The sequence below is a fragment of the Cryptotermes secundus genome, unplaced genomic scaffold, assembly GCF_002891405.2.
Source record: "Cryptotermes secundus unplaced genomic scaffold, Csec_1.0 scaffold262, whole genome shotgun sequence".
In the NCBI taxonomy this organism is placed as follows: Eukaryota; Metazoa; Arthropoda; class Insecta; order Blattodea; family Kalotermitidae; genus Cryptotermes; species Cryptotermes secundus.
The window spans coordinates 1,383,200-1,455,288 of NW_019739214.1; the positions used below are offsets into that span (position 1 = coordinate 1,383,200).

Below are 72,089 nucleotides of genomic sequence, written 5' to 3' on the forward strand. Positions count from 1 at the left end.
ATATGTACATCCATTGCCATCTTGAATATTAAACTTCTCTTCTGACTTCTTACCATGACACTGACAATGCAAGAGAAGCATATCCATGTCTCCTTCATGTATGGGAGTTTGCATGTTCTGTACTTTCAAGAGCCCAGCTGCAACTCACATTCTGAAGTGAAGTAGGGCAAGTATCCTATTTGGTACTTCAACAGAATGACAGTCATTTCTGTATTCTGGCCAGCTAGATATGTTGCATGCATAGTAAGTTGGACCTGGTTAATATTCTGTAGAATCTTTACAGTTTGTCTGCACATCATCATCTTCTGTAGGTAAAGTTATAGTATTTTCTTTTCTGTGAAGATTGAACAGTACAAGGAGTCAATTGTGATAGAGGACAGGGATTGCACTGTATCAAAAAAAGGCATATAAAACATTACCCTCCTTTCACTCTCCATTATTAAACACTTCCACTTGGATAGCATCTCAGAGTATGACCAGTTTCTTCCAAATTCTTTGCAATTCATCATTCATGGTTGTCCTATCATTTTGTACCCAGTAGTCTGGGATACTGATGACATTGTAAAATAAACAAATAGAAACATTCAAGACATTTTAGTACTGTCCACTAAGAAGACCAAGATGGAGGTTCGTGGATAATATTGAAATGGATCTTGGAGAGATAGGTTGGGGTGGAGTGGACTGGATTGATCTGGCTCAGGATAGAGACCAATGGAAGGCTCTATTGAATACGGTAATGAACCATCAAGTTCTGTAAAATGTTGGAGAGTTTGTGAGTAGCTGCACAACTGGCTGTTTCTCTAGAAAGGTTCAGCTACATGTCGTTAGTGAATATCTTATTAATTTCTGTGCCTTTTGAAAAAAAAGTTCACTGCATGGCACCACCAAAAACGGCTTGTTGAATGTGTTGCTTTCAGATCTCAGGCCATTTTATACCAATATAAACTGTTAGGTTTTTGAGATATGGTGTTTTTGTGATGGTGATGATGTTCAGGGTACTCTGAAAATTGAGGCAGTATATCTCTCTGATACATTGATAACCACGTTCCAGGATGTCATAATCCAGAAACCCACAATGTGGAAGTTGGATTGTAATTGGATTATTGAGTGTTTCATAATATTAAAACAGCTGATGTAAGAGAAGAATTCCCATAGCCCAGCCAGTTCATAGGAATTGCCTTCCCATCACTACTCCCTCTACATTTAGATATCCTCTCTTTTTCGTCATAATTTCCATACCTGGAACCTGTCGATGTTTTGAAAACCAATCTGTTAGTCAATGCCAGTTCCAAAAATATGCCTTTGCATCATAATTTGAAGTAGGATATGTGCAAAGATAGAAATTATTGTCGAACAGAGTGTTCCATTGTAGTAATTCCGACACAAGCTGCCTGATCAGATTTTGATTTTAGTTTAATTCAGTTCTGCTTTTTCTTTTCAACCTGATTTGGTACAAAGCCATGGACTTCGCCATTATCACCAGAAAAATAGCAGAAACATTTTGTCATCCTCCCCCAAATTGCTGGTTGAGAGAAATTTTGGCAACAAGTCAACTGGAATAGACCTCCAAATTATTTGGTGTATTTTACCTTACCTGAGTTGTGGGAGAATATCATCATCGTGTATTAGGTCATACATGGTCTGTTCTGTCCTTTTGAGGGGTATGCTGATCCCTCTATCTTAACTCTGGGCATACCGTGCTTTGTTTTCTTTTTGGATTGTTTCTTAGAATTTTCTTTCTAATCCATCTGTCTTCCATTCTTTGCATGTGATATTTCCGCTGTGATCTAGATTCTATAATTTTATCAGTTAGATTAAAGATATTCAGCTTTTTGCAGAGTTTACTATGTATTTCTTATTGGGTCGTCCCTTGTGTAGCCATCTACACTCTTGATGAATTTCATTTCTGCAGTTTCAATTTTTGCTATTTTTTATAGTTGTGGTCCATATTTTGGATCCATATATAAGTGTGGGTACCACTATAGCTTTATAAAATATGGTGTCTCTTTTCTTGTCTTGTTATTCAGTGTTTTATTATTCTGCACATTTGATTAAATCTATTCATTTTCATTTCCAAATATCTGTTGTGTATTACTATCACTGTATACCCTCAGTAATTGAAACTATTTACTTTATTTATTATTTTATTATTTATCACTATTTTAGTTCTCACATTCATCTTTCTTTTCATAGCCATTTCCTTTGTCTTCTTTGCCGAAATCTCCAAATTATATTTAATAGCTCTATTGTTTAGTGTACATATATGCCACTCTTTGCAGTTCATCTTCTATACTTTTCATGATTATCAGTTTATCCAGGAATAAGATTGTATTTAGAATTAAGGGGGGCATGCGGTAGCGTAGTTGGTTGAGGCACTATGCGACAAGCCAGAAGGTCGCAGGTTCAAGTCGTGGTGTGGATTTTTTCAGTTTGCCTAATCCTTCCAGCTGGACTGTGGCCCTGGGGTCCACTCAGCCTCTAACAGAAATGAGTACCAGGAATCTTCCTGGTGGGGTAAAGGGCAGCCAGTGTGTAGGGCTGACAACCTTACTGCCATCTGTGAGCCAATTGGCTAGATGATGTGAGAACCTCGATGTCCCACAACCCTATGGGCCTTCACGGCCTGTTACAGAGGATGGAAGGGTGAGAGTAATGATGATAGGCTGGGCAACCAAAGATGATCACTCACTCATGGAGCTGAACCCTTCTTGAGAAGCTGCCTATTGTGCTGCTACTCAAGAGCTTCCCAGCATTTCATGGAACCTGAAGGTTCTTTACCATGTTCATAAGAACCCTCAGCTGGTCCCTGTCCTGTGCTAGTACAATCAATCCATAACATCCCATTTTATCTCTCTAAGATCCATTTTAATATTGTCCACCCAACTATGCCTTGGTCTTCCCTGTGGTCTCTTTCCTTCTGGCTTTCCCACCAATATCCTATACGCATTCCTCGTCTCTCCCATTCGTGCTACATGCTCTACCCACCTCATCCTCAATTGACTTGATAATTCTAATTATACTTGGAGAACAATACAAGTTATGAAGCTCCTTATTATGCAGTTTTCTCCAACCTCCTGTCACTTCATCTCTCTTCAGTCCAAACATTCTCAACAACCTTTTCTCAAGCACCCTCAGTCTATGTTCCTCCCTTAATGTCAGAGACCAAGTTTCACACCCATGCAAAACCACGGGCAAAATTATAGTTTTGTATATTCTAATGTATATATTTTTGGACAGCAGATGAGAAGACAGAAGGTTCTCACTGAATGGTAACAAGCATTACCCGAAATCAGTCTCGCCTTAATTTCCTTCTGGACCAGGTTTTGATTTGTTATCGTCTTTCCGAAATATCTGAACTGTGCCACATTTTCAAAACATCTCTTACATGTTATTTTTTTTATTGCTAGTGGTGTGTGACTAAGTCCCTTGTACTGCGGCCACTTCTGGCCTATTGTACCAGCCCCAGATGATAAGTGAGGGTGATTGGAGCAATTGGTGGAATGAAGATTGGCAGGGGAAACCGAAGTACTCGGAGAAAACCTACCCCAGCACCACTTTGTCCGCCACAAATCCCACTTGACCAGACCCGGGATCGAACCCGGGAATCCAGCGACTAACCGCTTGAGCTATGGCGCGGCTCATCTCTTACCTATCTCTATATCACGATTTTGCCCTGCATTTTGATGACGAGACAGCAACATATACTTAGATTTCTCTGCGTTTACTTCTAGACCAACCACTTTACTAGCGTCAATTAAAGTTTGTGTATTTTTCTTAACTTGGCACCAACTTCGCCGACAAGCGGCGGTCGCTAGGTCGGTATAGTACGCTTGCGGACTAAAACCACGGAGTTTTTTTTTGTGTGTTTTTCTTTATGGCATCTACCTATATTATCACCCAGTAGACTCGCATCATCAGCATAGACCAACAGCTGATGTATCCCATTTAATTTCAGACCTACCTGGTTTTCCTGGACCATGTTAAGTGGGTCCCTTGTCACCACGGCATGCCACATCCTCAGGTTGAGGATGGAGGAGACGCCATCCACGTATGGAGGGAAACTGCGAATATATTGAATAAGCAGTCGTGAATTACCGACAAGGGGTGGTCCTCCAGCGTGGGAGGTGGGGGTTGGGCGTGGGCCTTACAACTCCTCACCGTGAAAAATAACCTTGTTACGAAAGGTCACAAGAAGCCTCGGACCTGGAAGGATTCCTTGGACAAACGACCTAAGCGAAAGAAAATGGGCATGAGATTTGGTACTTGGAATGTTAGAAGTATGTACAGGTATAGGGCAGTGACGGAAGAAATCTCAAAATATAAGTTTGATTTAGTGGGAGTGCAGGAGGTGGCACCTAATCAGCAGGCAATATACATTTTTCTGTGGAAAGGGGGAATGAGAGTCATGAATTAAGTACGGGGTTTTTCGTACATAAGACAATCGTATCAGCAGTTAAGAGGGTAGAGTTTATTAGTGATAGGACGTCATGCATAATACTAAGAGGTCACTGGTGTAATATCGTTCTGAATGTTCATGGCCCACCAGAAGATAAACTGGTGATATGAAGGACAGGTTCTACGAGGAACTAGAACATGTATTTGACAAATTCCAATTTCAATGCCAAGTACGTAGGGAAGACATTTTCAAACCAACGATTGGGAATGAGAATTTGTTCGAAATTAGTAATGATAATGGAGTTAGAGTAGTAAACTTTGCCATATCGAAAAATCTTACGGTCAAAAATACAATGTTCCCACATCGTAACAATCATAATTATCCTTGGACATCTGATGGGAAGACACAAAATCAAATTGACCACATTTTGATATATAGGAGATGGCACTGACGTTTACTTGATGTCCGAACTTTCAGGGCAGGAGTTTGTGATCCTGATCACTACCTGGTGGTGACAAAAGTTAGGGTAAGACTTGCAGTGAGTAAGCAAACAAAAGGGATATGTAGTAATAAGGTATAAATGAGGAAAAGAGATAAAGCTGCTAATAAGATATGAGATCGGGAGAAGGGAATTATTTTCCCCTCGTCTTTTCCATATGTGCCCTAACGGTTATACAAATAGAAGAAAATTCTAAGTCCCTCACGAAAATTTCAGGTTTCATGGCGTCCTGGTGGCCACAATGTATGCAGGTGTGATTATAACGATAAAAAGGGAGCTGGGCGAGACAAGTAGCATGCATTGTAATGATGTAAAATGTGTACAGCTCTTCAGTCAGGAAACCTGAAAGGAAGAGACTACTTGGTATTCTTCGGAGTAGTTATAATGGTAATATTAAAACGGACCTTAAATAGTAATATGTAAAATTGTGGACTTGATTCAGCTTCCTGATTGCAGGACCATTAGCTATCTCTTATGAACACGATATATCCGGGTTCCATACAAGGTCGGTAGTTTATTGACCATCTGAGCGACTGTTAGCTTCTCAAGGGCTATTTCGTGGAGTTCGTTAGTTATTGTCCATTATTTCAACGTGGATTTTGTAGCTTGGGGGGACCTACAGCTCTGTCTACTGGTATAGTTGTAAACGTATTATAACATATTAAGAATAATTTAGGTTTGGATACAAATTAGATGAAAATGGACATATATATTTATGTACGTTCAACAAATAAACATACTACGCAAACTGCTATCATAGAATAACAGAGGTTCATAAATCAAGCATCACACGCACCGAAATTTTAATATTATTTAGCATTACAAATAAATTACTTAATTTCCATCACAGTATGTACATCAGTAACATTTTATTGTTTCACACAAGTACAGCAATTCATTTAGGGCAATATTTACTAGTTCTACGTTTGAACGAAAGCTTGGCAAGTAAATCTCAGAAACTCGAAAATGGAAACATTTCTCTAGCCAGTCATTCTGACTTCTTAACTTTCTCTCTGAACCTATAAATGCTTTATATTAAGACGACGTGTGTGTTCACTTACAACTAAAGAGAAAGTTGTTTCGTAGCTAACAGCATTACTGACAGTTTGTACTCCCTGTAGATCCCACCTGATTCCCCTGTTTCCTCCCTGTATCCTGTATGGGCAGTACAAGAACAGGAATAATTAGTAGAGCGTAGTGCAGAGACTAGACATCGTCCTGTATATCCACTGCGCAGTATTTTTTCCTAGTTGATGGCCTTGTGATTACTTTGCAGAACACTGTGTTAGGACCAATTCTGTAAACATTCCTCTCACTTTCACATAGCTTTGGCGGTAGTGGTGGTAACAGCAGTTCGTTTCCGTAAATGGGTTTTCCCGTGACGTTCCTATAGGGCAGACTATTCTATAAATCCTTCTATTTTACATTTTTAGAGACAACATACCTTTAAAGTTTATTTTCTAACGGAGATGTTTGAATATAAAATTGTACACTTCTTAATCGAAAACCGAAGGATTGAACCTGTTGTGAAGTAGATTTAGGACAGCCTGAATTCTGAGCGCTCAGCTGAGTTATGGGAGAATTATAATTTACCTCAAGGCCTTCTTCACCTGTTCCTCATATTCCACAGGAATCAAGCTTTTCTGTAACCACTGCACATGGTTTAGTTAGTTTTGCAACAGCACGTTCAAATAAGAACCCACTTTTCTCAATAATTATTTTATTTGGCCGAGAAGCCATCACCGGTAGGATCAAGAATCCAGGGATAGTTGTTGGGGCATTCCATACAGGTGAAAAGACGTAGGGTTTCGCCAGGGAGTTCGCGAGTCGTCAGAGGACAAGCGTTGGGCAAAGAACAGTAGGGCTGGCCCTTAACGTCGCACTTCTCCTTCCATTCCTGGAAATCTCGCAGTGACGTCAGTTCAGTGGGATTCTGCATCCACTGGATAACCTGTAAAATACTCTTAATCAGCATTCATTGCCATGTATTCTATACAACACTTCATGTTTAAATAGCATTTGTCTTAAATGAGTTTTGGAATTAAAGCATCCATATGTGAGCACAAAGGAAATTCTTAATGAATGTATTAATTAACGGTTTTCAGGAGCATGAATAGGCCCTTGAACGTGAACAGCTGCGCTTCGTGCTAATGAAAAAGAAAGTATAGATTCTGCAAAGTAAGAGGTTTCCAGTATATACATTGCACTGACTAATTATTTCTATATGAAGTTTGACGTTTTATAGAATATAACTCCAATCCAACTGAGACGCATATAAAACGCCATAGCCGAGTATTTCGTCAAAATCGCCATGCTTTGGGATTTTGAGTATATTGTGACCGATTAAGTTAATTTCGTATATTTACGCTCTTCAATTTTTTTTTTGTTAGTTGGTTTAGATTACTATTTTCTTCCATATTTATACACTCGAGTTATTATCTTATTACCAAACTTACGATCAGGGTAATTGTTATGCCTTTGTACGGACTCAGAAATTGAATAGGGCCATGATATATTGCGATTTAGCGGCTGTTCAGTCAAGCGGATTAACATAACAAGATCACCTTACAGAGAGCTTACTCTGTTGTGTGTTGTACGCGGTGAATATTTCAAAATGACATTCATAGACGTTTTATTAAATTTAGCAAATGTGGTGAGACCACTATTCAGGTTTGGCCATTGTGGATGTATTTATCTTTCTACAGCTGATGGTTGAACTGATATACCTGCAATACAGTTTCTCAAGCGATGAATGGAAATCACAGGCGATAGTCACTGTGGCAGCTAAGTATAAACTTTATAAACACACTTACATAGTAGGCCCATGTTTCACCTGCATCAGCAAGAATCAGCGAAGGCTCACACTGCATTAATTCAGGACAGAGTCGCGAGGCAAAGAAAGCTGCGAATCAGTGCCCGAATTCATTGGTACCGATTTTAGATTCTTCGAAATAATTTAAATTAAATAGAACATGACCTGTATGAATCTCACGTACAAGCTTTCACATCTGAAGTAGGCCTTCCCACGTACTTAACTAACGGAGCAGAGTCTTTCTTGAGTAACTGATAAGCTCGGTTTTTATTTAGCGCGGAGTCACATTATCGTGTTCACATGGCTCTGTTATTAGCCATTCAGTGAGCTAGTTCAATCCAGTTCATACTCACACACCCTATTCCTTTAAGATCTCATTTTAATATTATCCTCATAGGTACTTACAGGTTCCCCAAGTCTTCTGTCTGTTATAGGTATGTCTGCAAAGAACTATGTTCCTGAGGGAAAGTCCTTCTTGAGAAGCTGATAATCCCTCAACTTGGCAAGAATTTTCCCCTCCTTTACAGAACCTGAAGATTCATTACCTTATTCACAGCAGCCTGCAGTTGGATATAACTTACTTCTGATTTTGATAACGCTTAAAATGGGGAAGTACCTGAAGCATAGTGACGAAGTAGACGTCGTTACGGTCCAGCATCTCCTCGATGAAGCGGATGAGCTCGTCCTTGAATTCCTTCTTGCTCTTGAGCCAGGAGGCATGGAAGTGAAGGCCAAGTGGTGCACGGTTTGAGTTGAAGTGGCGGTTGAAATTGTGACGGAGGAGCCTTGCAAACTGCTCTCCAGTCTGGATGTTGGAGCAAGAGTCCACCATGTGACAACCGGGCAGGGATTCGTCAAACGTGGGGTCATCACGACGATCCAATTCGTTCATCACCATTTCCCATACTGGATGGCTTCGACTGGGGCAATTGTGCGCGTTGCCATTGCACTTGTGGGGCATGCGGAAGTACAGAGTGTAGGGCCAGATGGGCACACGTCCCAGAGGAGCTGTGATGGACGCATCGTAGACGAAGAACTGATCAGCCATCATCTCGAATTGCTTGTTGCCTCCCACCCGCAAGTATGGCGCTCTCATGCCGATGATGGAGCCATCGGTGATGTTGGCGAAGCGCTCAATGATGAGCCTGGCTCCTGCCATCTCGGCCAGCCAGTCATCATATGTGCCACCAGTCCAGTAGTTGGGGTCGTCTTTGTGCGTCAGGGAGAAAACGCCGATTTCATGCCCTCGTCTGTGCAAGTCCTGTACTGCTGAGTAATTGGTGTACTTGTGTGACACGAAGTATGTGCCGCGAATCTGACAGCCGTTCGGGTTCTGTCTCAGGCCGTTGAAGATTTCCTCATATAGGTCAATATTGTCGACGTTAACAGCGCCATTGAAGGTCAGGGTGATCATCTGAGGTACCTGTACCATGAAAATCAAATTTTGTTTGTTATCAAAACGTTATATTCGTTCTTTTAAATATCTCTTAATTATACAGTGTTTGGGATGAGGCTAATACAGTATGCGCCAAAATGCGATACTGAAATTCGCGCATATGCGTTTGTCGATAGGCAATAGCTCCAGCCGCACATGTTCCCAGTAGTGAAAAGGAAGTTGCGTTGTGCAGTTGTTGTTGGAAATGGGTCTCTCGACGGAGGCAAAAGTATTCATAGTTGAGTATTATTTTCGCTCATACGGAAGTGGTCGCCAGGCAATTCGCTTCCTTGGTTTTGAGCGGCCAGATGTTATCGTCCAGAAACCGCTACACAGTACACGTGTGACTATATGGTGTGCCGTCTCAGCACACGGTATATTAGGCCTCTATTTCATGAGGATGAGGATTATTTCTTCAGGATTTGAGAAGGTTCTGTCGTTCAAGGGGCCTTCACATGAATAGACAGTGGTATCAACAGGACGCCTTTTCATTTCAGTACTGTAATTTTGGCGCATACTGTATTTGCATGCTTTTCGTCTGAGGCTTGACATAGTTGAAGAGCTGCTATGGCCCTTACTGGAATACACAGACTCTTCTATATTAGTCCCTTTCAGTTTTGCATTCTGAATGCTCCTAACTCTTACAAATAGATTCTATGAACATTTCAGAAATAGGAAGTATGTATTTATTTACTTATTTATTTTATGCTTCAGACGAACTTTAAATATATCGCATATAACATTATAACCGTTGCAGTATCTTGAAATTATTGACAGAGAAACAATATCTAACAAGGAATTTGTAGGAATGTGTGTGATTTATCTCCATACCAAATTCCACATGCCGAAACCCAGCGGTTGGTTATTGCTATCAACAAATTGACGGCTAATTATAGATTTCATGCAGCCACTATTTCATTTGCTTACGTTTTACAAAAGGAAAGATACAGCTACAACTGTTTCTTATTTTTGAAAGATTTGTTACGATACGGAATTTCAGGACCCTATATTACGTGGCGCTAGTGTCGCTCCTACTGCACAGTTTTGTGCGTCTGTGATGTTGGTATTTCTGATCTAAGGAATTAAATAGCACGAGACTGGGGTAGCCTCCAGTGGCATGAAGTCCATATCAAATTTTATCGAAGTCCATCCAGCTTTTCTTGAAATGAAACATGCAGGCAGATAGACACACTATCAGACCTGTACGCGTTTATTTTGCGCATTACGCGCAAAGAAAGCACAGGACGACACATATGTAAAGAAACCACAACAGATTTAAGGAAATATGGAAATTATGCCTCCTCTTGTGTGCTAGTCTTGCTGTAATGCATGTGGAAAGTAGTGCTCTAACAATAGGCATGCAAAATAATTCATTAATTATTTCCTGTAGTTCAAATGTAATTCAGAATAGTATTTCACTGATAACTCTTTTAAAATCATGGTTTAAAAGTGACTTACTGTTTTTTGTTCAAATTCCGGCAGAAGTGATTCAAGCAGGAGGTGAAATATTACGGTCTGAGGTGCATAAACTCATTGATTATCTATTTGGAATAAGGAAGAATTGCCTGATCAGTGGAAGGATTTCATTATTTTACCCATTTACAAGAAAGGCGATGGAACTGACTAGTAATTATCGAGGGATATCACTACTATCATCTTCATACAGACTATTATACAGTATCCTCCTCTCAAGGTTAAATCCATATACTCGTACAGATGAAATTATTGGCGATCATCAGTGTGGTTTTCGACGTAACAGATCAACTACTGATCGGAATTTTGCATTCGTCAGATACTGGAGAAAAAATATGAGTACCATGAGACAATACACCAGCTCTTCAGAGACTTCAAGAAAGCCTATGATTCAGTTAGAAGGGAAGTATTGTACAGTGTTCTCATAGAGTTTAGGTTACCCATGAAACTACTAGGCTTGTTAAAGTGTGTTTAAATGAAACTCATAGTAAAGTCCGTATAGGTGAACATTTGTCTGATAATTTAACTAAATTGTCAGTTTAATATTTCATATTTTTACTAAATTTGAGCCCAAGTATACATCGCGAACTAAATTCCCATAATTAATTACACACAGAAAGCATTCTTGTGTCATACCATCAATCTGCATTGAAACGTGAATTAAACTAATTCTGACACCCATAGATAGAAACAAACTGATGCCATCTTAACATCGGGTAAGGAGTGACTCGCGGTGTGACCAGGGTTTGCTACAAAAGACACGTATTGACAAATTAGATGTTATGAAGGTTCATTGTTTACAAATTTGAGGTTCCCTGTATGTTAAATACGTTGGTATTATTCATATCACACGTATATATATATATATAAACGAGACTTTACTATATTTACTTACCTGGTTTGGCTCGATGGCTCCGGGAATTCTGGTACCGTCAGCAGAACAGAAGCAGTCCGGAAGAGTACATTGGTTCGGGTCACAGTCGGGTGCCCTGTTGGGATCTGTCTCCACGGCTATGGGAGGGAAAAACTGTCAAGAAGTTGCTTCCAGTAGTCATAGGACGGTGGTGCCATCCGTCCGTCAATCCCATCCCATCACATTCCATCCAATCCCGCCCCGTTCTTCCATCCATCGTCACTGGGACTCCTTGGACGAGGTATCAGCCCGTCACAAGGCCATTTCCTGCATACAGAATAAACGCACACAGACATCCATGCCTCGAGTGGGATTCGAACCCACGATCCCAGTGTTCGAGCGAGCGAAGATGTTTCATGCCTTAGACTTCGCGGCCACTGTGATCGGCGGTGGTGCCTTCACGTTCAGTAGTTGGGCTTTATGGCTACACATCATCGTTAAAGAATCCATTTCGTTCCCAGAATAAACATTTATCGGTTCCCTGAACACCAGTAACCGAATGGTCGTTGTAAAATACATGAGTGCGTTCTTGAAAGTGGGAATATATTTTCAGAATATCAAATGAGTTTCTTGTTTTGAGATTTGAATGCGATACATTCACGAGGGAGCTGTAACACTGCTGTAAACTGTAATTATGTATTAGGTTTGCATTCGTTCTTGAGGCGTCCGAGGTGAAGAGAACACGAATACTTACACAATACCTGATGGATGTTTTATATGGATGTGAAACGGGCCCTTTTACTTGAAAGAAACTAAGCGGTCTACCTAAATAAAAACGTTTGAAAACTGAGTAAGCAGGGAAATATTTTGGCTTAAGGAACATAAGGTAAGTGGGAAATTGTAGGATACTACATAACGGTTTCATGATTTGCAAAAGTCACTTAGTATTTTTGGAATAGTGATATACGGAAGGCTACGATGGACTGGGCATATAGCTAGTATGGGGAGGTACGGAATGCTCACAAGAATTTAATAAGAAAAGCTCTTGATAAAAGTTGGGAGAGTAACATTAGGTTAAGTTTTAGGGAAGTGGGTTATGCGGATTGGTGGTGGTTTGAAGTATGTCAGAGTGGTATCCAGTGGTGGTCATGAACCTAATTCTGATTGCAGACAGATGTTAATAAAATAATTGTCATATAATAATAATAGACAAATATATCGTTGATGATCCGTAAGAAGAGTTTAAATCAACTATCTTTATGAAGGGAATGAGTTGATGGAAAGACCCCTGTAGACCCATAAATAATATGTTTTTTTCTGATTTAGGACCTACATAGCGCGCTTGTAACAGTAAGTTTATGAAGAACAAAATTAAGTATATTAAAATAGAAGACAAATTTGACAGAATTTAACTTGTCCCCTTCTTATCGAGAGTTACAGTAAACAGAAGAAACTTTGAGTGAAAATATTTTACATAATTTTGACGTTTAAATTATATTTATATATGCGCACATCTGCGATTAGTAATATTGGTCAGGAAGAAGTTGAAATGTTCTTTTTGAAGACCCAGGCTACTTACTACAAGCATTCTCGTCGGACTGGTCCTTGCATTCGAACTTATCGTTGCAGAAGAGTTCTTTGTCGATACACTCGCCGTTGCCACAGGACAGCTTCCCCTCAGGACACACGGGTTCGTCCGTCTTGAGGATGGGCAGCACCTTCCTGGGCTCTGCGGATCAACACCGTGTTGCATTTTTCTGCATCTGTGCCTCACAACTTTGTTGATATATTGTTTACTGAATGACGCTTTCAGTGGCGCACATTATGCAATATCGAATGATTAACAAATAATAAATTGGAAGGGATGTGCTAGGAAGCGGTCATGGCCTATTTCGAAGTACTATCCGGTAATATTCCTGGAGGGACTAAGAAAAACCATAAAACCCTCAGCCGGAATAGTCGAACTCTTTAGATGAGGTATAAATCTATGACCTCCCAAATACGAAGCAGTTCTGTTGCCTACTCAACTGTGACGTTCATTGGCATACTTTAGCGAAAGGAATCACAGTGCCCTAAATTAGGGTGCCCCCCTCTCCATGATATTTCAGCTAGAATATAGAAAAGTTTGCAAAGCTAAGGAAGTAAAAAGTCCATTCTCAAGGTTAAAATAGAAAACACAAACATAAGTAACACACAAGATGAACAGTGAAAGAGACACGCAGTGAAGTTCTTTTATTTCTGCTGTGAAAGTTTGTCATACAAAGAGTGCATAAGAAGAGAACGCTTAGAGATTTTTGTTAGCTCTTGCAAGAGATTTCTATAGTTAAAATAGAATGTGAGAAATGCTCTGAGGCAATTGAGTTTGGGTGCATTTTGTAATGAAAATTAAAAGATGGAAATAGAACAATTGAAACTTAGTATTTTATTGTATACTATCTTGATTTATTAATTATGTAATGAGGAGGATTATTGTGAAACAAAACCATATTCATCAAGGAAATTAACTATATAGGTCACACAAAAGTAATTAACTCACATAAGATAAACTGTCGCCATTAAAATATACCAACAGTAATAAAGAATTGACATGTAGTACAACACATCTGGAATTACATTTTGTACACTTCTGTTAAGGCGAGTTTTATGTTTAAAGTTATTAACCTTCATTTGTTGCGATACTTTAATGGCACTACAATGGTAACAACGAACAAAAGTCCATCTCTTTTATTTGGACTTTTGTTCATAGGAGTCTTTATTTAATGTTTCACTGAGTAAACATATGTTAGTTTCTTGAGAGAAAGGTTAATAGAATTGTTAGCACAGCAATATAATTGTATTACCCATGACCGTGTGTTATTGGTGCCCAAGAATGTTAGTTCTTATGAAAGAGTAAATGTCACAAGATACCGAAAACCGCATTCAGCAAAGTAGTTTAGAGCAATATGACATTCAGGCATAAGTCATGCTGCGGATTCAAATATTCTATTTGTATCCTATAGAAGGAAAAGTGGGACAGCTAATATATCTAAAGTTCTACGTATGACAGTATAAGCCACTACTTTCATAAAACCCTTCCACACGGCATCACTTCACATGCACAAATTGTTCCTTTCTGATCTGTTTATCTGAATTCAACCTGCAAATGCCAAATATTATAATGAATGTACGTATGATGGTAATTATTAAAAAGTGAACAATACTGAGGTGAATGAGATGCAGGTTTGTTCCGTTTCCCTTCTAATTTCCTGTCGAATTGACCTCCACCTCCATCTTGAATTGTTATCACTTACTCTCCAGTCTGTCACAGTTGTTCACTTTACCCTTCCAATCACATGTTTGCTTATCAACGTCGAAAGCCAATCCGGAGGGGCAACTGATTTGCTTTATACCAGATTTTGTGCACCTGATGAAGAAAATAAATAACAAACGGAGCTTATTATGTGTTAAAACATTCAGAAACTGTAAAATGTCACGAGATACGGAGCTTGCTAAAATATTTTGTTTTAAATGTTTCGTTTCGGCTTAATCGCTAGTTTATATTAACCCTCGGCCGTTTCTCAACTACTCGTACTTTCAGTTTCACAACTTCTGACTTTCAGTTTCTTTGACTCCTACCGTATGTTTCAGTACTCGGATATGCAATTATTGACAGCGGCGAATAATTCGTTTGTTATAATATTAGAATGTATTAATCCAAAACGTTTACTCTCATTTTTCACTAGCCGCTCTCAACACATGTTCAGTCTCGGATGCGTCATTAATAAAGACATAGTAATTGATAAATATAGACCTTAAGAGTACGCAAACTATTTAAGTCGCTTAAAGATTAATGAATAATATGTTGGTGACCGAATAAAGAAGAACCATTGCCGTGACGATAGTACTTATGAATCATATCTCATCTGAGAACAAAGAAGAATTAGTATTTGAGATAAATATTTGTCAGACACTTGTGCGTGAAAGAGAAATATTGCGTCCACTGACAGGACGTAACTAAGAGAAAGGCAAAGGTGAAGTTGTCCCTGTGCTTACCTAAGCACTACGCCATGGAGGCGTATTGGGGAGTGGATGTATAGATCCATATTTTCTTCACCATGGCACAAGTTGGAGGTGAGTGGTCAGCTTCACGCCCCGACCGCTCTACCCTCGAGGAAATAGTCCCCGGTACCTTTTGGATAGGAGGCTGAGTGGGCCCAAGAGCCAGTTTGGACGATGTGGAGAAAAGAAAATTCTTGACCCTACCGGGACTCGAACTCCGATCCCTCGGTTGTCCAGCCCGTAGCCAGTCGCTATACCAACTGCGCTATCCCGGCTCCCAAACGAAGAGAAAGATGGTTATAAAATTATATATTCGTGGAAGAAAATATATTCCGACTATAATGTAGCAATGAGGAATGAAACGAATAATATAATTCTTATCGCAGTAAAAATTTTGGTATCGTAACTTCTTGAAAGTAACTGAACGTTTTTCCAAATTTCTCCGTTTTATATAGACCTATAAAAGAATTGAGATTTGAGCTTCTGGGGTATGACGGGATGTAGATTGGTAAATCATTACCGAAACTTCAGCTGTAAAGGTGAAGGCAGCACGTTCATCCGAAACGTCGTTAATGGACTACCGGATTATACGGTCCCAGAAGAGAGTAATCTTCATAGTCGCCGATGTGAGAACCTCAAATGAAACTAACAGTTTCGTTTGTAATTTGGCCGTTCTAGATCCTTTTTACTATACACGTATGGTACAAAAATGTAGCTAGGATTTAAGTTCGCGTCACCGTAATCAGCGAGACGTACCATGGGCGACATTTTACGTGTTTCTGAGATTGTACAATAATACTTACTTTCTATTCTATCACAGTTTTTAACATTGGTTTTCCAGTCACAAGTTTGACGCTCTATATCAAAAGCTAAGCCGTTAGGACATCTGACGGATGCAAGGCGAGTAATACCGTTCTCCCCAGCCTGGTCACACCTGTGAGAAAATGCATGATTTTTCACAAATATCTCAATTACACTCTGGTCCCCTTGCAAGGTAATTGCTCCAATAGTGTCTAGTCTGTATTCCAATACAAAAAAGAAAAAACTCCTCGGTCTGTAGTCCGCAAACGAACTCTACCGACCGAACGACCGCCGCTTCTCGGCTAAGTTAGTGCCCACTGCCGTTAATCTCGGTTTTCTAGAACACGTAAATCTTATTTNCTCCGGATAGAGGATGTCACGTGGTCAGCGCAGCGGATCCCCACTGCCGTTAATCTCGGTTTTCTAGAACACGTAAATCTTATTTACGAAATTAAGGAGAGTATCTCAAGCCGAGGTATATTTTTGAGTGTATGTTCAGTACACATTATGTACTGCACCCATATACACACAAATTGGCTCATAGTTTTGGATGTTAGCCACTGTCTTAGTGTCTTACGGGATGAGAGTGTTGTTTGCAGTGTGAAGCAGAAACCTTTGGGAATATCTCTTTCCATAATACTGTCCCCAAATTCGCCTGGAAGGAGGGATCAAAGCGGCGGTTTCTAGTTTAAGATAACGTTTCGGTTTGATTTATTGACGAACTGGTAGCTCCTGCTAACTGTTGCATTAGACCTGACAGTAATCCATCAGTCAGTTCAATCCAACCCAAAAAGTATATGGCGGTATGAATCGGGCTCATCCGAAAATACGAGTAAGCGAGTCATGTTATTGCTTTACTTACTTGGCATGTTTAGTCTTTGATACTGTATGTGATATAGAGGGTGTTACGATATTCCGCTACCGCTGTCTGAAATTTAGGAATGATCTGCTAAGTGGAAGGAATATTATTGGCTTAATTTCATACTCTTCCAGATGTTGGTTGTATTTATTTTAATTTACGTTGGCACTGAAACAGAACTGAACTTATATCTTCATTATTTATCAAACATTGTGTACATACTGTCACGTAAAAGGGGTTAGCGTGACGAATAATAATGGGTTCCGAATTTGATGATTGGGTTTATTGGTAGTTCTTTACAATTACAGTCCGTTATAACAGCTCACACATTGAAATCCTTCTGAACAACTGTCTGACGTATGTCTGAATCTAAATCACGAAATGGGCTCCCTTTTGTAACTGCCAGAGAACCGAACAGAGATCACCGCCTCCAAGGGTTCTTCATGAATTCGTTGTCTCGGAAACCGTGTGTTAATTCTGAAGCAACGGTTTGGTTTCTAAGAGTTTACAACTTGCAGTTTTCGTATACATGGAAATTGTTTTGTTGTCACGAAAGCATTCTTACTGAAACGTTGGCTACTAAGCAACCGTGGTTCTCCTGTTGACTGCGTTACCCCGGGAATGTGTTTACCGAAACGTTGCCTAGAAAATGGTCATATTCCGTCATAATACTCCGTTTTTGCGAGACAGAAGTTACTTCTTATGTGAAATTGTCCATTAATAAACTGACTATATGTAAATTGGAACTGGCGCTTTCAACGTCACAGAGTGCGTACCCTTTTCTTTTACAAAGCCTTGTGACCGAGTCACGACTATGTAATCCTTGGAACTGTAATGTAAGAACTATATTTCATAAGCCATTTATGGCATATATTTCTTTTTTATTTCGACTGAGATAATGAAATTAACATCGCTGTCATTTAGGAAAGCCTACAATATTCTGCTTTAAAAATAATCAGCAGCACACACTTTGTTTCCTTGGTTACTACTCATATTTTAAGGAAAATTAGGCGCGGTGTACAAAATGGTCACCTTACCGAAGATTTACTACAGAAAATGGGATAATAATAGTGAGATATTGCTTCTTATGTGGGTAAAATGCCACTATAAAAGTTATGACCCAGGTCAGTTTCAGTTTTTATATTTTTCTGTCTGTTCGACGTATAAATTTTAGTTACATAGCGCCAACGCAGTTGAGTCGACTTAAAATACATAAATTATTATCGATTAATTAAATATCTGTACACGATGAACCAGTGTATATGTATAATAGACGACTTGTCACTGTGTATGTGTTATTTCACGTATGTGTTTATATTACGACTTTCGAACAACTTATTAATTTCCGTGCTCTTGAACATAGGTGGCAGCTTTGTATTCAAAATTGTGTAATCGGGAGGACAAAGCTGTAACTCAATTCGTTGTTTTACGCAGAAAGGAGAGAATGAGATAAAGATGTGGAAGGGATATAGTTTGATGATACGAATAAAATGGTTCCCCGATGAATTTTAGTAGGATTTTTCACTAATCTTGGCGTACTACCCATATCAGAGACTTCGTATAGAGTTCAGGTTGTTCACCCAGCCTTGCTTTAGCTAAAATATGGCCCCAGTATGCCTGTGGTTATGTTTTAAAGCATGTTTTACGGGTATACTAACTCTCTTTAGTTTCATTATGTAATTAGTGTTTTATCACATGATTTGTCACGTTGAGGAGAAAGTGCATTGAAGAAACTTATTTTTTCTGCCCTCCGCGGCTTAGGTTCAAGTCTGTTCCACCTTTCTAGTTGTATTTTAAATCATATCTATATTTCCCTCTGGTTTGTAACAAGATGCAAGTTTTGGGAATCTGTTGTCGGCTGTGTTCACTTGGATTTATTATTTTTCTGTGTAATGACCTAGCTTCACGTTTACGAAATACATTTTTAATGCCGGCTATATATATATTTCCTTTCAGTTTTCCCCAGTCTGATAGGCGGAATCTCCTGATACTTCTGAAAACTCTCATTCTTGCTCTTCAGTAGTACACCCATTAGTACTGTCGCCAATTTGGTTGCTGAAACCAGCCTGTGAACATGCGCATGCGTATCTGCTACCCTGACTGTCTTGAAGCTTGACTGTGCTGCAACCTAGTGATACACATAGAAAACCTATTACGTCCATTACAGCTGTCGTACTTCCATTTGTGACCTATTTACTGATTCTGTCTCACATGTTCAAATGGTCCATTTCGATTACATAGATTGTTTTCGCACATATGCTCTGTTCTGTGATACGATGTTCTAAATTAATTGGAGCAGAATATATATTGCCATGGGTAGTCTTGCTTCTTACAAAATATCATGTTAATTACAAAAGCCGATAGGCAATATTGCCAATACATGGTTTGTTGTAGAATTAAATTGGATGTATACCTGTGATCTTTTTTTATTAAAATTTAATAATTTTAAGAAGGTGTTAAGAAATGCGTAAGAAACGTTTCATTATCCAGCTCTAAAATTATTTTTAGTTGCTGTTGAATGGTGGTTTTATGTGGATGTTAATATGCCGTAAATGGAGTTCATGAAACTTTGCATTGTCTTGTTCATTTGAGTCAAATTCATGTACCTTTATGTTTTCTTTCAACGGCTCTTCCAGCGCATTCAGCTCACAGGCCTCTTATTCAAATCCGTAATCATTTTTCACAGACGGTAGGACTCCTTGGACGAGTGATCAGCCCGTCGCAAGGCCGCTACCTACACACATGACGACACAAACACAGTATAAACGCAAACACACACCAAAAATCCATGACTTATGTGGGATTCGAACCCACGATCCCATCGTCCGAGCGAGCGAAGACAGTTCTTGCCTTAGACCGCGCGGCTATGTGACCGGTTGTACCTTTATGTACTGTATTTAATTTAAAGATGATTTCGAGGTCTGTGCATTTACATTGTTAAAAAGAAACAATACGTTTATTATTATTATTATTTTGTTTGTAACATCGTCCGTTTAAGTTATACAAGACTGTTAGGTACTGGTATGTTGCAAGAAAATTTAAGGGAAAGTGGAACGGAACGAGCTGGAAACTTATGTACGTGAGGATGCTTAGGTAATATTTAAGCCTAAGTAGAAGTAAAGTTACAAATTTATGTTGAAATAAACACTGCTGAATGCTACGTAGTGTTTTATGTATACCTACTCTTAAGGAGTCGCTGATATCTTTAGCATTCAGTTTTGTGACGCTTCAGCAGTTTCATTCAAAACTTTTTTTTTTAATTAGAGAACTTGTTTTACCTCACGACATCCCTGCAGTCGCCCTCTGTACTCAGCCGGAAGTACTCATCAGGTGGTCGATTCTCGCATAGCTCGTCCACTGACTGATCGTCCGCATCACCTTCCTCTTCCTGGCGTTTTTGTCTGAGGTTTGATGCCACAGCTGCGTGAAATAATAGTGCATGTATTAAATAAAACCTACATCTACAAGACAACAAAGGAATGTGTGGTATAAAGCCTGAACGCGTCTGGTACAGTACATCCTGTTGAAATGTTAGTAACAATTTTTCGTATTCCCCTCGGCTAATGAGGCTGTGGCGACCGAATCACAGTGATATAACCAGAAAGTAATGCACGTAGAAAGAAGAGGAAGTTATTGCTTCTGTTTACTTTACAATTTTGCCTTTCTGACTCCTATAAAATCTGAAGGTGAAGATGGCAAAACAATTTTTCTCACGTATTCACTTTCATCTTCTGTGCATCTCACACAAAAAAGTGATAAAATTCAAAATTAAAATTTTTAAAACTGTTAACTATTTCAAGGTGCATGTCTTTATTTGTCATATTTTACTCATGTTACAGCCTATTTGGCCATCATCAGGCGCGGTAAAATTGTTTCAGCGAAATTGCTGCGCTTCCTTATATACTGTCGTTACTCTTTTCCTAATTTTATGATTTAATCTTAAATCTTGAAGTATAATCCACTTTTTCTTTTTTGCCCAGCATGTGTTGGTGAATACTATAGTTTTGTGGCGTTAAGCGCATTTCCTTCTGTTATTTCTTGTGTATATCTTATTAGAATTACAAGTAATAATTATGGTCGAGACTGCTTTAAACTCATTAGTCAACCAATTTTGGCGAATTAAACAAGAAAAATAGTTTATCATGACCCGTATTCTGTTTATATGGGAAACTGACGGGTTTATTTAATCGCATTTAGTTCTACAACGCGTAATATTGGAAAGAAAACCTTTAGATTAATTAACGTAACTAAGTTTGAAAAACGAGATAGCTGCTTACCGGAAATGTGCTAAGTGTGTTCGAACAAGGAAGCAAGATCAACACTTTCCCCCGTTTTCTCCACTCTCCTGCCTGTATTTACGTTACTTGTTGCCTTAGCCTGTCTCTTGAGTAACATATAATAATGACATTTAACACAATTTTTGATATGTTTAATTGTTGAGGAGTCTTGTCTTCTGGAGTTTAACTCCTTATAATCCGTTAAAATTCAACCGACGTTTCGGAGAAATATGTTTCCTAAATCTTGAGGGTCGAAGGATTACCCAAGCAAGAATCCAGCATGAAGCAGGTAGCAAGCAGAGACTGCCTTATTCTTCGACCCTGAAGATTGAGACAGCATGTTCCTTTGCTCTACTTGCTACCTTCTTCATGCTGGTTTCTTACTTGGCCTAATCTTCGACGATGAATGTGGAGTCAGAATGTCCCTCCGAAACGTCGGTTGACTTTCAGCGGACTACATGACGTTATAACCCAAGAGACTGGACTTTTCATAACCACCTCTGTGAGAACCTCATATCAGTCATGTTTAATTATTAGCTACAAACAGAACTTTAGCAGTAAGTGCGTAAAGAGAAGAAATGTTTTTATTTAAATTTACACGATATCTCTTTATTTTATGAAAACAGGATTGATCTTTGTGTCGCGGGATTTAATTTTTATACTGCTGAATGCTCCAGGACTTTGTAGGCCAGCATCAAACATAGAATTAATTTCCTGCAGCTGTCTGTATGTATCTTCATCTGTAAACGTTTTCACTCGATTGAAATTGTGAGTAAACAGAATTAGTGACATGCTCAGAGTGAAAGTTCTTCAGTAGTTCTATAGCGTAGATTATAAAGAATTGGATGATTGTGAATGATGAATAGCGAAGAGAAAAAGTTCAGTGCCTTTGGAACTCTCGTCCCATTCTCCTGGAGGTGATGACGAATATAAGGCACCGGTGTGTACGACCACTTGCTAAAAAGATGTTACCTCTCCTATAAGAAATAATAAAGAAAATGTGATCAAGGATATAAATAATTTGTTGGATTTGAAGTCCTGACGAGGATGACTACGAAGTTTACATACAATCTTCTTCGTTGTAACGCAGTGTAGTTCGGAGATCCTGACATTTCGGAGGAACACATCATTTCCATCCCCAGGGTCGAAGAGTAAACCAAGCAAGAAACCAATAAAAGTTGATCTGCTAGTTTCTTGCTTATCTTACTCTTAGACCCTGAAGATAGAGGCGATATGTTTCTCCGAAAGTTCTGACTCTCTCCAAACTACACGGTGTTATAACCCAGAAGATCGTACTCGAGTTAGGTATCGTAATGATTTTATGTTGGTAACACTGATATAATTGGATAGTTTTGTCACGTCTCCTACTTGGCTGAATGCACGTAAGAGAAACAGGTCGCCTTGAATCCTACTGATTTTATACACTCAGCTGTCAAGAGCGAGAGACATTTTACGGGCACCATTAATTCAAGAAATTCTATAGTATAAATTTTTTTTTGTAGCTATGGAAGAAATTTACAGCATGGGCAAAATTTTCTGTCCTGTTTCGCAACTTTGTTAACACAAATCTGAAGCAGATTCATCAGGTGGATACGAACAGGACTGTTTGTACAAATTTGACCTGTTAAAAATTATACAGGTGTCCCATGAGGTAAGATCAGTATTCAGGGAGGTCATAGTATCGGTCATTCTAAGCAAAAAGTGTATGTGTACATGTGTCTTATTCCGAACGGTTTTCGAGATAGAGCTATTTCACTGTACAGTTCCAAAATTTTTGATAAGAAAGAGAGATTATGTACTGTTTGTAATACCGGTATTTATTGTTCAAGTGACAAAGTTGGTACAGTTCACCCAGTATAATAAAGAAAAAACTCCGTGATTTCAGTCCGCAAGCGAACCATACCGACTGAGAGACCGCCGCTTGCGGCGAATTTAGTGTCAACTTTTGCGGATAGAGGGTGTCGCGTGGTCAGTGCAACGAATCCCCACGGCCGTTATCTTCGGTTTTCTAGACCGGAGCCGCTATTTCCTTGAAATAGCTCCTCAATTATCATCACGAGGCTGAGCGGACCCCGATCCAGACCCAATACTTCCCCGAAAAAAAAAAACTGTTAGCGCCGTGAATCGAACCCGGAGCTCTGGATCTGTAATCAGGGACGCTGACCACTAGATCACAGAAATACATTTTCAAAAATTTCATCGTCAACATCGATGCACTTTGCACCTCATGCAAGAATATCATATCAGCATATTCGGCATTTGTGATGATCTGCGGCATTTTTCACAACACTCGTACATTGTCGTTATGAAGAGTCACAACGGCCAACTAACGCTTCACATGCGGTAGGAAAGGACAGCATTGGACGCCAATTCCAAACTACTGCATAGTGAAATAGCTCTATCTCGGAAACCGTTCGGAATAGGGCACATGTACATATACACTTTGTTGCTTTACAGTGACCGATACTATGACCTCCGTGATTATTGACAATTCCTTCTTGGACATTCTGTATACCATATAATATTACTTAGGGTATAAAGTGTCTCCAAGACACGTATAATATTCTGAAGAGTTTCATATTCCTTTGGATATTGCTTACGTCGACTACGTGTTCCTGCATGATATTATCCTTACATATTTCGTTCTTACAATACCACCACCAGGGAGACGTATCTCATTAAAAGAAGACGTTACGAGTTACTGGTATGGTTGGCACAGTCGACGTCCATAAAAGGTGGGGAATTTCTTCGGCAGCTGAGCTGTTAGCTTCTAAAGTACGACGGTATGCGTTGGGGTTGGTGTAACTGTGGCCAATCTAAGTTCATCGAAATGCAATTAATTTTTATAGTATTGCCTGAACGCTTTGTTATGTTACTACTGTAATATGGTTTGCCTCTTGTTTGAATTTTGTTCAAATCGGTCAAGGTTTTTGGAACATAATCAGGTAAATGCTTATCCATCCAGTCGCTACTGAAGTACTTTTTCCTTTCTTATGAGATATTAATGACATCTAATATTATCAAAATTACTGACAGGTGTGAAGCAATCTTGACCTATTGAGCAACAAGTCTTGGCTTCGGGCGGGCGGATAGAAGGAAAAGAAGGCGTTTCCCTGTCGGTAATCAGCCTCTGATTGTAACCTGACCTGTGCTTAGCTTCCAAAACGCGTGGAAAGTCGTGATCTGTGCGTGGGAACAAGTTGCATTTAGCTAATAGCATTTCTTCACGGGCGAGCCGTATTCCGGTCGTTGAGATCTGACTCAGCCAAGATGAGGTGACTTGAATGAGCGGCTAAGCGTCTAACCCCAGCTTGCAAGTGAGGCAACGGCTTCCCATTCCTGACCTTCCCTTTAAGTACGGGAGCGATTTCGACGTCTAGATGAGTAGAAGTTTGTAGGCTCGACTTCATGAATACATAAAATAATTCAGAACGGGTGCTTAGAATCTGTTACAAATATTCATATACGTATTCTTGAAACATATTAGAAAACGAAAACGGAAAATCTTTATTTTTTTCTGACTTCATAGTTAGAACGCAATAGGCGAAGTTTGATTTTCGTACGATCATATTTTCACGACACAGTTTTTTTAAGAGAAGAAATTATGAAATATTTACCAGCGAATTTATAATTTTATGGCAAAGAAGAAATTATGGAATATTTACCAGCGAATTTATAATTTTATGGCAAAGAAAGCATGAGATGTTGCGAATATTTATTGATGTTCTCCTTGAAACGAGATACTCAGAGTGTATGTTCAGTTTAAGAAAATTATCTATTCTTTCTTTTGGGATTGAGAAGTTTAACTTTTTTTTATACATCCTATAGGAAAACAAAGTTCTATTTCTACGTAATGAAGGGGCAGAGTTGAAATGCAGGCAGAACAGTGACACACCATGGTCATCAGCAGGTACAATAGCATACAGAGTAATTACACATTACGTTTCTGTTCTTCCTCACATTTCAGTTTCTCTTTACGTGATACGTCCGTTCAACAGAGGTCAACAGCACTGCAACATGATAAAGTCGGGTGGGAGAAGTGAATTGAGGCCACTTGAAGGCGAAGCAAGAAAAAGGGTTGGTTGATGAAGAAATTCCCGCCCCTCCTTTCCTGACATGCCAAGTAATCTCACAATATGTGAGTCAGCTCTTGAAATTCTTACATACTTTAGCAATAAGCATCATGGAATCCCTGACAATAACTACATAATTATAAGCAGTGAGCTACATAGGTTTTGCCATAGTCTTTTGAATCGTGAAGTTTTTTTTTAGTTTTTTTTTTTTCATTATAGGCCTTTCACTGACTTGAGTTTTTCCGTTGCTGTTTTGGGAAATAATACATTTCTTTTTATGAGATAAACGCCATCTGCATGACCTGTATTTTGGATGGAGAGATTTCGGAAATAGGAACTTTGTCTCCATTTCGACATTATTTGTTTAGGATATATTAAGACTTATTAATTTCGTTACATTTATCAACTGTTTTTGTTACTCATTGTCAGTGACGTAAGAAAGGAGTCACTGAAAAAACGACGGTGGTATGCAATGTAAGATAAAGGTGTATCCTGGGGCTCCTCCGGTGACAGTTTCTTCTCATCCGGGCCTCGAACTCAGATTTTCTGGATGAGATCCTTATGAGAGAAAATCAGTATGGCGATCGTCTATACTGTTTTACGTAATATTATTAAAATATAATGTCATGTCTTCTTTATTATAAAATTGGAAACATTAGGCTGGACGATACTGGGCTCGGAGTTCGAGTCCCGGTAGGGGCAAGAATTTTCTCTTCTCCACTTCGTCCAGACCATTTCTGGGACCCACCGAGCACCCTATCCAATGGGTACCGGGGGCTCTTTCCCAGGGGGTAAAGCGGCATGGGCGTGAAGCTGACTACTCACCTCCAACTAGTGCCGAGGTCAAGAAGCGTAATCTATACTTCCACTCGCCTATACATTTCATGGCGTAGTGCTTAGTTAAGCACAGGGACAACTTTGCCTTTTACATTTTCCTTATGTCATTATTTCTATAGTAATATAGAATTTGTTTTATTCTTGTTCTAGATGAACTACTCTGTTTACAAGAAGGCACCATCAAGACTTCTCTGCCGGAGATTAACGTAAGCTCCTACTTAAGTTCATCATTACTTTAGTTAGCAGCTGGTAATTTAGTTACCTTACTGTCTCGTAACAAAATTTATCGCATAGATTATATGAATTGCTTGTACACAGTGGGGAAGGGGGGCTCGATAATAAACCGACAGGGACCTAGAGAATGTAAGTTTCAGGTTCTTATAAAAATTACTTTCGAACTTTCGAAGGTCGAATGAAATGGAAACCGAAATTCGTAAAGCGAACTCAGCTTCTTCCTCTTGTCTGAAATACATTTTTCGCATAGAATGAAGCTTTTGCCAATCGAGAAGTTGAAGTTCCACTGTCCTCGAAGTCTTATTAAGTTATCCGTCGTTGCGAGATAAGGGCAGATGCTGAATGTGAAGTATTTGAATCGATAATTAACTTATAATAATGGTGGGTATTGCTTATTTATGATCTTTAAAAGTATAGTTCAAGTGAAATTACTTCATCGCGGTAAATATAAGAGAAAATTATGTTGTCTCGAACTTCTTGGCATTTTTCATTTCGCGATTGTAGATTATTTTTATGTTTTAATCAGTTTCTTTATTTATGGGCAGTCGTGAAGAGTCAGTTAAGTTGAATGACATAAATTCATAATCCAAGAAGCCTCGAACTGTTACATATTTCTATAAAATGTTATTAACATTGTGATTCGGAACCAGGAACGTTCTCCTCAATCGTTTTTTATAGTATGCTATAATTGTTACTGTTATTAGTTGCACGAACATAAACTTGAATTGAATTATTATTATTATTATTATTATTTCTAAATATCTAAACTTTACAATCCTCAATTGTCAATATCAACTTAGAGTAATGTTAATTAAATTATCATTATTATTTTTTGTTTGTTTGTTTGTTGGTAGATTAACACATTAATATGTTTTTCCGCCAGTACTTATCTTCAATTAGCCTTGACGTTATGTTGTCTTTGTCCAGTATGTAACTACTTTTATCTACCCTGTGCTGTGTCTGTAATTGGCATTTTGGCTGTTGGATCGGCACAATAATAATAAAGAAGTGAACTGAATTAGGGTAGTGAACCCGACAGTGTGTTTAATTCTGAAGGATGGATGGAAAGGAATTGTAGCAAAATTCTTTTTTAATAATTGCAATTTAGTGGGCCTACTATGCATGTTATTACCTAATAGAAGATTCGGTCGCTGTTATTCGTAAGCAGTTTTGAAAATACAAATACGTGTTAAATAATAAGCAAATTGTCATGAAATTTGTCAGATCGCCTGTAATTCTGAAAATTCGAGGGAAGAAGAAATCTCCTTCTGTTCCATAGCCTGAATATAGTTGACATTGAAAATAGTTTAAGAATAATGAGATTGCTATTTTCTAGAATCTGACATCATGTGGTTTGGTATATAGGTACTAAGATTTCGGAGTCATATGCTGCCTCCCATTCAGGGTAGAAGACTTTTTGAGAATATCCATCTGTATTATGAAGTGCTGGAGAGTTAAATTAACTTGGGGCATGTGTTGAAGAGACATATTTGGTTTTCAAGTCACGCCACAGATGTGGGAGGGATAATATTATGTCTGTTGCATCTGAATTTATGTATGTTGTTGTGTCCATTAAACAAGTGATTCAGTCACTGCGGGACCGGTTTTGGAATCCTTCCTACGTGTTGTTCTGTAACCAGGCAGGACATTCCACACATGCTGTAAATCTCATTGCAGTAAACAGAGAAAACTAGACAGCATGTTTTGCATAAAGCTGTTATGTCCAGTTTTCTAGGAATTTTGATATCTACGAAGGTTGTACGTGTGTTGAGACATTTTATATACTTAGTCTGTTACTGCAGAATATAGAATGTGCGAATTCAAAAAGTTTACCCCATCTTGAAAGGAGAGATAGGCTTATAATACCATAATATCCGTGTAATTGCTCTCAATATCCGGATTTATATGAAACTTTGTTATTAACATCATGCAGCTGGGGATCATCCTAAATTTATATCTACCAATTTCCTACTATGAAGATTGCTAACATGGCGGCCAGTCATACCTTTGAAGTGGAAACCATACTGTTATCTGAAAGTTTGTTACAATGGTATATTAATACAACTGTCGTGTTTTGAATAAAATAAGGCGAATGATAGTGTCCAGAAATACAATATTTGCACCTCTTTAATATCGCTTAATGTAGGGTTCTGAAACATTGTGTTGTGATAGATCTTACTAAAATATTCACATCTTCTTATGTTAACATGATACATGGTGTAAAACAACAGTATCAACAGTGATAGCACAAATGATGGTAATTGTTATAAATAGTAAATTGCATTATACACAATACTTAGGCAAACGAATAAGCTGCAACTTTACATGGAACTGAAAACCATACGATTTATTTTCTTTCGCACGGGCCCTCCTTGAAGTATAATTTTATAGAGAAATCGAATTTTACAGAAGATTGAACGCGTACTTTATTTAATAGAAATCGGTCACGCATAAACCAAAATAATTTCATGTTAAAACTACTTCCCCTTTATTTACAGGCAGTATAAACTAGGTATGTCATAGAATGTGATATGTGTTCCTGCGGGAACAATTCTTATAGCTGTGGGAAGGAGTGTTTGGAATTTATCATGAAGAAACCAGAACAGTTTAATGTCAAAGTGGCCCGGTATTCTTAGACAACAGATTTATAGTGTATTGCAGATAATGTTCTGCGATTTTATGGGAACAGCTCTCTTTACTGGCTCCATCATCAGCTTCGAAGAGCTGTTGGGCGTAACTGACTTTTACTATTAAGTCATTAAATGATTACATCATCACACGAAAGAAGACAGGTTATAATTTTTAATTTAATTTAATTTTCTGTTAAATTTGGATGTCGGGGCCTAATTTTCTTTCAGAAATGTATTTCTGTAAACTTAGATTTAAGATAATAATAATGCAATAATGCCTGTTTCCGGAACCTTTCATAACCACTCGAAAACCTGCTTGTCTTATATGGTTTTGCACGAATGCTCACATTGTTCCCTCCATGAACTTATTACTGCATTTTAGAGCAAGATACTCCTCTTGTACGATCAGTAAGAACTTCCGTGTTCTCTGGAAGTCTAGATTTGTTATTTAGTATGAAATTAATTATCTTTGTTGGTAGAAGTATTTTCATACACAATTTATTGAGCTCGTGTGAACAAACGGCTGATGTATACATCTATTTATTTGTATGAGTCTGCATTTGGAACATTGCACGTGATATCCTGAACTGAAGTGAAATGGAGTATTTTCTATGTGCCTCATAAAGATAACTGAGTCTGATTTGTGGGTCGCTTTCCAAACATTCTTAGGATTTAGAGGCGACTGAAAAAGAGAAATGAAGGCAGAAACAAAAAAGGCAAGAGAAACAAAAACGGGAAGAAAAAATAAGTTTATTGAAACAGAAACAAATTAAAATTAGAAAAAACAAAGGAAATTGAATGAGAGAGGAAAAAATGAAGAAGCAAAGAGAAGGAAGAGAGAGGTATTATGGAAATAATAAAGAAAGGGAAGAGGTAGAATAAAATGTAGGCCTATTGGCCTAGGGGAAGAAATCTCACTTTCTAATTATTTTATGGAGTAAATAAGCTACATTTTAATAGTATCAACGTACTATTAATTATTAAATTAGTCTTAAATAACAAATGCATTTACTTCTTTTAACTTCGCATTAACACCATAAAGAATAGATATATAGTATTTATCCTGAGCTTCATTAATTTTGCGGGTTTGGGCTTGAAATATATGTAGTTTTGGCAATGAATTATCGGTTTTATATTCCCTGTCTGAACGTCAGTTTTGTTATATGTGTGCGCAGTGAACAAAATATTTCTGGCCTTTAGAAAACAGTAAACGTGACAGACCCTTGTTGTAGCATGAGCTGAATATCGTACATGACTTCTGGCAACGGAAAGAAAGCTCTGTTAATCTGTAGAGTCAACTTGCAATATGCACTTAATTGCAGCGAGGATGTTCGCTCCGAACTTTGTGAAGCACCCTGTCTACTACAAACAAATAATGCCTGATGCCACGATGCCACCATTCGGTATCTCAGATTATATAGGGGTGAATATAGGGTGATTAGTAAAAGACAAACTGGAAAGGATATGGAACGAAACCGTTCTGTTTGCGTTTCTGTCCCATTATTTTACCTCGAAGACTGAAGAAAACGAAGAAACTTAGAATATGTAGGATTTGAGGTTTTCACGGCGGTGACTATGAAGGAAGCAGTCTTCTGGCATGTGGCGCCGTGTAGTGTTAACCGACGTTTAGGAGGAACTTATCGCCTCCATCTTCATGGTGCTAACAGACTCAGTCTGGTTCCTCGCTCGCGGATTTTCTTCTTTTTTCTTCTACCCTGAAAATGGAGGCGATACGTTCCTCCGAAACGTCGGTTAACAATATCTACGGCGCCACATCCCGGAAGACGGCTTTCTTCAAACTTAGAATAGCCAGTGTTACGGCCGAGAAACGAATCGGACTCCTCCCAAGTACAAATAAGAAATGTAGAGCTTGAGCCGACTTGCTAGGCTGGTTTGAGGAATATTCCGTGTACCCAGCTAAAATATGTCATGTGACAGAGCGGGTTGGCCTAGCAATAATGCTTGGGATTGTTTCCCCAGGCTAACTATCAGCTCGGTTACTGAATGATATAGTTGAGATCTTGTTTTGTTTTCCGGGCGAGTGCTTGGTTAGTGCTTTGAAATAGTTTACCTTCTTCCAGATATTTACTTGGTTAGTGCTTTGAAATAGTTTACCTTCTTCCAGATATTTACTACTTGTATTCATTATAATTTTCCCATCTCCTTCGACAGATATGTCCTTAGTTTAAACAGCGGCTTCGATTGATGTAGGACTGAGTCAATGCCGCTGTAGTAAATAATTGTAGAAATTGTATAAGACGCAGATGTTAATGATTTACCCTATTATTATTGAAAGCCTTGAAGCATAAATAATTAAGAAGAATGCCGTCTTCTGGGATGTGGCGCCGAGTAGATCTTGTGTGAACCGATGTTTCGGAGGAACGTGACTGCAGCCACCTGCTCACGCCGGTTCCTTGCTCGCGATTTTTATACCCTGAAGATGGAGGCGATACGTTCCTCTGAAATGTCTGTTTTAACAATATTTACATGGCACCACACCCCAGAAGACGACATTCTTCATAGGCACCGCCGTAAAAACCTCAAATCTTATATAAATAATTAATTTCCATTATAATTTCTTTGCACACACAAACCATCTGTCTCGTGTCACGCTGCAGTGTTTTCACGATCCTAGGTACTGAAATTAGAATGGCGCACAATTTCACCCCAAAGCTTAGACGAGCCATTCTGGAGCAAAAGATTTCTCATATGCTCATGCGCGAAGGATAATATTTGCCGTAACAACAATCGTGGCCTTATTCAGTTACAGTTTCTTGTTAATGTGGATAGATCTTCAATTAGAGGATACACACACTTTGTTAGAAATGCAGTGTAAAGAAGAGAAAGCAAGGTCAAATGTGGAAAGAACTCTATAACACACTGGATACTATAATTTATTAATGGTACTTTGTAATATCAAAGCAAACAAGCTGATGGCATTATCTGAGAATCGCTGTGCGTAGACTATGCTTTGTGGATTTTCTCACGCTGTGTTGGGTATTACGACAATTTGAGCTCAGTTCCTTAGTGTATAAATTATAACATGCTTCGACTTTTCGGCCTGTAGAGGTCGTACTGTGTTAATCAAAATGATTTTCATTCACACCTGTTAGCTCTCAAATAACAGAAAAGGTTTCTACTTGTATATGGCAGCATTCAAATGAGGAATCATGTAACACATATTCGAGTCAATGACAGACGGAAAGAAATTTCAGTCGAACTGCTTTCCAGTATTGCACATCGCGCGTTGGATATTATCTCTTCTGTCACCTGTAATCTACCCTGTAACTCATGTGGATTCCCCAGTGAGCTTTCTATCTGTGTTGAAACCACGGAATCTAAGACCACAAGAAGATGCTGTCAATCATACAGAAACCTGTTGCTAACCAGTTTCTTTGCCACTTCAAGATGTAGTTTCCCTTTCTCTATCTCTACACGTTTCCATGGGCAGGAAGAAAACGTCCGCTGGGCTTCATAATGCCTTAGCTAACGGACTTTAACACTCTGAAATGGAAAGGAACAAAGCCACGTAGGTAGCAGAGAAGGGGCGAAATAGCCTCGGTAAACATGCCAGAGATTTCTCTACCACCTTTATTTTTCCTATATATATGTCTATTTATATATGCTGCTTTTCTTGAAATTCCATTTCCTCAAGGTAAACTAGTGAAGACATGAAAGGTTAAAAATAAATTGTTCAACTTTTGACCTATCGGAATGAAAAATAATTATAGAAAAATAAATCGATTACGCTTTAAAAGCTTCATTAACCATAAAACAATGACGAATATTAGTTAAAAATATAAGAAAATATATTTCAAGGAGACATCAGTTGTGTACGTGAATTATAAGAAAAAAGGCAAATACCTATCCGAAACGGAGACGCCGGAAAGTTCAGAGTGATTGCTTATTTGGTTATGACCGAGAATGAACTGAGAAATCTGCAGCAAAAAGTTGCTCTCCGTACTTAATGGCAGTTGTTTAAAAGAACCTGAAATTTAAGTGAAATCGTTTATAGATGCCGATCGAGTGAAACTACTTGTCCCGTAGGAGGCAGGCAAACTTTCTTTCCTGCGTTTATAAAAAACAACAAAAAGATCATTATGCAATGTATGTGTATGTAAAACAGCAGTAATACTACGGCTTTAAATAAAAAGCAATAATTTCATTGAGAAATTACGGGGGTCATTTCCTAACTTTCGAAAACAGCTGCACAGTTTATAAGAATATACTTCTGTAACTGGTGATATGGTAGTTTTGTAACTGCTTCCATTAAACCATTATTCAATCCACTTTCACGTTCTTTTACATAAATGCCTTCCATCTGGATTCCTTTCACACGTGGTGTCGTTGAAGATTCATTTGACAACGTCAGTTCCGTTTTTATATCAACCGGGAATTTTAAAATAAAGTACAGACCATTAACATAGGGATTCAACAGGTGCTCACTATAAAGACAACATAGCGTAATCTGTTTTTATTGCAAGACTGTACTTACCTAGACCGAAGAGGAGGACGCACAATAACACAGTTGATCTCGCCATCCTGGCCAGAAATGATCTCAGAACGGCCGACCTCTCTGCGCGAAGGAGCTTACGGACGTCTCTTTTTATTTTATACCTTTGTTAACCGCGCATGCGCTACAAGAACTACACACTCCTCTTTAAAGTCAGTCACCAACCAATGCAGTCTGTAAGCAAGCTTATAAGATCTGAAACGTGAATTTACTTTCACCGACTAGTCATGAACACTGCAGCATTGGCGGGTTTTGCGTTCGCACCGCACAACAGTTTGGTCTTGAGCTATACGACACAAAATGGCCACAGCCTCTGGTCTCCACTCCCCTTATATCTACCAACACGTTAAATCAGTATACCAGTGACGTCACGCTCTAGATAGTATCACCTGCAGAGTGTTACTGAAGACAGGGACTGGATACGACCAATCCCCACTTCAATCTATACCCTCTCGTGCAAGCTGTGCCGGTAGCTTACTTGATGATTTGGGACCAAACATGTCGTAAGTCTTCACAGATCGGTTGACGACTTTTCTCTGCTGCTATCAGAGGCGGTGCCTGATATTCCTATTCACATGACCCTTGAATTTACTTATCTATAATTTCTCTCAGCTCTCTTCGCTCAGTGGTGTAGAGAGTTATGCAGCGACAATGTTTTACTTCCCAAACCAATCTGTAGTCAGTGTGGATGTCTTAGTACCTGAGATGAATATCAATTTTCTGTCGCCTTCTAGCGCCCACATAACTTGTATTCCTGGCGGAGGGTCAGTGTCTTCTACGAAGGGAAAATATATTGAAAACTGCTGCGTAGAGATTTCCACATTACCTCGTAAATCAATCCATACTGTGGTAAACATCTCTAATTCAATGCCGCATTTTTGGCGTAATATCTAGATTAAACCTCAGTATTCATTTCCATGCCGGTCACGTCAGCCGAGCGGTCTAAGGCATGAACTCAGGCCGCGCCACAGCTCAAGCTGTTAGTTGCTGGCTTCCCACCGTGGCGTCTCGGGTTCGAGCCCGGGGTCTGGTCAAGTGGGATTTATGATGGACAAAGTGGCGCTGTGGCAGGTTTTCTCCGAGTACTTCGGTTTCCCCTGGCAATCTTCATTGGTCTGTTGGCCTATGTCGATGATGTGAATCTACTGGGCGATAATGTAGATACCAAAGGAAAACACTTACTTACTCATGGAGCTGAGCCCTTCTGGAGGAACAGCCAATTCTGCAGCTACTCAAGAGTTTCCCAGCATTTTATGGAACCCGAAGGTTCATTGCCGTGTTCACAAGAGCCCTCCACTGGGCCTTATCCTGAGCCAGATCTATCCAATCCATACCATCCCATCCTGTCTATCTAAGATCCATTGTAATATTGTCCACCCACCTACGTCTTGGTCTTCCCTGTGGTCTCTTTCATTCTGGCTTTCCCACCAATATCCTATACGCATTCCTCGTCTCTCCCATTCGTGCTACATGACCTGCCCACCTCATTCCCCTTGACTTGATAATTCTAATTATACTTGGAGAAGAGTACAATTTATGAAGCTCCTCATTATGCAGTTTTCACCAACCTCCTATAACTTCATCTCTCTTCAGTCCAAATATCCTCCATGATTTATTTCAACCGTCTTCCAGTGCATACACTCGTCTACCTCACTCCTCTCTCTCGCACTACATATTTCGGCACAAAAGTGCCATCTTCAGGTGCTTATTCGATTTACGTTAAACTAGTTCACTGCATGCCTTGCCGTCTTCATATTAAAATAACTAAAATATACATTTATCATATATATTGATAAATATTAAATATTAAAAATATTAAAATTGTTCAGGATTTTTCATCCCTACGTCGTAGGGAAGACGGCAAGGCATGCAGTGAACTAGTTTAACGTAAATCGAATAAGCACCTGAAGATGGCACTTTTGTGCCGAAATATGTAGTGCGAGAGAGAGGAGTGAGGTAGACGANACCAACCTCCTATAACTTCATCTCTCTTCAGTCCAAATATCCTCCATGATTTATTTCAACCGTCTTCCAGTGCATACACTCGTCTACCTCACTCCTCTCTCTCGCACTACATATTTCGGCACAAAAGTGCCATCTTCAGGTGCTTATTCGATTTACGTTAAACTAGTTCACTGCATGCCTTGCCGTCTTCATATTAAAATAACTAAAATATACATTTATCATATATATTGATAAATATTAAATATTAAAAATATTAAAATTGTTCAGGATTTTTCATCCCTACGTCGTAGGGAAGACGGCAAGGCATGCAGTGAACTAGTTTAACGTAAATCGAATAAGCACCTGAAGATGGCACTTTTGTGCCGAAACATGTAGTGCGAGAGAGAGGAGTGAGATAGATGAGTGTATGCACTGGAAGACGGTTGAAATAAATCATGGCTTTAAATCAGTGCAACAGGACGCTAAAATATAACCAAATATTCTCCTCAACACCCTGTTCGCAAACACCCTCAGTCTATGTTCCTCCCTTAATGTCAGAGACCAAGTTTCACACCCATACAGAACCACAGGCAAAATTATAGTTTTGTATATACTAATTTTTGTGTTTTTGGACAGCAGACGAGAAGACAAAAGGTTGTGGACTGAATGGTAGCAAGCGTTTCCCAACTTCAGTCTCCTCTTAATTTCCTCCTGAATCAGGTTTCGATGGATGGGTAAAGAAAAACACACAAACTTTAATTGACACAAGTAAAGAGGTTGGTCTAGACATAAACACTAACTAAGTATATGTTGCTGTCTCGTCACCAAAATGCAGGGCAAAATCATGACATAAAGATAGGAAACGGATGTTTTGAAAATGTGGCACAGTTCAGATATTTGAGATCAACGATAACAGATCGAAACCTAATCTTTATAGACACCGCCATGTAATCGAACTATCTCAAAGTTATAATTTACTCTCAGATCTTCCTTTTCTGAATTTGATTTGAGTTAGTAAAGTGTTGGTAATGGAAGATTGCCTGGGCAGTTGAGAAGAAAAATAAAACACCGTGGCTTGTAGTCCTCAAGCGAACTATACCAACCGAGCGACGAATTTAGTGCCAACTTTAGCGGTTAGAGGGTGTCGCATGGTCAGCGCAACGAAATTGTTTGTACAACTGGCCGCCTGTCACTTCTCACACCCTCGAACGCACCCTCTTGTCTGAAATTTTTCTTCTGCGCATTCAAGGTTACTCTTGGCCTTGTTCGAAGTTACGTGACATTTGCTCTAATATACATTCTACTATTTTCACTGTTTTCTGAGCATCTGGAAGGGCCCGAAGTGTATGCTTGTTGACTATATTCCAAGGCGTCATGTACAATATTTTTTCCTGCGAATGTGCATTGATTCAGTATTCATTCAGGTCCACTTCATGTGTGATAATTGCAAATTACTGGGACTTGGTTACCTGCGTTTATTATTTCTTGTGTTTTGGTACGGAATTGAGACACAGTTTGCTTGAGCATTGATGTACTTGGAACGTAAACTTATGTAGGCCATTCAGACTTGATTGAGAGAATGTGAAAACTTAAAGTATACCAGGTGTAGTAGGCTATGCAAACACTCTCGATTTCTCCTTTTGGAATGTGAACAATTCAGATAACACAGGAGACAGAAAACATTTATAATATATCTCTTGTTTTTTTTTTTATTCACTGGAGAGTGGGTGACCGTGGATCTTGGCTAGAGAGACTGTACTAGTTGGAAGATAATACTGTAACCACCAAGTTCAATGCCGTGTATCTTATACGTATGATCCTGAACCGAGTTCTTGATTTAGATGAATTATACCTATATACATATTTTCATTTTTATGGCTTTATTGTTCTATTCTTTCATGGAAAGAACCCATATCTCACGAGCTGTATTGGGGACATGAGCAGTGAGACTCGAAAGTTAATACTGCTGTTGTATGTAGGCCCTAATACTCGACCTCAATTAGTTTCACCCCAGTTTCAGCACTTCTCGGCATCTTCTGTAAACCTACGCTTGAGTTCATTGTCGCTGTGCTGTGAATTCTTGGCACCTGTCCGCCTCACAGCAGTACTGTAGATTCCATACACGTGTTCAGTACATCGTGGTCAGAATTAGAGCTTCGAAGCCAGAAACCGATTTGTGATGCAGTAATTTCACTGTGTATAGGCCTCTGTGTTTATGTACTCTAAGTTCTTGTTAACTGTGCTTATTCGTCTTCCAAAATACAAAGGGAATGGAGAAAATTACGTCTAAGAAAAGTAATTGTTTGAAGCCTGAAGTTCGTGCAAATAAAAATGCAGGTACTGCCACTCAGAAGTGCGCTGCGGCTGTATGAAAAATACGGATCTGTTGAACTTGCATATGGAATTAATCGCTGTTCCTTCTGGGAATTTTACTGTGACATGACGCCTAAGAGCCGGAATAGCGGAACCAGAGTAGGCGCTCATTGCTAGGCAACGATTCGGTAAACTGGTACCGCGGAAATGAACTCGCACGCAACAATAGAATTACCGTTTCTATACAACGGCGAGGTAAACACATCTCTTTAACAATAGAGGAATTGTTAGGAAACGGTGTTTGCTGTTGGGGCAATCCCAAGGCATTATATGTCATATAGTGGTTTGTGAAGTGTAGTAGCAAGTTGTAAAAATGTGTAATAAATCCAGTCATCAATCCAAAACCCGTATGTAAGTCACTCACACCCTCAAAATACGTGACAATACGAAACTCAAAAGTACAATCTGTGGGGAAAATGTAGTTCCTTCAATTTTATAGTGGGTTGTACACGCGGTAGCCTATTTGGTTGAGGCAATATGCTACAATCCGGAAGGTCGCGGGTTCTATTCTCGATGAGGTCCTTGACTTTTAAGCTGACTCAATCCTTCCACCCGCTCTCTGGATGCGGGATCGACTCATCCTGTAACTACCAAGAATCGTCCTGGGAGTTAAGGGCGGCTGGGCTTAGGCCTACTTCCATGAACTTCTCCGTTCACTTCGGTTTTTCTAGATCTTACACATTCGGTAGGACTCCTTGGGCGGGTGATCAGCTTGTCACAAGGCCTCTACCTGTACGAGTATACAAACACAGAAAAACGCACACACACGAACTAAACATCCATACCCTGATTGGGATTCGAACCCACGATCCCGGTTTCCAAGCGAGTGAAGGCAGTACATGCCTTAGACCGCTCGGCTACCTTGACCGGCTACTGATATATGTGTCTATCATGTACAAACCCAGGATTAGAAGTTCCCACAGCGGGATATAAGGCCGTGTATTCCGTTGAAAGTCAACCGACGTATCGGAGGGCGCATGTCGCTTCCTTATTCAGGGCCGAAGAATAAGCCAAGCAAGAAACCAGGGTGAAGCAGGCAGCAAGCAGAGCGTTATTCTGAAGATGATGTGGACATGTTCCTCCGAAACGTCTGTTGACTTTGAACGAAATACACGGCGTTATATCCCAGAAGACAGAACTCTTCATCATGTACATCGTTTGGATTCAGAATATATCAGTCGGTACAGTAACAAGGCTACGGGCTTGAACACCGAGAAACCGGGATTCGATTCCCGCAAGGGTAAGCGATTTTTCCTTGCTTCGTAGCATCCAGATTAGCTATGGATCCATCGAGGCCTCCTATTCGGGTTGTGTCCCCCTAGGAATGTGAAGACTAAGAGCTTACCTCAATCCAGTTCCGAGGTTAAGAAGGGAGTAGGTATACTTCCACACCACTGTGCCTCTTCATGGCATGGTGCTTAATTTCTTAAGCAATGGGTTAGCTTTACTTTTACCAAGTACATATTTCATGGATGATGTCACTTTTTCGTGAAGGCTTAATGCTCATGTGGAGCCTGTTTTATGTGATAGCGCTCTATGTATGTGAGCTGTATCTCCTTGAATACTGAAGGAGAAACGTCGGAAATGTAGCTCACATTTACATGGTATCATCATTGCAAAACAAGACCCATATTATTATGTACTGGTTATTTAAAAAATGTTCCCATTTATAGTTAGGTGAATTTAATTTCCCATATTTTTTCTCTCTCTAGCCGGTCACAGTAGCCGAGTGGTGTGAGGCATGTACTGTTTTTGCTCGCTCGGAAGCCGGGATCGTGGGTTCGAATCCCACACAAGGTATGGATGTTTGGTATGTGTATGTGCTTATTCTGTGTTTGTGTTGTGTGTTTAGGTAGAGGCCTTGCGACGAGCTGATCCCTCGTCAAAGGAGTCCTACCGTCTGCAAAATGATCAAAATAAAGAAACAAATATCAACACCATAAAGATATAGGAGAAAAGGATTAAGCAAGTAAGTAAATATTCTCTCTCTATGGCTCTACAGCCCTTTGTTGGACCTAGGTCGCTTTTTCATTTTCTTGATCTTTTTACACAGTCTGTAGGACTCCTTGGAGGGGGGATCAACCCGTCGCAAGGCCGCTACCTACCTACACACACAGAACAACACAAACACAGAATAAACGCACACAGCTATCAATGCCTCGGGTAGAATTCGAATCCAAGCCCCCCGTGTCCGAGAAGGCGAAGATGGTTCGTGTCTTAGACCGCGCGGCCACTGTGATCCGAAATTTCCAATATCGCTAGACTAATTATTACCAATGTAATAGATCCCTAATTCATATTTTTATATATACAACCTTTCTCTAAATTAATTTATGAAACCCTTTACTTAACCAATATAAAGAAAATTTTATACAAATAATATGGTTAACGTTTTAAAAATTACCATTCGAATTTGGCTTAATTTTCTTAATGTTTCTTTTAACTGTCGCTTCGCCTCTGTTTTTCCTCTAGTGGTCCATGTTGTTTTTTCTTTCTGTAATGCTCTTCACATATTTGGGTTTAGAACGTTTCTGATCTTTATCCATCGTCTAGTATTCTGACGACGGGCAAAGCTAGAATTCGCCCTTTAAATATGTTTTGCGTTATTTCAGTCATCTAGCCCTTCCCGTATGACAGTGCAGTTTTGTCGTGGAAGAGCGGGCAACTGTCTCATTTTCTTGTATTCTCCCCTTGCAGGCAGTTTCCTACAAAACCTATTCATGTCGGTGAGAATGGCTTAGTTAGAGAATGTTCGTATTCTCTGGGAAGACCGAGCTTAATTAATCACATGTATGTGGTATATGTTACGCTTGCTACCATTCATTTCAGAACCTTTTTGTCTTCCCGTCTACTGTCTTAAAAATTTAAATACAAAACTGTCATTTTCCTGGTTGTTTTGTATGGCTGCGAAAAGTTGTCTGTGACATTAAGGGAAGAACATAGACTGAGGTTATTTGAGAACTCTGCGCTGAGGAGAATATGTGGACCCAGAGAGATGAAATGACAGGAGGCTGGAGAAAACTGCGTAATGACCTTCATAACTTGCACTCTGCACCGAATATAATTGGAATTATCTAGTCAAGACAAACGGGAACGGCAGGGCATGTAACACGGAAACATGAATGCATTGAGGTTTGGTGGAAAATTCAGAAAGTAAGAGACCACTAGGAAGACATGGACTAGGTAGGAGAATAATATTAAAGTGGAGATTAGAGCATAATGATGAAGTGATGTAGACTGGATTGATTTATCTCACGATAGAGACCAGTAGGAGTCTTTTTTTGAATGCGATAATAACACTTCGGGTTCCACAAAGTTTTGGGAAATTCTTGAGTAGCTGAATGACTGTTGATTTCTCAAGAAGGGCTCAGTTCCATGTAGTTAGTTAGTTAGTTAGTTAGTTAGTTAGTATGGTGTTTATTTCCGTGGTCGGAGGCTGGACTTTAATTCAGATTGTGTTGTCGCGACCACTATTTCACATCACAAATAATCTTGCTGCGTATCGATACGTGCGCAGTTACTTCATGATGGAAAATTAAGTTGTCTGCATGGCTATATCGTTGGTGTGATCTAGGGGACGAAGGAGAAAGTTAATTAGATCATTGTTCTAACTTAGTAATTCAGAATTATTGTACTGGTACATTAAAAGTTAAAGGTAAAGCTGTCCCTATAACAGGCCGTGAAGGCCCATATGGTTTTGAGACGCCGAGGCTCCCACATTTTCTAGACAGTCGGCTCAGAGATGGCTGTAATGTTGTCAGCCTTGCACGCCGGCCGCCCTTCACCCCCAGGAAGATTCCTGGTACTCCTTTCTGTTAGAGGCTGAGACCACCCCATGACCGTAGTGCGGCTGGAACGATTAGATCAATCAAATAGCTTCATCGCCTTCAGAATTTGAGGAATGGACTTCCCAAATGAAATACATTTGTAGCAAAAATTCTTATCGCACTGTAACTCAACGAAAAGCTTACACAGTTACACGTCCATGAGGGATATCCCAAATACAGTAAGCTCTTGGAGGTATAACATAATGGAGATACGTGGTATACTTGTCGAAATATCACTGTACTAATAACACACAGCAACTGTTGTAGCACCATTAATGCCAGAACTCACCACTGAACATGACACTAAGCTATTCTGTCTTCGGTGGGAGTTAACCGTCGTTTCGGAGGAACATGCTACCTGTGTCTTCAGCTTCAAAGAACAAACGAAGCTGGAAACCAGCAAGAAATAAACCGCAAGTATCTTCTCGCTAGTTTCTTGCTTGGCTTACATTTCGACCTTGAGGATGACGACGATATGTTCCTCCGAAACGTCAGTTTACTTTTACCGGTCTACATGGTATAACGTCCCGGGAGATATAACTGTTCATAGACACGGCTCTGAGAACCTCAAATCCAACATTTCCCAACTTGTTTCCCCGCCAAAGTTGTCGATACCACGTACTGCTATGTAATCCTACTTGTATTCGCTGTAGTCCCTAACCAGCGAGACGCCTGTCTCACAGATTCTTGCATCTATATCAATTTTAGGGGCTCTGTAAGTGTTTTTATAGCAGAGAATATTTACGGCAAGGAGTTTTGTTAGTCCTGAACCCAACCGCCAATTTGGAGATCCATCGTATGTGGCTGCTGGCGACCTCTTTTCAGTATATTCACAGGCACTCTCTATATCTGGAAGCAGCATCCGGCACCCGCAACCGGAGGACGTTGTATTATAGGAAATTCCGCCCACTTAATAAGTAGTAAGTAATAATTCAATTCAATTCATGTTTATTTACGTGCAATAACTTAACAGCACAGTGGCCAATTACAAAGTTAGCACGAGTATATAAGGTACAGAAAATAATTAAAACAAAATAAAAATATGACAAATAAATCTGTGAACATAAATCTAAAGAAGACTGAAATATATACATACATTTATGAAATATTACGAATGTTGCTAATACTGTTAGTAACTAAATACTAAGATAAGACACCTGGGAGTGATAGCATAAAATTAATAAAATTAATAACAAGTCAATAAATTAAAACCAATTACATAAGAAAATTAAAGTTAGCCGAGGTATACACATTTGTAGTGAATGAAAACACCAATCAAGTAACACCGTAAAAGTTTGATACATGCTTGTAAAATATGATTCAGAGAAACCGCTCCGTCTGCAAATATGTCGAGATATTTACCCACCACATTGGTAGCAAGGGCGCACCGAGAAGATAATAATAATAATAATAATAATAATAATAATAATAATGTCACTTGATTGACTATAGACAGGATTTTGGATTGATAATACGATTTATTGAACACTTTAACACGCACAAAGACTAGTGTTCTCATTCATGTCTTCACTGCTCTGCTGGGTACATCTTCCAACAGTGGACCTTCTACTGCTTCCGGGCTCACGTTCTTTCGGGCTGACGGCCATCTCACACGAAATTCCTGCTATTGTAAATGCCGTCCAAAGACTCTGTCGTAATGGCAACTGGCCTTCGTTATATAACCTCGGCACGGAGAACACAGAAAACACCTATTCCATTATTGCGTGAGCATCTGTTGTGGCGATCACGTGACGGCCACTGAGCCATTGCCTAGCAATGGGCGTGTTTGTAGAACCGTTTCTTAACAACGGCTGTCTCTGCTGGCTTCATAATTCTGGCTTTCAGCAGACATACCACTATAATGATGATAATGTCATGTATCTATGTGTGACTACTAGACGGGGTTTGGATAATTGAATTTATTGACTGCTTACAGGTCGTAACTACAAATAACTATAACTCTATCGCTATTTCCACACTTTGCAATCACGGCTGCAAATATTTTGTCTTCTCAGTTTCCTTCCACTAGTCGTTTCCTAGTAACGGATCTTAACAGTGGCGATTCTTCCACTTCTGTTCTCACTTCGTTACTGTCCGGCGAATATCCTGCTAGTGAACCTCTCGGCCTCTCTTCCAGAAATCAGCTGAACTCAACTCAACTGCACTATCCATATCCTAGGCTGGCGGTCATTTCACACCAACCTCATCGCCTTCTCTTCACAGTCCGACTGCCAGCTTAGCGCACACTAACTGGAATGTACCAGTTTCCTCCCCCATAAGTACTTTCTTTGCACGGAACGAACAAAAAACGCCGTCTCCAAGAATAACCCCATTGCTATAGACGCATGTTTACAAATCCGTTGCTTAGAAACGGGTTGCGTAACTTCGTTGTTCTGTTGTTGGGTGCACGTTCATTTCCACAGGAACGTGTTTACAGAGCCGCTGCCTAGTATGGACGTCTCCTCTGGTTCCACTATTCCGGCCTTCAGACGTCATGTCACAATAATAATAATAATAATAATAATAATAATAATAATAATAATGTTTTTACCGGTTGTTGAAGATGGTGCCTTGTTTGTTTACGTATGTGTCCCAAGGTTGTCTCCGTTTGTGCGACGTGGAACTGTCTCATCTGATGGGGTGTCCATTACTGTACTCATTGATTCTTGTAGCCCCTACTGTACATCCGCTGCAGAGTTTGTTTCGGCGTCTTTCGTTACTGCCGTGAATGCATAACTTTTATCACCTACACAGTAATTACAACGTTGAATTCTGTCTTGCAACCCATGTTCGGACCGTAAACGACATTTCTGTTTCCCTTCACATTTCTGACAGCCCCTATTCTCTTTCGGATTTTTAAATTCTACACGACTATATTACTTCAGTGTGGTTTACTTTATTCAGTTATGTTATATGTAAGATCTCTCCGGTCTAGAAAACCGAAATTAACGGCCGTAGGGATTCGTTGCGCTGACCACGCGACACCCTCTATCCGCAAAAATTGGCACTAACTTCGCCGACAAGCGGCGGTCGCTCGGTCGGTATAGTTCGCTTGCGGACTAAAATCACGGAGTATGTATGTATGTATGTATGTATGTAAGATCTCCTCCGTATACAGCTGTTGTTGTTGCTGGGTAGGGTTTCTTCCACGAAATATACAGTTGTCATATCGAGCATAAAGTTATGCCATATTCCCATATATTTTATAGAGCTCTCAGTTGTAGGAACAAAGAATGTCTCTTCTTTGTTTTCTCTGAATTTTAACAGATTCTTATATTTTTTTAGAAGAGAGCTGTTATTGAAGTTTATAACTTTCTTAATTCTTCCTTCATGAAAGTTGAACATTTCGCCCATATAATTCGTACTTTTATAGCTTGTGAATGGTTCCAAGAGTAAGTCTTAACGCCTTGGAGTAGAGAAAAGTGATCTAAGCCCAGTTCCTCGATTGTCCCTCCCATTTCCTAGTCGCCGTAAGAACTGAGTTATTGCTACTCCTAATTTTACATGCGTTACTCGGTTCTTCTGCCCAGATATAAATGACTTCTGCCATATGATTGGATTTGTCAGAGAAACAATTGGTTTACCTGTTAGTCGTCTACTTGTTGTGTTCGTAAAGGGTGTCTGAGGAATATGAAACTTACATAACTTCAGAAAGATTAGAATAGAGGATGTAATAACGGGGCCTGTTGGTTTCTTCTTCTGTATTTTAGTTTGCGTGAAGGTCAAGGAAATGACACTGAATAATGCAAAGCCTTCTGTTGTCTGACCAGAACTTAACCTTGAGGCGATCCTGCTTCCACGGTCACGTCTTACTTTTGTGCAAACTGCATGCTTCATCGCTGAACGGGATATCTTTAGAGGCTGGTAACTAACACTCCCTGTGTTTCATGGACAGCCGAAGTAGCTCCTGGTATTTCCGCCTTTTTGTACAGGTCTTTGATATCCTGCTGTCACACAGAAATCTAAGTCTTGACGTTATTGCTGTGGAATGGGTGAGACGAAATCTTTAATTCGTTAATGCGAATCTCGCCTTTAGCAGCATGCCCAGTTTTTCAGACCAGAATCTGAAAATAATCCTAATCATGACTATACATATATACATCTGTAGTGGGAGAATTGTCACTCCACATCTATGAGCTTTGAAAATCTAAACTTAATAATGTAAATTGATGTGAGAAGTGCAGTGCTCTTCTTAAGCCGGACACACACATAGTGGCGCACGAAATGATCCAGTGTTTGATTTAATATTAAATATTCAACTATGCAATGAACGATGTTTTGTAATATGGTGACGCAGTAGATCATGTTGATTAGTTCTTACTCTCCCCGAGCGCGCTAGTATTGCGCTGTTCCTGCTCATGCGCCAGTTTACACAAGATGGCTGACAAAGGAAGGCTGTAAAACAATGAATAAAAACTGTGTTGTTCTTCACTGAAACAAGAAGTGTTGTGGTCACACAGAGGCTATATCGTGCCCATTTTCAAACACGATGGGCGCCTTCATTCAAAACAATTCATAACTTTTATAACCAGTTTAATAATGATGGTTCAGTGTTGGAGAGGAAACGTCTGTGTATCCTCCGGAGAACACTGACGCTGTCAGAGTGGTGCTGCAAAGAAGCCCAAGTAAATCAACAAGGACGGCTGCAGCACAACTAGGGATATCCAGACGATCGGTGCAACGAATATTGAAAAGTGATTTGAATTCGTATCCATACAAAATGACAGTGTTGCTTAAATTTAGAGTTAAAAACAAACATCAAAGAATGGCATTTACTGAATGGGTTCAGAATAATGAGGTATTGTTCAGCAGTGTTTGGTTTTCTGATGAGGCACACTTCCACCTCGATGCCGTGGTTAATAAGCAAAATGTGCAATTTTGGGCGACAGAGAATTCACGTGTGATTCATGAGAAGGTGTATCATGCACCGAGAATTACAGTGTTGTTCGCCATCTCAAGTCGTATACTGCTAGGGCCAATTTTCTTTGAAGAGACGGTGAACAGGTTGTGCAATACTTTTGTGCCTCGCCCGCTTTCTCAGGTTTACCGTTAGAAACTCAGTGGTTTATGCACGATGGAACCAGGCCACACACAGCGATTGTTATTTTGGACTTTCCTGATCGTTTCTCATGGGGACAGAACTGTCCCCCGAATAGTCCTGATTTATACCCATGTGACTACTTTCTTTGGGGATTCCTTAAGGAAAACATTTTTCTGAAAACCCGCAAACAATAATGGAATTGAAAGCACTAATCATTCAGGCCTGCAACGAGATAACTGAGGATATGTGCCGTCGAATAATAAACAAATACTGGATCACTTTGTGCACCAATCTGTACGTGCGAATTCTGATGTACCATTAACAGTGTAACGCAACAGGAATTCGACTTGCATGTAACGGCTTTCAGGTGTACGACAGGTCGAACATTCGGATGAACAGGTTGCGCATTCGTGGTCCATCAAATATTCGCAGCTATTGGTCGGAATATGACGTCTTTACCTGTAGCTACCGCAGCTTTCGTATTCAGAAACCGCCTTCTTTGATGGCAGACGCAGTTGAGTAGAAGCACAGTTGTCTGTATGGCACTTAGTGGACTTGCAGATCAAAGGAAATAGTGCACAATACAAAAAAATACTCGCATGGCACCAGCAGATTTTGAATTCCTGCCTAATTTAATCAGTCCGAAAATTGCGAAGAAGGATACCACACAGAGTTTCTCTTTAGTTTTCAGCTGGCGAACGCACAGAAACAAGTCTACACCCGCTTTAATGCAACTTTCTCTGATGATTACTCGAAAACGGACAATAGTCTGGATCGGCCGCTGGGCGAACCCAACAAGTGCGAATGATGCAGTAACACCGTACACACTTGATACATTGCACTGTTACGTTACGGCGGAAGGCACAAGTGTGTATCCGCCTTTAAAGCCACTTATGCAATAGTAGCGCAAATACTACATCAGTGCTCTTTCGTGTTACGCAAGCAAATTTTTGGTATGATGCTGCGTAATCGTAGTTTGCCGATAAATTTGTTGGATGAGAGTCCTTGTGGTGCCGATCACAGCGGCCGCGCGGTCTAAGGCATGAACTATCTTCGTTCGCTCAAACACTGGGGTCGCGTGTTCGAATCCCACTTGAGGCATGGATGTCTGTGTGCATTGTGCTGTTCTTTGTGTAGGTAGCGACCTTGCGACAGGATGATCCCCTGTCCAAGGAGTCCTACCCTAAGAAACTGAAAAGCGGCCAAGGTCCAACAAAAAGACTGTAGAATCATATAGATAGATAGATAGATAGATAATGTAGGTAGGTCGGTGGGTGAGTGGGTAGGTTGGTAGGTAGATGAGTCCTTGTAGGAAAGTATTTTTTTATTGGTAGTGGGATGGGACTAAGTCCCTCGTACTGCGGCCACTTCTGGACTATTGTACCAGCCCCAGATGATAGTTGAGGGTGATTGTGGAGCAATTGGAGGAATGAAGATTGGCAGGGGAAACCGAAGTACTCGGAGAAAACCTGCCCCAGCGCCACTTTGTCCACCACAAATCTCACTTGACCAGACCCGGTATCGAACCCGAGCCGCCGCGATGGGAAGCCAGCGACTAACCGCTTGAGCTATGGCGCTTGTAGGAAAGTAAATAGTCGCCCTGTTGATACAGACGCCCTCCCCTCAACTTATGGAACCGCAATGGTCGTTACCGTGTGTTCGGTAGTATGCCGTTGTATCTTACCCTGAACAACTGAAACTAGCCCACATTCTCCTAACATCATTTTTCATTAAGAGAGATTATAGTATCATGTTACCCTCATAATTACGTCGTAGTCCGGAAGGTGTCTCCTTTAGTTCTTATGACCAAAATATTTAATTGCAACGCAGTCTCGGGCATTGTTTGCGTTTTGTGGGACAAGGTACCCAAACTATCCTTGAACGCCGATTTACTTAACTAACCCATAGCAAAACCAAATGGATAATTGCTTTACGTTTTTAGTAACATATTTTAGTCTTATTTTTTATCATGTTGAAACATTATGTAATACGAACTGAAAACTTAATTTCATGGTCATTACAGTTGTGAAGTATATACTTCATGCTTTCCGAAGTTCGTTGCCTTTTCGATGTTTTCTTATACATGTATCAGATATTATTTAGAATCCATGAAGTGTTTTGCATTCCTGCCAAGCTTAATTTCGTTACAAAACAAGCAGAATATTTTGATTCATTCTGTAACATTTTGCATACAAGTACATAATGTTAACTGAATGATCAGACGTCCTGCAGTAGTAGAAACTTGCTAATTGCTTGAAATGTTCGTGCTTGGTCACCGTCCCTGTTGGGCAAAAGCAAAATAACAGTCGGTAATTGTGGGCGTAACATGTGCAAGTTTTATGGATTTCCAGGGATATGTGTGATGTGATAAGTAACACTTCCCTAATTGTTTGCAAATTTCGTAGCGTATGTTTTGAAAGCATAGAACTGAAGTTCCAGTTAAATCGAAATGTAATGGAATTTGAAACAGAAATATTTTTCTTCTTACGAACATAATAAGATTACTCAGATTTTGGAGGAAGCGGCCGGAGACTGCTCTTCAGAAAAGACTTGCATTAGTTGATACAGCTTTGGTCATGAGAATGGAAACATTACGTCAAGTACCAATATAATAAGTTTTACACCTCCACTACCCCGTACAGGGTGAACTTTTCCTTATCTTTACTAATATAATAGATATAATATATTTTGGCGATCTATTTATATCTCAGGTGTTAATTTGTTTTAAAAGGACGTTTCATTTTGGAAGAAGCGAGCTGAAGATTTCCGGAACTCGGAATGAACCTCAGAGCCCTTTTTTGACTTATTGTAATGAAAACGGATTTCAGTGGCCGCGCGGTCTGAGACATGAACTGACTTCGCTCGCTCGAACGCTGGGATCGTGGGTTCAAATCCCACTCAGGACATGGATGTTTGGTGTGTGTATGCGTTTCTTCTGTGTTTGTGTCGTCCTGTGTTTAGGTAGAGGCCTTGTGATGAGCTCATCACTCGTCCAAGGAGTTCTACCGTCTTTGAAAAATTATTACGGAACTGAATAAGAGGCCTGGTCCCTAAGTGGGCTGGAAGATCCATTGAGAAAAAATGAAAACGTGTATTAGATTGTTACTGATGAAAGACAAATATTATCAAAGCAGATATGGACGAGAGCAAGTATATTTTTATTTATTTGAAGGTGTGTGGATAGACAATGCCTTCTTTGACACTCTTGTAATATCTGAATATAAACTGGTACTAAAATAATTTATGAAAGTCGTGTCTGTAGCTGCTATGAGCAGGCGTTTGAACTTGGCAATGTAGATCAGCAGGTCAGAAATGATAGTCCACACGCACACACCTTCAGCGATCAATCATTTATGGGTGTCACGCATCTGTCAATAAAAGTTTATATGCTCTCTTACGATGCGTTCACACATCCACGCGTACTCTTATTCTTGTGCTCATTCCAGTCACTTCCAAACTTCTCATCTCTTCACAAGAGAGTCTATCACTTTTACTCCGGCGACACTATTTGGATAATTGCATTCCCGAATTTGTTAAGCCGTTATGTTTTGATTGCCGGGGAACCTTTTTGATGGAAAGCCCAGGTACTCATTGCATAGGAGGCATTGATGGGCCCCAAAGCCGGCCTAAACTTGGTTAGGAAACATGTAGGTTAGTAGCTTTCATCTTTTCGTGTTTAGGTTTGGGTTTGTTCTTATGTGATTCTTTACATAGCAGACAAAAATAAGTAAAAAGATATACATGACTTTAAACCACGTTAATCAAACATCTCCTACCATCGTCATCATCATCACAATCTTCATGGATTGGGCCATGCTTGGCCTGTTCCGTCCTCTTGAAGGATATATCCCCCCCCCCGTCTTAACTGAGCGATTTTTTACTTGTCTATATAATCCATTCATAAAACGTGATATCCAGTCTGATATGGGTTAGAATATTATTACTTAGATTAAAAACATTCAATTTTTCACTAATATTAGTATTCCTTATTTGGGCCTTCCTTGTGTACCCTGCTACATTCCTCAGTTGTACTCAGATTCCTCGAAAGAAAGGAAACCGGATTATCTCCTATTTATCAGCAAATTATGAAAGCAGTTTTTAACATAGTTTTGTTTTACGGACTCTTGACGTTGAGTTTCAAGTGCTTCTTGCAGTAGGTTCGTCCCACAGAATACCAGTCTCTGTAAATCCGCATTTCATCTGCTAATCTCTTAGCATGCAGACAAAGTGTTGCTGTGCATAACCACTAAGGCGGGGCCAATAGTAATGACGACAGACCATACTATGACGTGAGACACCTTCACTTCGTGATCACCTTGTAATCTTAACTTCTCAGAGGTGAAAGCCACATAAAACCCGTTAACTTCAAACGGTCGTGAAACCGAATCTGTTAAATTGTCTTCACTTTCTGGAACCTTTGCGAGGTGTGTTTATATTTTCTAAAGAGGTCGACCAGGGTTTCTTTAATATTTCGTCCGCGTATCCCTCCCATACCTTGACCCACTTCTGAAAGAGCTTAAGGGCGAGAATTGTTTGTGACTTCCGGTTGGCACCTTAATCTTTGTATTGATAATTAACAGCAGCCTTCTGCGTTTCCACACTGTTCTCGAGCAGCGCGGTAAGAAAGTCGTCTTTTTAGACGCTGAATCACTTTAAGCTGCAGATTCACGAGTCTCTGGGAGTAGCTGGGGAAAAGAATGCGGCCAGTCCTTTGAGTCTGCCTGGAATTGAATCGTACCCTAGAGCGAGAACTGGGATAACACGACCCGCAGCCTAAGTTGCTAACTAATTAAAATTAATTATAACTGTAAGTAACTATTAATATCCACTGAACAGAAATCTTCATGAGAAACGGCTGATCAAAAACCTATTATTGGTTCCGCCACCACAATTCGTATATACACTTTATATATCATTTTACAACATGTTTCGATTCCTTAGGGTCATCAACATATTTAATATTTACACTCACGGCCAATGTTGCCAATGTTTATAATTACTGAGGAAGATCACGCGCGTTATTTGTCAGTGTTAATGCCAACGTATACAACTATATGCCAAACGTTAAAATATTTAAATTCTAAATTATTAAATTGTTTCAATTGTTTTGGTTTTATTAACTGATGTTCGTACGTCCGTATGTTTTAATGTTTCTACCTGCTCAAAATGTTCCCCTTCTTTTGTAGACCCGAAGCTTCAGAAGTGCCCGTCAATGGATCGTATGCTTGGAGCATACTCCCATGTGTTCTATTCTAATATTATCTTTCCATCTACATCTCATTCAAGAGGTTTATTCTGTTTAAGGGTTTCGATAAAACTCTTATGCAGGATGTTTTAAATATAGTCTATTTTTAGTGTTGCCCCGTGTTTATGACAATAACAAGCAAGTTGCTACAAAATATAGCTTTTTTTGCGTTCTGTATTCTTTTTATGTGACGATCTCAGAATTCTTGTTCTGCTTCCATAAATCTGATGGGCAATGCATCGACCATTAAATCTCCTTTTGTGTATGTGCCCTTGTTCAGTATTGTGGTTTTAATTTTTCAAGCTATAATTCTGATCATTCGAATATATTTTAATGGCTTCTTATCGTGACCCTAAATACTGTCTCAGCAAATATCTATAGGGACGTGCTCTCGAAATGAAGTTAACTTTCTAATTTACTTGTGAAGCTACGATGTAGAAGTGAACAGTTTAAAATTGTGATCAAGGAATTCCTGCGAAATATGTTACTTGAAAAATACGAATAAGATGGAATTTAGTGATTGATTTATATAGATATGTAGGTTGATAAATCAGTAAGCGGGGCACGCTGTAGCATAGTCGGTTGAGGCACTATGCTATAAGCCGGAAGGTCACGGGTTCGATTCCTGATGAGATCATTGGATTTTTCAATTGACCTGATCCTTCCAGCCACACTAAGAGCCCTGGGTTCGACTGAGCCACTAATAGAAATGAGTACCAGGAATCTTCCTGGGGGGTAAATAGCGGCCGGCGCTTAGGGCTGACAACCTCACTGCCATCTGGGAGCCGATTGTCTAGAAAATGTGGGATCCTCGACATCTCACAATCCTATGGGCCTCCACGGCCTGTTACAGGGATAGTTTTCTTTTTGCCTGTGGGACACTGAAAGGACATGAAGGTGTAGTGACACGTAGAAGGCCATGGCCAAAGGTAACACGGGATTATAAACGTGCAGAGGGAAGAATAAGAGGAGTAACTAGGAGATACTGAAAGCGTTGCAAGGCCTAATTAGTCCAAACAAAATAAATATATTTTTTTTAGATCCCCATTTATTTGCAATCTGTACGAATACATTTAGCAAATTGTTGTGAATTGTGTGAAATGACGTGTGGAGGGGAGCTCATTAGTTCCCCTCCGTATATGAATAGGTTGGGGCCTGGTGGGAGAAGGAGAGGAACTTAAGCTAAACTTAAAACTAAACTACTAACTACTATATTTTGAATCTGGTGATCAGATCGATTGGCTGGTGTCGTTTTAGGCGCCTTAGTTCTGGTGGTTGAAGTAGTTGAGCTGCAAGTTCGTTGGGGTGTGTATGTAGTCGAGCTCTATATTGGGAGCTCCATTGACTGATCTCTTCCTTGATTGTGTTGATTTGAAGATCACGCCTGATGATCGTATTTGGGACGTACCATGGCGCGTTGGTTATTAGGCGCAGTACTTTATAAATATTCTACGAATATTTTATCCTTCTGCCTTCTAACTTGAAAATTTATATATAAGTATACAAAGGTTTATATGTTGCTTTACGATTATATGAATGTGAAACTTTGTGTCTTATCCAGAGGGAACAGATATTGAAAATCTTTAGAACAAATTGCTGTGTAGAATATCTAGATGTAAGCGAGAGACTTGCATAATAAGGAGCTTTATAATTTGTACTGTTCACCAGATATCATTAGTGTGATCAAATCGAGAAGTATGTGAGGGATACAACTTGCAGTACACGTGGAGAAGATGTAAAATTTATATGGTATTTAAGTTGGTAAATCTGAAAATAATATGTCACTTGGAACATGTAAGGATACATGGGAGCATAGGTTTAAAATGTAAAAGTTAAAAGTGAAGTTTTCTCTTTGTTTAATTAATTAAGCACTATGCCATGAAGACATATGGAGGAATGGAGGGTTAGCTCCACCATTCTTGACCTCGGCACTAGATGGAGGTGAGTGGTCAGCTTCATGCTTCGGCTGCTGTGTCTCCTGGGAAATCGCCCCAAGGTTCCCATTGGATAGGAGGCTGGGTGGTCCCCAAAGTTAAAATGTACTTTAAAGAAATATATTTTGAAGGTTTGAGCTGAAATGAAGTAACTCGATAAACACAAGAAGAAAACTTTAGTTCCATAAAACATGGGATAATATCCTGATCGTCGGAGTGACTGTGCTTTCCACAGGAATACCCCTCTGTGTAGTCTGTTTCCCTGATTGATATTCAGCGATGAACGGAGAAATAAGTTGGGCTCCATGTATAAAACATTTGGAGTAATCTCTATCCGAAGCATGAATAATGAGCTGCATTCTTTATGGAGTTCAATGCAGGAGGTAGAGCCAGATGTGGCTAACGAACAACTTGTTTGTAAGCCCTAAAAATGCTCGTTAGAAATTGCTGGAACAGCTAGCGTGGGTTTAACTGCAGGGTGTATCCTTTCAAAGTTCTGCGAAGAATTGTCCCTCTCACCAGTCTGCAGTCGCAAGAACTTCTTTTTGCACTGCCATTTATGTGCACCACGACTTTTCTAAGAAACAATTACGTCACGCTATTATATAGCCAGTTTTGGATCCGAGATGGGACACTGAGTACAGCGTTGCATTAAACGTAAGCTATTTGCCTATGGATATTTCATGGACACGTAAATCTTGTAATTGTTGCTCTGCCTGGGAAATTGGATGTAGTGTGTTTGCACTGGAACAGAGATTACAGTGCTTGTACTGCTATCATGAGATGAGTGAATTGCATCGATATTTTCTTCTGCAAACTAAGTGCTAGCTGAACGAGTTCTACCTTCTGGGATATAACGCTATATAGTCAGTCGAAAGTCAACCGACGTTTGGGGCGAACATAACGCCTCCATCTTCACGGCCGAAGAATAAGCAGAACACGAGATCAGCATGAAATAGGTAGCAAGCAGAGCTCTTCGACCTTGAAGATGGAGGCGATATTTTCCTCCCAAATGTCGGTTGACTTTCAACGGACTACACGGCGATTTGTCCAAAAGGAAAGACGTCTTCATAACCACCGCTGTGAGAACCTCAAGTCCTACGTAAGTGCTCACTATTTTCAATCGGCCTCATCCTCAAAATACCGGAAAGATATTTTGATATATTTCATATTTCAGTTGTTGCTATGTATCTGTTTTTCTGAAGTTATAGAAAACTAGAAGAATTAAAGGAGTCATTACGAGACTGGGTGAAGTGAAGAATTAGTCTTATTTGTCCCTGTCATATCCTGAACTCGTAACTTTGCTGGTCGAATAAAGAGGAGAGAAAAAATTGTACCCCAAGAAGAATAGACAGGGAAAGAGGAGTGAGAGAAAGGAGAGGTGGTGGTTGTGGTTGTGGTGGTGGTGGTGGTGGTTGTGGTGGTGGTGGTGGTGATGGTGAAGGTGGTGATGATGATGATGATGGTGATGTTGGTGATGATGATGATGATGANTAGACGGAGGAGGACATTAGAAACGTATAGAATAAAAGAGAGACAAAGAAGAGGAAAGATGATGAAAGGAAGGGCAGAAAACTGGAAGAAGATGGAGGAGGGAAATATAGAGACAAGAAAGAGCAAGAAGAACGAAGAGAGAAGGAAAAGAAGATAAGATTATGAAGTAGGAGGAAAAGAAGGAGATGATAAGGAAACGGCTTTGGTCTGAAAACCTTAAGCCTTTCCTGAAGGAACTGAAAAAGACCACATAAAATTATACGTGACAATTATTGGAGACAGGGAACCGACATTGAACCAGGACGTGACTTCTTGGAGGTTCTGTTCCATTAAGTGAGGGACGTTGTGTAAGTGTCAAAATTAAAATATGAGAACCGTATGCGGTTTGTTTATTCGTATCGCTCTTGAAAAAATTAAGTGAAAATGTACCCTGACATTTGCAAGAATTTCCTAATGATTCAAAATTCGTGAAGTTTATTTCCCAACTTTAGTATGAAGTTCATAATAATAGGGTATGTGTATCGCCGTACTGTCTTCACTCGGAAGCCGGAATCGTGGGATCGAATCCCACTAAGGGCATGGATGTTTGGTGTCTGTGTTGTCCTGCTTTTAGGTAGAGGTCTTGAGATGGGCTGATCACCCGTCCAAGGAGTCCTCTACCGTCTGTAAAAAAATTATCAAAAAACAGAGATCAGCCCTATATGCTCCAAAGTGGGAGCGAGAGGAACATAAATCAGGGTAAGTGTTTCAAATAACGCCACTTAAGGACTGAATTTGTGTAAAATAAAAAATGAAACAGAAGATAATCAAAATATCCTGTATGTTTACAGGCATCTTTATAGTATATGAAATTTCGCGAAGTTAGCAGGGACTACTTAATTGTAAGTTTTACTGAAAATGCATTTTGGCCATGCAAGCAGTAGCGCTAACTGGTGCCCGAAATATTACCAACACAACCAACACATAAGGGCATCGTAATATGCGAAGAAACATCACGGGAAACAATGTTAATCGATGGCATGAATGTAACATTTGAAAGTATTGTAACGTGTTTACGTTACAGATCCCACTTCTGACACCAGTGTAACGTGTCTTGCGTTACTGAAGACGCCGTAGAGATGGTTAATTGGGTTTNTGCATGCTTTCCTGCATTTCAGGTCACAGTGTGATATTTAAATAATTTCTGATTAATATCATATAATTAACATTTGAATATTAAAAAGCAGCAGATCTCTGCTTGCTGCCTGTTTCTTGTTAGTTTCTTGCTTGGCTTACTCATCAACAACGAAGATGGAGGCGTGTACCTCCGAAACGTTAATTCACTTTCATCTGACTACACTACTTTACATGCCAGAATATAGAACTGTAATGTTTATTTGTGGTATATTTAAATTTGTGATTTAATGTAATAATGCCAGTTGTTCCAATCTATTTCCCACACATATGAACTGATATTACCCTCAACACATTGGTCCTTAAGAATATTCCCTACTAAAATTCTGTATGTAATTTTTTTCCCCCCGTATGTCCAGCGTACCAGATTTTCTAAGAAGTAGTGGTTCTGGAACGGGGTCCACTCAGCCTCGTGAGGATAACTGAGAAGCTATTTCATGGAAACAGCGACTCCGGTCTAGAAGAACGAGATTAACGGCCGTGGGGATCCGTTGAGCTGATCACGCGACACCCTCTATCCGCTAAAGTTGGCACTAACTTCGGTCGGTATAGTTCCCTTCCGGACTCAAGCCACGGAGTTTGTTTTTTGTTTTGTATGTCCAGCCTATTTTAGCCTCCTTTATGCACTCGACCCTACGGCATTATGGGAAGAGTGTGCATAACGAAGTTCTTTATTGTACTCTCAGTCTTTTTCATTGCCCTTCGGTTATGCAACTCGTAGCCTCTGTGTTCGTGTATAGGAAGACGAAGCAAATTCTTGAAGGCAGTGCAAGTTGTCAAGCAGAGGAAAAAAACTGTACAAGCTGCCAACGTAATCTAAGAAAGGCTGCCTTAGTTGTGTTACGGACATGAATTAACTTTCTAGGAAATAAATGTCTCTAGGGTCTTTGAAAAGGAGAGACAGCATCATTACTCGTGAATATATAATTGTAGGGAACTGTAAGGTAGAGGGTCATTCGTAATATCATATGAGGAACTGCCGTACTCTTTGTCTTGTAATGAATCAGTGAGCATGCAATAATCATCCCTTTTCCTTGCAATTCACCTTGTTTTGATATTTCACTTCCTAATGGAGAATAACTTTGGTACATGTATATCTTCTTGGGCAGAAACAAATTCCCGAGAGGGAACTTTGCTAGACTTATATTGTTATGAAACTCAGAAGCTTACGGCATGGAACAAAATCCTTATAGAGAATCTGATGGTCGCTCAGCTTGCAACGATTCCCCCCCCCCCTAATGGAAACATGCTGTTTTTACAGTGTTCAGAGAACCTACCGCTGGACCCAGTCTTATGGCATATGAACCCAGTCTACTCCCTATATTTTTAAAGGATAAATTTTAATGTCACATTCCCATCTGTGCCGGAGCCTCCCGAATGTCATTATATATTGAGGCCTTTTGGTTGAAGTTTGTTTCAATATATTATTTTTTATGCATACCAAATTCGTCGTCCGTAGTTTATTTTTTGATAGGATCGCTGAAATATGATTCGGCGAAAGGTACAATTTAATAAAATTTGTTTCATTCTGGTCTGTCACACTAACAATTATAAATACAAACCACTCCGTCCAATGTGACATCAAGAACCTCCTCATCAAGATAAACAGGCGGCACAAAATCTGCCCCATACAAGAAGGACGATAGGAGTACGGACACGAACCTACGTGGTTTAAAAAAATTTTTTAACCAGTGACAAATTAACATCTAGAAACTTTAATAACTTTACAATACCGGGAAGCTGCTGTGATTGTGAAATGTTCGACTTTATGCGTACTGTGCATTATAGAATATAAGTGTATATATTTTAAATCAAAAACACCTATTGTGATGGTAGTTTCCAGTTCGTAATGATGTTCCCTCTGAAGATGGTCCGTACCAACCGAAACATGTAAGGGAGATAAGTTTTCATGTAGTAAAAACTTATATGTCACATTGGACGGAGTGGTTTGTATTTACAATTTAATAAGCTTCTCATTATGTAATTTTCTATATCCTCGTATTACTTCCTTACTCTTGGGTATAACCTAAACAATTGCCTAACTCCAAGGAGTTCGTTCCTTCTTGAGAAGCGACCAGTCTTCCTGCTACACAGAATTTCCAAACATTTTATGGAAACCTAAGGTTTCTTTACCCTGTTCACAAGAGCTCTATACTGGTCCATTATCCTGAGCCAGATGAAGCCAGTCCGTATCAACCAATTATATTTCTCTAAGCTCCATTATAACATTATGCTCCCACCTACGTCTAGGTCTTCATAATTATCTCTTTCCTTCTGGCTTTCCCACCGAAATTCTGTATGCAGTCCTCCCCATTCGTAGGATGTTCCCTGCCCATCTTATCATCATTGACCTGATCATTATAATTATAATTGGCGAATAGTACACGTTATGAATCTCCTCATTAGTCACCTATGTCCACCCTCCTACCATTTCATCCATCTTTGGGCCAGATATTCGTCTCAGCACCCTGTTCTCAAAATCCTTCAGTCTACTTGTAATAATAATTATATATTCTGTAGTTCCATCAGGAGCTTAAGCCATCTGCAAGCTTTTTCCATTTGTTCCGATCCGCCGCTAAGTACCTCAGCTTAGTCCAACTTCTTCCAGCTTCTCTCCGAGCGGATCCCCTCCAGCTGTTTCTTGGTCTCCCCTTACTTCTCTCCTTGAGGATCCCGCTGAAGCGCGACCTTTCATGGCTGTTCATCATCCTTCCTCAGCGGGTGACCAATCCATCTAAATTTCCGTGTCCGTATTCCATATTTATATCTGTTTGGCCAGATAACTGCCAGAGCTCTCTATTTAAAACGGTTCTAGGCCATCGAATTCTTAATATATTTCAAACTTATAATAATACACGTTTTAACTATCCATAATTTATTTGTGACCAGTCAGGTCTCACAGCCACATAAAAGCACAGAAATCTACTTGTATTATAACCCTTTTAACATGTGAACTTCATCTGTAGCTTCTTTCCCCGGGTGTAAAGCGGTCGGGGTGTGAAGCTGAATATTCATTTCCAGATAGTGCCGAGGTCAAGAAAATGCGAATCTATACTTCCACTCCTACATACGCCTTCACGGCATAATGCTTAAGTAGTTAAGCACAGGGAAAACTTTTTACTTCATCTGTAGTCGTCCTGTGAGTTTGGTGGACAACCTCGTTCAACGCAACAATTCAGTCGCAATAGAAAACAAACCATAAATCCTAAAAGCAAAGAAAAATGTCTTTATTTCCAAACTAGAGAAATTTATGCTCTGCATCCTGCTTCTAATAAAAATAATGAATGCATTCCTATAAGGTTCGCTTCTAATATCTCTCGAATTCAGCGCAAAACAAGTTTATTCTAACAAAGTTAGACTTGAGTCGGATTCGAACCAAGAAATGGGCCTCTAAAATGGACCGGTACACATTATATGCAATAATTTAAACATGGTTTGTTAACTAAGGAGTGTGTGAACTACATTTATTGTCATACTGTAAGTACTGGCAAAGTGTTGCAGCTAATGGAAGCTGTACAGCCTATCTATTAGTGAATTGCTTCGCTTATCCTCTCCATGTGGGGAGAGTGAAAGTTACTTTCTTCCTCTCCTATTTGTGAAGTTAGCTGACAGCAGGTGATTCATTGCATGTATCATTATAAATATTCAAGTATTCACATGAACATCGCAGTTAATATTTGCTAACAGTGTAAGGTACAATATAAAATCCCTGTGCTTAGTTAAGCATTACGCCAATAAGATGTATGGGGGAGTGAAGGTATAGCTACATCATTCTTGACCTCGGTACTAGGTAGAGGTGAGTCGTCAGATTCACGCCCCGGTCGCGTAATCCCACGGAGAAAGAGCTCCACGGACCCCATTGGATGTGAGGTTGGGTGGGTCAGATAGTCGGTCTGGAGGCTGTGGAGAAGAGAAAAAGTTTTGGCCCCTGCCAGGTATTGAGCCCCGGACATCCAGCCCGTAGTTTGTCTGTATATTGACTAAGCTGTCCCGGTTCATTAGCAATGTAAGAGCATCACTTAAAAGAATTGTATTTAAATAGTAATTACATTTATAGACGGATTCCAATGTTTCGGATAAATATTTTGCCTCAGTCTTCAAGATTTGAGTGAGGTATGGATGCGGTCAGGTTGTATAGTGAGGTTGGAAAGAAACTGGTCACCCAGACTGACGGGACTGGGAGAGGAGGTGGAGCCTTTATAGTATATCTGTATAACCTGACTGTATCCTCACATTATTCAGTTCGACCCTGAAGATTGAGTCAAAATATTCTTCCAAAACGCTGCTATTGTAGTGAGAGATCGTGAGGATGTTTCCAGCATTTAACATGGGGGAGATTGTAAGGATTTAGAAAGGCTGAATGCGGGATCACTTCGAAAGGTGGATGGCCGACATCACTTGATGAAGGAAAGCTTGCTCGTGTGAGCACACGTAGGATTGACATTGTCACGGGATGCCCCATGTCTGGGGAGAGGAGTGCTGTTGCCTGGACGCGAGAGCGGGACGCCCCGTCAGACTTCGAGTATTACTTGCAGATGAGGTCGTGTTCGGCCGACGAAAAAAGAATGATGCGCAGGTCTTCACAGTTTTGTGGCAAGGTAAGCGTTGTCAGAATTAGGCCGAAAGCAAGTCACAGGAATTTTTTTAAAAGTTTAATCCTCATAAAAACTAGAACGCAAAACAGGCGGGAAAAGAGCCAGTAGTGAAATGATCTCGCTGACTCAGTGTTTCTAAATCATTACTGCCTTTCCCATGTTAAAAGGCTGAAGTATCTTCACTTCTGCTACCTCATGGTATAACATGAAAACATTCACTGCAGTATCCATCCAAAATCGAACTGAATATGGTGTTCTCAGGTTATGTAGATAGGTAATATTGTCCCGGAATGGGCTCCATGGCGTCTCCTCTTCCCACTGATTTCACTGACCCCATTCCTTACAACCCGCCTATATTACCTGGCTGCATCCTTACTGCATTTCAATTGAACCTTCACGATGGAAGCAGAAATGTTCGCCGAAACATTGGTAGAGTCCGACAAATTTACGACCCATAAGAACACAGTCTGAAAGGTCACCGCCTAGAAAACATGAACACTTTTATAACGTCATTGTGATTTCGTGAGAGCACCTGTAGAATTCAGCACGCGTAAGAGTGACGACAGGAAAGGAAATACAGATGGGTCACTGATTCTTTGGTTTATTTATATAATTATAGCACATAAAACGCGAAGAATTATGTTCTCCAAAATTATTGTCCTGAATTAACATTATTTTTAAAGGCTTCAATTTAATACGTCATATAATTTCAGTTCGTTGAAATGAACTGTAAGTTTCAGAAAACGCGGAACAGACTCTGTCCTCATCGCCTTCTTCTTTATAGGCAAAGGGAATAGACCTGTCAACAACGCCTATCGATATCTCGTCTGTCTCGTGTATCATTTTAGATAACGTGTTTCTGTCATTCTGTCTAGATGTCTGACCACTTCTGGTTTTTTTTTTTTCATGTCATATCTTCAAGTCTTCGTCCTTCCACATGGGTCGGCCTACGTTCTTGGACACTTCTTTACCCCATTATTTCCTACCTTCCTACCTACCTAATTATGTCTGTCTGTCTATTTATCTATGTCTCCCTGCCTAACTATGTATTTATCTATATCTATCTCTGTATAATCTGTGTGTCTCTTTATCCCATCTATGCATCTGTCTGATCTAGGTATCTATTTGTCTCTCTGTTTATCTACTTATCTACCTATCTAACCTCATACCCATCCATACACCAACGTACCTACCTGCCTATCTGCCTTCCTGTCTTTCTACCTGCCTGTCCATCCATCTACTTATCTATCTACCTATGTACCTTACCTGCCTAATCAAGACATTTCCTACCATTTACGAAACCGATGCGCTCATCACCATATTCACTAGATTCTGACACTTCGCTTAGTGGGGGGTGGAGTTTAACTGGGGCCACTCGGCACGGCGGCCACTGACTGGCCTATTGTACCTGCCCCCCCGGTGATTTTGATGATAAAGAATTTGGTGGAATGAAGATTGGCAGGGGAAACCGAAGTACTCGGAGAAAATCCGCCCCAGCGCCACTTTGTCCACCACAAATCCCACTTGATCAGACCCGGGATCGAACCCGGGCCGCCGCAGTGGGAAGCCAGCGACTAACCGTTTGAGCTATGGCGCGGCCCAAGTCTGACACTTGCTCCTATCCTGAGCCAAATGAATCCAATCCACAGGATGCTGTCCTACTTCATATGAGATCATTTTAATGTTATCCTCCCACCTACGTCTAGGTCTCCTCTCTTTAGTATCTCCGACTAAAATTGTGTATGCACTTCTTATCTGTCCCATTAGTGCGACGTGTCCCGTCCGTTTTGCTTGATTTAATCACCCTGGTAGACCTAATATAGCACGCGGTGTAACGTGGACGGCTGTTCCGAGAAAACTAAGCTAATCGGAGGACATAGTAACCGATAATGGGCACAGGAGGCAGCTCCACCTTGAGAATAGCACGCCGAAAGTGAAGCTCCTGGTTCTTCGGCTTCGGGGTTGTATGGCGGTAGATGTGGTGGGGGTGGGGGGCTGATATCTTCTTCAACTTAAGCAATCGTCCATTCATTTGCTTCAGACTTGCTTTGTAACAGAAGGAAATATACATAAAAAGTAACTTCAATTATACTTACGGGTTATATACATACATAAATAGGTACGTACATGCATACTTACGTACGACTCAATGTGTGTATGCAATTTCTTTCGGCGAGCTATGAAGGCGTTTTTCTATGATTGGTTCTGTGACTTAACACTTATGTTTGTGAAGGGTCTTACATGATGTATCTGTTGGAGCATGTGAATGGTGTTTGTTTGCAAAAATAACACTTATTACGAGTAGACCCTGAGGACATAAACGCTAATACCAAATTCCATCCACTGGGCAAGATCCTGAGCTCGAGCCATCTGCTTTCCAACATCACAACCTGTTTCTGTGAGCCCTGATGTTATGGTAACTTCTATCTCCTCAGCTCTCCAAAGTCTGCATGCAATTGTTGTTTCCCCTTTCTGATCAGACATGTCCGGTGAGTCGTGATATCCTTGATTTCACTACCCTAACAATAATATGCGACAGGGTTACTCACTCAATAGTGTAAACTGACCTTTCTCTATACTGCATACATCGGCCGTAAAGCTCTTACATGAATATTTTTCGTTATCTTATTGCAGTAATAATTTCCATTATCAAAAACGTATCGGGTGAAGGAGATATCCGATAACGCCCACGATTGATTTTCAGCCAAACTGGCACTCATTGTTTTGTTGCTTCTCAGGAACTTCCTCAAATCTAGGCTCAGAAAAGTTAATTACTAATCATGTTCACATATTTCAGTGGCTTCGCTTAAATTCTAAGTTAAGGATTACTTAACATCGAAGGACCTGAAAGGGTGGCTGTGTGCAGCGAATGAGAATAAAAGAAGTACGGTCTTTCTTCCTCTGAGGAACTGAAGAAAACCACGGAGTTTGTAGGTGCAGACTGGATTGGAACCTTCATAAAAGTTACTGTTGTATGTTCAGTGTTTATATTGCAATTGAAGTGAGCAAAATTTTTAAATACGTTACTAGCTATTTGCATACCTCACTGACCTTTATGTTTATTTACATATACAAATCTGTGGTTGCGAAGCTAATGGAAATGCATATACCACATTCAGTTGGCGTGAATTATCTTGAATGGCATTAAGTATTCTTCGTATAGAGAAGTGTTTTTGAAGAAAGAATAATATATTATAATGTAATTTGTATTGTCAAGTGATAGAGTGACTATACACGGGGTTTAGATTGGTAATCGGATTTATTGGCCACTTTAACACACAATTTGTGACTACACTTTACAAATCACTATCGCACACAGATTAGTGTTCTTAGTCGCGGTTTTCACTGCGTTGCTTGGTAGCGGCTTCCAACGGCGGATGTTTTCCTTCCTCTGGGTTCCCGAACTATCCTTGTCCTCGGCTACCATTTTCTCACTTTTTACAACTGCCTCTCTGCAGACACTCTCTCTCTATCTACACTTTATCTCTATCGATCTATTGTATCTATCTTCTCTGTTCTGTAGACTCGACTCAGACTGTATTCGAACTGACTGGTAATGAAGTCAAAGGCACATTACGACTGACAGTCAATCAGTCAGTCAGTCTTGGTGTTGAACCCAATTTGGGGCTTATGACCAGATATTTATTACTATTTGACAGTTTCGGTCTTGTTTTTGTGGGGCGCCATCTGTGACGAGAGGACGAGTCTGTCTTTTGTCAGAGTCATTGTCTGCAGTAGTAAATCATTTGTCATAATGTAAAGGATATTTACATTTTACATGTTAAACATGTTAATAAATCTATATAAAATACATATAGGGCCTCTTTCAGTCCAGGCTCAGTACAGCAGATTATGCCCTATTTCTAGTAGCTTCCGCTACAACGGCAGTCTAGTCTCTTGAACGGTCGTGTGCTTGACCGCCGCCATGTTTAAGTCTCTTATACTTTCTGTGTCTGGCTTCGCCTTGTCCAATATTGCGAACATGTTCATCCTCATGTTTTCAGTGACTTCTGCTTGTTGCCTGCGTAATTTCGTTATATGAACACATATACGTACGGGATTTTGAAAGCCATATGTAAATATCGAATCGGTGTGACTGGTAATGACGTCAAATTCAAAGTCACATTGCGACTGAAGGTCAGTCAGTCAGTCAGTCAGTCAGTCAATCTTGGTGTCGAGCCCAATCTGGGGCTCATGACCACATATTTATTACTGTTTGACAGTTTAGGTCTTGCTATTGTGGGGTGCCCTCTCTAAGGAGAGGACGGATCTGTCTTCTGTCAGAGTCATTGTCTATAGTGGTAAGTCATTTGTCATTAAGGATATTTACATTTTACACGTTAAACATGTTAATATATGTATTAAATATATAAAGTGCCTCTGTCAGTTCAGGCTCAGTACAGCAGATTATACCCTATTTCTAGTGACTCGTAATCAATTCAAAGTCAAAGTCACGTTGCGACTGACGGTTAGTCAGTCAGCAAGTCTTGGTCTCAAGCCCCATTTGGAGCTCATGACCAGATATTTATTACTGTTTCACAGTTACGGTCTTGTTTCTGTGGGGCGCCATCTCTGACGAGAGGACGGGTCTGTCTTTTGTATATGCTGCTGGCCCTTGCCAGCGCAGTCTTTCTCGGGTCCGAGTCCCTTGGACTCGCGACCATATTTTACTGTCTCAGATTTGAGACTTCCATTTTTGTCGCCTCTACGACTCGCAGAATCACGGTGGAGGTATTCGACCCCACCTTCAAACGGGGAAGTCCCCCACTCCTGACTGGTAAAGTCAAAGTCATATTGCGACTGACGATCAGTCAGTCATTAAGTCTTGGTATCGAGCACCCTCCTGGGGCTCATGACCAGATTTTTATTACTCCTCGATAATTACGGTCTTGTTTCTGTGGGGCGCCCTCTCTGACGAGATAATGGGTCTGTCTTTTGTATATGCTGCTGGCCCTTGTCAGCGCAGTGTTTCTAGGGTCCTAGTCCCTTGGGACTTGCGACCATACTGACTGGTAATGACAGATGGTGCTCGTTATATAGCCTGCACAGAAAACACCGCGTCCGACAGCTCATATTGTTGCATGCTTCTCTGTTGGGTCTTCTCGCGACGGCTTCTTAGCCACTATCTAGTAATGGGCATGCTTACGGAGTCCTTCCCTAGCAACGGCAATCTCTGTTGACTTCACAATTCTGGCTTTCAGCGGACTTGCCGCAGTATTTTATGTTATGCATTAGACTTATGTGCGAAGAACAAAAGCTATTGAAATTCGACTTGTGGTTTATGTGCAGTTAGTGTTACTCGGATAGTTATGGAAGAGTGAATGTGAACCTCAGATTCTTTCCTGCTCTCCTTACTCCAATTGGTTCGCTCAGTGATCCTAACTGTGCTGTCCCATTCCAATATATCTATACCACTTCTTCCAACCTCATGCTAATCTTCTACACTGCAGATGGATGCAGCACGTTTCTCCGGATCTTCGGTAAACGAAACTACACAGCGTCACGTTCCAGAAAACACCAATTTGCGAAGAAAACGGGGGTTCCCAATAAAACCTTTATTGCAGAATCCCTAAGCAACCGCTCAACCAAATTCGTTGAGTAATTTCAGGGATTATACGTGTATATACTATATACGCATATTTATGATACATATTTGTANTGCTAGTCTGCAACTGACTGGTTACTCTCTATCTAGTCACTCTTATAAACCCTCAGTCGGAAAGCGGAAAACCCACTTGGCTTCACTGTTGCGTAAACGCCGTGTTTACAGGCGTTGCTGGGGAACGCTGCCGAGAGTTGTTTATTGCTGCGTAGTAACCCCGGTGTCCCCTGTTACGTCACTGTGGGAAGTGCTGTTACGCCACCGCGGGGGAGGGAGACGGAGTGTTGACTGGCCTGTTACCATAGCAGCGGCAGTTGCTCCAATGCTGTTACGTTACCGCTGAAGGGGGGGGGGTGTTTACCGAGCGTTGCGCCGTCCACGTCACTCGGCTAACATCGGCTCGCTTCGGCTTCGCTCGGCGCATCACGGCTGGCGGCGGTGGGGGAGGGGCGTCATCCATAGCTCAGCATGTCGCAATATATATAAGGATAGATTGAATAATAAACAATAGACATTGATATACAAATATGTTCTCATATTTTGATCTTCATAAGAACGACAGAGTACAAGAATATATATCTCTTCATTCCTATTGCTCCCACATGGAGCATAGGGCACCCGTGAAGCGCTTCGTTTCACTTCAGTTTCTTAATCTTAGAATTTCGCCGAAAAGCGGCGGTCGCTCGGTCTGTATAGTTCGCTTTGCGGACTAAAGGCCCCGGAGTTTTTCTTAATCTTAGACAGTCGGTAGTACTCCTTGGACGGGAGATCAGCACATTGCAAGGTCGCTTACTACACAGGACAACGGAAACAGAATAAACGCAAACATCCATGCCTTGAGTGAGATCCCAGTAGCTCGAGCGAGCGAAGACTTTTCATGCCTTAGACCGAGCGCCCACTATGAGCGGCACGTAAAAGAATAGTGTCTATAATTTTCGAGACGAGACTTTGTAGTCTCTCGTGAGTAGGAAATGAACGATTCGCGCTTGTCAATGCACAGTCCAAGACTGAGTGACTCTAATGCAGGAAGAGAAATGAGATTATGATGAGCTGTTGTCGTGACAAAATGTGTAGGCCTGTAACATTATTTCACTGTAATTATGGTCGGTATGTCCGTTTAACCTAACGAAATGTGTGCCATATATAACCCGAGGGCAAGAGGAAGCGGTGAATCACATCAGCTCTTTAAAGTTCTCTTCCCATCCTCAAAGAAATGGCTGTAAGTGGGACAACTTCTAGAACATCCCATCTAAATGCCACCACGAGCAATGCATTTCCTTGGTGCTGAACTCAGTACAACCTCGTCTGAGTATTTGAGTCCATAAATCAATCGTGCAAGCTTCTGGTTAATGTTTCATAGCCGTCACTTCGTCCAACATGCTGCATTGCTTTAATGTTTCCATACATAATATTCTAAATGTTTCCCTCTCAACAAGAGCACGCTTCGGCTTTTGAGACTGTTCAATATTCTGAACTTCCTTGACTTTAGCTTTATGAACGTTTAAAGATTTTAAAACCCTTAAATAGGCTGATAATCCGTCCTGTGGGCTGTACAAAATATCATGTGTATTCATAATTTCAGAGTTAATTCTGAATCAAAACAGACCAAACATATCTTAAGATTTCTATCTCTCTATGGCTCTCTAGGCCATCTGTTGGACCTTGGCCGCTTTTTCAGTTTCTTAATCCTGTACACAGTCGGTAGGCCTCCTTGGACGGGGGTGTCGGCCTAACGCAAAGACCCATCGCAGAACAACAAAAACAGAATAAACGCAGACATCAATGCCTTGAGCAGGATTCGAACCCACGATCTCAGTGTTCAAGTGAGCGCAGACAGTTCTTGAATTTGATTCCCGGCCACTGTGATCGGCATTTTAAGATTACATCATGCCATTTGAAATAGTGAACCGTCGCACCTATATGATCCTTTTAAACTTTGTTGGCTCAAAATATTTCAGCTATATGGTCTATCCATGAAGGAAAAGGGCCATTTGTAAGACCTAGGCGTAGATAAAAAGATAATGCTAAAGTGGGTTTTAACCATTTAAAGCTCATTGATTTTATATATATATACGTATATTTGCTGTAAGATATCAAAACTCTGCCTTGAACCGACAGAATGAATTTTGTGTTTCGTATGGTGCTCGCAATACACAGCAAGTGTTTCCTGTGATGTACGAACTGAATTTGAATACATTAATTGTAAGAAATTCGGTTTAAGCCTATCGCATATAGTTTGTACTTAAACTCATTGTCGGTAGCCAAAGAGATGGGTGGGTCTGCAAATTAAGTTTTAACTAATCCAGCAGTTGCAGTTTACATACAAAAACAAAGATTAGTACATAAGAATATCCAAAACATTTTTCATGTTACTCCAAGCAGAGTTCTGTATTGCTTTTGGTCCGGAAACACGTTTAAACATGCTGAAAATATTGTGGCATGTAGACCCGTTGCTATGCAACGACCGCGAGATAGGCGACTGTATAGTGGCCCACAGACAATAGAGGAATGGCGTTTTCTGCGCTGTCCGCTAGCAGCAATTGAACAGAAACAGAGGAACGGTGTTTTCTGTGCGATCCGTGCCGAGATGTTTTAAGCAGGACGATATGTAAGAATTAGTGTTAGTATAGTGGAATGAGTTGGTTGGTGAGTGAGTGAGTTAGAGGACTGCTGCTGTTCAGTCCTTGTGAGTTGTTGCTGTTAGAAGCTGGTAGTTGAGGCACGGGGACAGTTCGGAACCCGGGGAACATCTGCCATTGGAAGCCGTTACCAGAAGACTGGTGAAGACACAACAGCCTGAGAAGATTTAGGTGTGTGCTGTAGTGAATTTCGGGGTGTGAATTAGCAATAGTCCTACATTATACATAGTTACTTGTTGGGTGCATAAGTGTTCAATAAATCCAATTAACAATTCAGACTTAATTTGTAGTCACTCATACACGTGATAATATGTAAAACTGACCTGTTTCTGTAAGGTCATGATGCATACAGACATTGTAAGTGTAAGACTGATCTCATATCTCAGTGATCGATTCTGTTTAATTCTTGATTGATTTATTTTGTGGTCCATGTTAGCATACAACATTATTAATTGATAATGCAGGGTGATTCTAAATTATTGTCGGGGTTTACTTTTATAGGCCACGGAAACCCCGACAATAATTTAGAATCACCCTGCACATCTATAACATTCAGTCGTCTGCGCTTGCGTGCCGTATGCTCCACCTGTAAATCGCGGTATGGGGTATTTGAGAATGGAGTATTTATTTATGTATGTAATCTTTGTATATGTATATCATAATTTTGTTTCCTGTGGAGAAATTTCCATTGTGAATGGATAAATTACTATATTTTTAAGCTTAGGTATGTGTTCCAATAGATACAGTGCAATCCAACTTGTTCTGAAGATCTCGAGTTCTGATCTCACACCGAGAGTCTGGATACCCGGACTGAAGTCTTTCAAGATTTCCATCATGCATATACCTGAAAAGTACCTTCAAAATAACACAATTGCTGCTTTCCACTTGCTTCCCATGTGACCATTCGTATGGGCAATGCATGCGAAATTTTAGTAGGAAATCCTGAAAGGAAGACCACTTTCGAGACCTAGATGCACATCCCAGGATAGTATTAAATTTTATCTGAAAGAAGTGGGGGTTGAGCATATGGGCTCTCTGCAACGGCGCAGGATGGAATCTAACAATGGGCTCGTCTGAATGCGGCAGTGAAATTTAGGGTCCATTTCATGTCTAAGGCTTGTACTGTCTTCGCTCGCTCGGAAGCCGGGATCCTGGGTTCGAATCCCACACAAGGCATGGATGTTTGGAATGTGTGTTTCTTTATTCTGTGTTTGTGTTTTCCTATGTATAGAAAGAGGCCTTGCGACGGCTGATCACTCGTCCAAGGAGTCGTACCATCTGTAAAATGATCAAAATGAAGAAAAAACAACCTCAACACCGTAAGGTAGGCCGCACACTGGCATGCATCAAGACATGTAACAGTTAAGACACGATGTCTGCGACATGACGCAAAGTAAGGAACACAGTTGAAACGAATGAGATTATGAAAACCGCCACACACCGGTCTGAGTCATGATGCTGACGTCGGCTTCATGCTGATCAATCACGAATGAAGCAAGACTGCGTTCTTTGTCTCATATCTTGATGCTTGTCTTGACGCAGTTGGTGTGCGGCATCCCTAAAAGTATAAGAGGAACGGATTAAGTAAGTAAGTAAGTAAGTTCATGACTGGTTGTCGCCTCCTGACAAGAGAAAATCTACTTCGTGGTTTTAGGTACATTCCATTGTTCTTGAAGTAAATAGTGTTATGATATACTCACACGTTTCTCACCCCTGAGCTTCATAAAGCGAAGAACAAAAAATATTTATGTGAATGCCATCAAAACTTCAGGTCCAAAAAAAGCGGTTCTGCTGCGCCCGATAGTGTTTCTTTATGTTACATTTAACACGAATAGCGTCCGATGAGTCTGCATAAGTTGATCTGCCATCCACTCCGCTTGCCCCTACATCAACTGAGGAATGCCATCCTATCTGAGTGTCTGATCTCTGAAAAGAATTAAATTACTAACAGTGTGAACTAAATTACCTGTTTACATTCCATTCGAAGGGCTTGAGGTCCTGTGATTGGTTTTGCTCTGCAGGGACGACGTGGGGGCCCTGTGTTAAAAGGGAAAGCTGCCGTTATTCCTCTGATGAGGGCTGTCTCCTGGCGGGTGGGTCGTGAAGTGAAAGTCTGAGCACAGTAGCAGCAAGAACCGGTCCTGCAGTTGCTTCCAAATTTTCTGTTGCCTTCTTTCGCCATCAGTAGAAATTTGTTCAAATTATTTTTACTATATATCAACGCTTCCAAATTATATTAAGTGGACTATGATGTTAACTTTCTTGGCTTCGATTCATTTTTAACCCAAACGCGACGATGAAACCATTTTTTTAAATTATTATTAAGCTACACATGCCAGGAAGTGTCTTTTTAACGTCTGTGTACTGGACTGTTACGAAATAAATCTTATATCTGATATTCCTCCTTTCATATCGGTAATATTAGTTTTATCTGGAATACGACATCTGTTTGATACGACTTATTAAGGTCGGTTTAGGTTTAATAGTAAATG

General features: G+C 40.1%; 1 protein-coding gene across 1 annotated transcript; it reads right to left on the reverse strand.

Moving 5' to 3' along the window:
* Nucleotides 1-5,670: 5,670 nt before the first annotated feature.
* LOC111871679 lies at nucleotides 5,671-33,819 on the reverse strand. Its single transcript, XM_023864941.2, has 7 exons — nucleotides 33,713-33,819; nucleotides 20,445-20,586; nucleotides 16,310-16,440; nucleotides 13,048-13,197; nucleotides 11,511-11,626; nucleotides 8,324-9,130; nucleotides 5,671-6,846 (listed from the first exon to the last, which is right to left on the reverse strand). Exons 1-7 carry the CDS (start codon nucleotides 33,756-33,758, stop codon nucleotides 6,616-6,618), a joined length of 1,623 nt encoding a protein of 540 aa, XP_023720709.1. The 5' UTR covers nucleotides 33,759-33,819; the 3' UTR covers nucleotides 5,671-6,615.
* Nucleotides 33,820-72,089: the final 38,270 nt, after the last annotated feature.

Bases quoted from the DNA above. Each gene is read 5' to 3' on its own strand.
- LOC111871679 (XM_023864941.2), bottom strand. From the start codon at position 33,758: ATGGCGAGATCAACTGTGTTATTGTGCGTCCTCCTCTTCGGTCTAG. The intron at 20,587-33,712 runs GTAAGTACAGTC...TATTTCACGCAG, and splicing joins CGTCCTCCTCTTCGGTCTAG to CTGTGGCATCAAACCTCAGA. The intron at 11,627-13,047 runs GTAAGTAGCCTG...TCCCTCCCATAG, and splicing joins GTCCGACGAGAATGCTTGTA to CCGTGGAGACAGATCCCAAC.